The 72,089-nt window shown below is 43.2% G+C and overlaps 3 protein-coding genes across 3 annotated transcripts in view; all 3 read right to left on the bottom strand.

Annotated features, from left to right (window-relative positions):
- The window catches only part of echs1 (enoyl CoA hydratase, short chain, 1, mitochondrial), a 24,680-nt gene extending 12,612 nt beyond the window's left edge, over positions 1-12,068 (bottom strand). The window contains exons 1-2 of the mRNA XM_041866223.2: positions 11,839-12,068; positions 1-149 (exon numbers count right to left, since the gene is read on the bottom strand). The exon at positions 1-149 is cut by the window's left edge and continues 49 nt beyond it. Coding sequence (XP_041722157.1) covers positions 1-149; positions 11,839-11,926 — 237 coding nt within the window. The 5' untranslated portion in view covers positions 11,927-12,068. The remainder of the gene's footprint in view (positions 150-11,838) is intronic.
- Positions 12,069-24,163: 12,095 nt separating this feature from the next.
- Positions 24,164-48,459, bottom strand: mtg1 (mitochondrial ribosome-associated GTPase 1). Its single transcript, XM_041866642.2, has 11 exons — positions 48,210-48,459; positions 47,473-47,537; positions 33,865-33,969; positions 33,510-33,596; positions 32,949-33,005; positions 28,095-28,185; positions 27,907-27,968; positions 27,674-27,770; positions 26,753-26,834; positions 26,382-26,494; positions 24,164-24,606 (listed from the first exon to the last, which is right to left on the bottom strand). Exons 1-11 carry the CDS (start codon positions 48,310-48,312, stop codon positions 24,509-24,511), a joined length of 960 nt encoding a protein of 319 aa, XP_041722576.2. The 5' UTR covers positions 48,313-48,459; the 3' UTR covers positions 24,164-24,508.
- A 3,316-nt stretch (positions 48,460-51,775) lies between these two features.
- paox (polyamine oxidase) lies at positions 51,776-67,299 on the bottom strand (the record flags this gene model as incomplete). Its single annotated transcript, XM_041866324.1, has 10 exons — positions 51,776-52,196; positions 52,310-52,458; positions 55,471-55,583; positions 55,700-55,785; positions 55,908-56,077; positions 57,526-57,716; positions 60,060-60,247; positions 60,335-60,465; positions 60,793-60,969; positions 67,059-67,299. Coding segments are annotated over 10 exons (1,599 nt in total), but the record flags the coding sequence as incomplete, so codon positions are not given.
- Positions 67,300-72,089: the final 4,790 nt, after the last annotated feature.

The following is a 72,089-nucleotide window of genomic DNA, read 5'->3' as shown; positions in this document are numbered from 1 at the left end:
GTCGGCCTCGAAAGCGTCCAGCGCTTTTCCCAGCTCCAGCATCAGCCCGTCACACAGAGCGTTCAGAGCCTTGGGGCGGTTCAACTGAATGTAGCCCACATCCTGATTCTCTCCCCGCTTTTCCACCAAGATGTACTCATATTGACCACCTACACACACACACACAATACATTAAGAGGATTACTCATTCAACGTGACCAAGGTGGCGTTCCAGGCTGACTCCATTGCAGTCTTGCTGTGTGCAGCAACGAGCAATCGTTGCATGCCATGTCATCGATGGTGCAGTCGGGCACCAGATTGAATAGGTTTTGATTCCCATCACATGATATGATAAGCTGATACGTTTAACACCTATGCAGCCATTGTGAGAACCGGCAGGCTACTGCAATATAGTCGGCCTGTAACGCAGAACAAGTTTTTGCTCCAACTACTACAGGTGGGATGACTCCGCAAGCCAGGTTAGTACAAACCTCATAACAAGGATGTGGACTGATATTCTTGAGGGTTAGTGGAATGACCAACACAGATTGCTATTATCGGGCAAACCAGTTTTGGTGATTTCTGGTATATCATCAAAATAAATCAATCACAGCATGTTTTTGGACTCATTCAGCAGTGTTTACCTGATTAATTACAATACTATTGGAAATTAACGTTGAAAGTGCAGTTTATATTCCTAAAATGTAAGTTAAAAATGATGTTGTTGCTGCTTCCTGTTGACAAGCCATTTTGATAAATAGCCCAAATCAATAACCAATATGCAGAAAGTATTTTATATATTGAAAACCTAAACTTGACATTTACCATTTACACATACATGTGCAACAATAGTAATCATATTACTTGTATTTTTTTTAACGAGCACTTTATAAACTGCACAATCACCAAACACCCTGTGGCAATAAATCTCTCATATCGATTAGGGGGAAATCAGGTTGTATGCGCTGTTGAAACTACCACAACCACAAAAACCACATTGAAACTAAAGAGATTTTAACATCACTGGTTAGAGGACAACCTGCAGAAAACATTTTGGAATGTTGCATTTTGATACGGAGGTCACCAAAACAGAAACGCAACACTGTTATCAATCACTCATATCGATTATCACGTTGAAATCAATAGCGCGAGATGGGGGAGATTAGGTTAAAACTTTCCTGTTAAAACGAACACAGCTCAAAAACCACACGGAATCTGAGAATAATGTGTACACCACTGGTTAGAGGTCAACTTGCAGAAGACACCTAGCTACATTTTGAAGTGTTGCATTTTGATTAAAGTGGGTCGCCAACATGGTAAGTGTAACTTTATTATTTTTAAAAAATCATTTCCATCGATATCACGTTGAAATCAATAGAACAGGAGGTTAATGTTTGGGATGTATGCGCTCTTTAAACTAACACTATTTAAAGGTTACACAGAATCTGATCATTTTTACATCACTGGTTATAGAAGAGAATTTGTTTCAGACAGTCGGACGGAGATTAAGGGAGGCTGCCGAAACAAATCAGTTGCTTTCTTCTTTAACTTCAACGAATCATCACCTCTCAGGAAGTTCTACATAGTGAAAGGGGATGGCTTTTATTTTACTAATAGCTTGACTGTCAAATCCGTGTATTTGTTTTTGGCCAGACTTTTATACAGAGAGTGCCACGAATTCTGTGCCATTTGAGTTTAAAAATTACAATGGCATTCTAGGTCCTGCGACTGACAGATGCGTATAACAATCACCTCGATCAGACGCCAAAGAAGATTCTAGGCAATGTTTGACTCACATGTCCCTCTCTCTTCGCTTTCTTTGCCCCTAAAGGAAGAGGACCCATTCCCGGGCAGCACGCCACCGGACGCAAGTTGAGAACAAGTATTGACACCCCGGACTCATGGCACTCTTTTTTGTTGTTCATTACCACAGGCGGTCCGAGGAGCCTCCACGCCGGACACCTAGTGACCCCCCCGTTACCTGAGAGGCCTTTCAGTTATATTTCTCCCCTCCCCGTTCCCCCCTACCTTTATTAAAATAAACAACTTGTGTTTGAGCGCCGCAAAACAGTCTCCCGCTGTCTTATTTTATTGTGAGTTTCACCTCTACAACTGAGGCGAAGGCTTTCAAAATGATGTTGGCTGCGGATCTGGTTCTGTACTGTAGGTGGCACCATGTACTCTTTTTAAAGGATGGGCCCCTATCTCTTAAAGGCCCTAGGATCCATGTGTACAGGGATGGTCAGCCAGTCACTGGAACGACAACCCAACTTGAGATGGGGGGAGGTTTTAGCAGGTGGAATATTGGAGGACAATTAAAGGTTTACTTAGCCACAGCTACAGTACGCTTAACAGTGCAAATATCATGGTACAGCTACAGTTGAAATCAGAAGTTTACATACACCTTAGCCAAATATATTTAAACTCAGTTTTTCACAATTCCTGACATTTAATCCTAGTAAAAATTCCCTGTCTTAGGTCAGTTAGGATCACCACTTTATTTTAAGAATGTGAAATGTCAGAATAATAGGAGAGAATGATTTATTTCAGCTTGTATTTATTTCATCACATTCCCAGTGGGTCAGAAGTTTACATACACTCAATTAGTATTTGGTAGCATTGCCTTTAAATTGTTTAACTTGGGTCAAACGTTTCAGGTAGCCTTCTACAAGCTTCCAACAATAAGTTGGGTGAATTTTGGCCCATTCCTCTAGACAGAGCTGGTGTAACTGAGTCAGGTTTGTAGGCCTCCTTGCTCGCACAAACTTTTTCAGTTCTGCCCACAAGTTTTCTATTGGATAGAGGTCAGTGCTTTGTGATGGCCACTCCAATACCTTGACTTTGTTGTTTTTAAGCCATTTTGCCACAACTTTGGAAGTATGCTTGGGGTCATTGTCCATTTGGAAGACCCATTTGCGACCAAGCTTTAACTTCCTGACTGATGTCTTGAGATGTTGCTTCAATATATCCACACAATTTTCGTTCCTCACGATGCCATGTATTTTGTGAAGTGCACCAGTCCCTCCTGCAGCAAAGCACCCCCACAGCATGATGCTGCCACCCCAGTGCTTCACGGTTGGGATGGTGTACTTCGGCTTGCAAGTAACCCCCTTTTTCCTCCAAACATAATGATGGTCATTATGGCCAAACAGTTCTATTTTTGTTTCATCAGACCAGAGGACAATTCTCTAAAAAGTACAATCTTTGTCCCCATGTGCAGTTGCAAACTGTAGCCTGGCTTTTTAATGGCGGTTTTGGAGCAGTGGCTTTTTCCTTGCTGAGCGGCTTTTCACGTTATGTCGATATAGGACTCGTTTTACTGTGGATATAGATACTTTTGTACCTGTTTCCTCCAGCATCTACACAAGGTCCTTTGCTGTTGTTCTGGGATTGATTTGCACTTTTTGCACCAAAGAACGTTCATCTCTAGGAGACAGAATGCGTCTCCTTCCTGAGCGGTATGACGGCTGCGTGGACCCATGGTGTTTATACTTGCGTACTATTGTTTGTACAGATGAACGTGGTACCTTCAGGCGTTTGGGAATTTCTCCCAAGGATGAACCAGACTTGTGAAGGTATACCATTTTTTTTTTAGGTCTTGGCTGATTTCTTTTGATTTTCCCATGATGTCAAGCAAAGAGGCATTGAGTTTGAAGGTCGGCCTTGAAATACATCCACAGGTACACCTCCAATTGACTCAAATGATGTCAATTAGCCTATCAGAAGCTTCTGAATTTTCTGGAATTTTCCAAGCTGTTTAAAGGCACAGTCAACTTAGTGTACGTAAACTTCTGACCCACTGGAATTGTGATAGTGAATTATAAGTGAAATAATCTGTCTGTAAACAATTGTTGGATTTTGTGTAAGAAACACTCTGGCTTTACGTTTAAAGGGAAACAACTCTTCATTACAATTAGTTTGTGATGCCCCTGCACAGACTTTCATCAAAGGCATCAAGTCACACACGGGCTATGCTGGGTGTGATAAATGTACAGGATATGGTTTGCATTTTCAAGGTAGGATGAGACTAATTGTGTCCTAAGAACTGATATAATTTTTAATGCACAGTCAGATGAGGAACATCACAAGGAGACAGCCCCACTAACCAAACTTAGTTTTGGTATGGTAACAGCATTTCCCCATGACTACATGCACCTTGTATGTCTTGGAGTGACAAGAAAACTGTTAGAGCTATGGAGTGGCAGCACTGGTCCACTTCAATGCCGGTTATCATCTCAGAGGGTTACTCAGTTGTCTCAGAATCTACTTTCTCTAAAAAGCTATACTCCCTGTGAGTTTGCAAGAAAGCCTAGGGCTGTTGCTGAAAGACACAGGTGGAAGGCTACTGAATTCAGACAGTTTTGTTATACACTGGGCCAGTTGTGCTGTACAATGTTTTGTGTGCACCGGTGTACAATAGTTTCATACTCCTTTCAGTTGCAATATCAATTCTTGCTAGTCCTTCCCTATGTGTTCAGATGTGTGACTTCGCTAAAACTTTGCTGGTGTCTTTTGTAGAGCACTTTGGCCAGATCTATGGGGATAAGAATTTGGTATGCAATGTACATGACCTTATACATCTAAGTGATGATGTGAAACAGCACGGTCACCTTGATACCATCTCGGGTTTTCCTTTCGTAAACTTCTTAGGTCAAATTTTAAAAAGACACACTTTCCTGTGGCACAAGTTATAAGACGGATATCAGAGTTGGAACATATGACCTCTGATGGTTGTAGTGACATTTCTTACCCTAAAGTGAAAGAAAAATCACAATGATGGTCCTATTCCACAACGTTACCTGTCCAGTCAGTGAATACAAGGAAATATATCTATCCAAATTCTGCATCAAGGTTGTCACTGGTGACAATTGCATCAAAAGAAATGACAGTATAGGTTTTCGTTAGAAATATAATTTTGATTAAAGGGATGTGGTATATAATTAGTTAACTTCTGTCACAGACTGTTTTGACTACCTAGTTAAATCATCATAGTTGGGAGTCTTCCTTCTGTCAGATATGTCTTTGAATCTGAAATGTGTCAAGGTAGATGAAAGCCTTCTAAAGTATGTGCTCTTGCCATTTAAAAACAAATGTGGGTATGCTGCTTCTTCATTTGGTTGAACAAGCTTGTAGCGACTAGCTCTTAGGAAACTTTGCTGTATTATAAAAAAAAAAAAATGTATTTCTTCTTTACATTATTAGCTCAGAAAGTGTTTTGTATCATTACATACAGCCGGGAAAAACTATTGGACATCAGAGCGGCGGTAACTCACCAGCATTACGACCAGGAATATGACTTTCCCGAAGCAGATTCTTTGCGGCTGACCCAAAGTATCGCCGGCGGAGGAGAGGCACTCGGAGTGGCCTGCTGGTTCGACTTAGGAGGCGCGCACACCACCCACCGCTTCCAAGTATACTACTCGCTAATGTTCAGTCTTTGGATAACAAGGTCGACGAGCTCAGGGCAAGGATTTCTTTCCAGAGAGACATCAAGGCCTGTAACATACTTTGTTTCACGTAAACATGGCTCTCTGGGGATATTCTGTTCGAAATCTGTCCAGCCAGATGGGTTCTCAGTTCATTGCGCAGACAGAAATAAATATCTCTCCGGGAAGCAGAAGGGCGGAGGTGTGTGTTTCATGATTAACGACTCATGGTGTAATTGTAGTAACATACAGGAACTCAAGTCCTTTTGTTCACCCGAGAATATCTCACAATCAAATGCCGACCGTATTATCTCCCAAGATAATTTTCTTCGGTTATAGTCACGGCCGTGTATATCCCCCCCTCAAGCCGATACCACGACGGCCCTCAAAGAACTTCACTGGACTTTATGCAAACTGGAAACCACATATCCTGAGGCTGCATTTATTGTAGCCGGGGATTTTAACAAGCAAATTTGAGGACTAGGCTGCCGAAGTTCTATCAACATATCGACTGTTGTACTCGGGCTGCTAAAATCCTCTACCATTGCTATTTGAACTTCCGGGATGGTTATAAGGCCCTCCCCCGCCCTCCTTTCGGCAAATCTGACCACAACTCCATTTTGCTCCTCCCTTCCTATAGGCAGAAACTCAAACAGGAAGTACCTGTTCTAAGGACTATTCAACGCTGGTCTGACCAATCGGAATCCACGCTTCAAGATTGTTTTGATCAAGCGGACTGGGATATGTTCCGGGTAGCTTGCAAAAATAATTTAGACGAATACACTGAAACGGTGACTGAGTTTATCAGGAAGTGTATAGGTGATGATGTGCCCACTGTGACTATTAAAAAACCTACCCTAACCAGAAACCGTGGATAGACGCGCAAAACTGAAAGCGCCAACCACTGCATTTACCCATGGCAAGGTGACTGGGAATATGGCAGAATACAAACAGTGTAGCTACTTACTCCGCAAGGCAATTAAACTGGCAAAACATTAGTATAGAGACAAAGTGGAGTTGCAATTCAACGGATCAGACACGAGACGTATGTGGCAGGGTCTACAGACAATCACAGACTACAAAAAGAAAACCAGACATGTCGCCGACACCGATGTCTCGCTTCCAGACAAGCTAAACACCTTCTTCGCCCACTTTGAGGATAACACATTGCCACCGACTAGGCCCATTACCAAGGACTGGGGCCTCTCCTTCTCCATGGCCGACGTGAGTAAGACATTTAAGCATATTAACCCCCGCAAGGCTGCCGGCCCAGATGACATCCCTAGCCGCGTCCTCAGAGCATGCGCAGACCAGCTGGCTGGTGTGTTTACGGACATATTCAATATCTCCCTTTCCCAGTCTGCTGTTCCCACATGCTTCAAGATGGCCACCATTGTTCCTGTACCCAAGAAAGCAAAGGTAACTGAACTAAATGACTATCGCCCCGTAGCACTCACCTCTGTCATCATGAAGTGCTTTGAGAGACTAGTCAAGGATCATATCACCTCTACCTTACCCTAGACCCACTTCAATTTGCTTACCGCCCCAATAGATCCACAGACGATGCAATCGCCATCACACTGCCCTATCCCATATGGACAAGAGGAATACCTATGTAAGAATGTTGTTCATTGACTATAGCTCAGCATTCAACACCATAGTACCCTCCAAGCTCATCAAAGCTCGAGGCCCTGGGTCTGAACCCCACCTTGTGCATCTGGGTCCTGGACGTCCTGACGGGCCGCCCCCAGGTGGTGAAGGCAGGAAACAACATCTCCACTTCGCTGATCCTCAACACTGGGGCCCCACAAGGGTGCGTGCTCAGCCCCCTCCTGTACTCCCTGTTCACCCATGACTGCGTGGCCAAGCACGCCTCCATCTCAATCATCAAGTTTGCAGACGACACAACAGTAGTAGGCTTGATTACCAACAATGACGAGACAGCCTACAGGGAGGAGGTGAGGGCTCTGGGAGTGTGGTGCCAGGAAAATAACCTCTCATTCAACATCAACAAAACAAAGGAGATGATCGTGGACTTCAGGAAACAGCAGAGGGTGCACCCCCCTATCCACATTGACGGGACCGCAGTGGAGAAGGTGGAAAGCCTCAAGTTCCTTGGCTTACACATCACTGACAAACTGAAATGGTCCACCCACACAGACAGTGTGGTGAAGAAGGCGCAACAGAGCCTCTTCAACCTCAGGAAGCTGAAGGAATTTGTCTTGGCACCTAAAACCCTCACAACCTTTAACAGATGCACAATTGAGAGCATCCTGTTGGGCTGTATCACCGCCTGGTGTGGCAACTGCACTGCCCGCAACCGCAGGGCTCTCCAGAGGGTGGTGCGGTCTGCCGAACGCATTACCGGGGGCAAACTACCTGCCCTCCAGGACACCTACAGCACCCGATGTCACAGGAAGGCCAAAAAGATAATCAAGGACATCAACCACCCGAGCCACTGCCTGTTCACCCCGTTATCATCCAGAAGGCGAGGTTAGTACAGGTGCATCAAAGCTGGGACCAAGAGAATGAAAAACAGCTTCTATCTCAAGGCCATCGACTGTTAAATAGTCATCACTAGCACATTAGATGCTGCTGCTGCATATTGAAATCACTGGCCACTTTAAGAAATGGAACACTAGTCACTTTGATAATGTTTACATATCTTGAACTACTCATCTCATATGTATATAATGTATTCTATTCTATAATATTCTACTGTATCTTAGTCCATGCTGCTCTGTCATTGCTTGTCCATATATGTATATATTCTTAAATTCCATTCCTTATTTGTGTGTATTAGGTATATGTTGTGAAATTGTTAGATATTACAGCACTGTCGGAGCTAGAAGCACAAGCATTTCGCTACACCCGCAATAACATCTGCTAAACACGTGTATGTGACAAATAAAATTGGATTGGATTTGGTTAACAGCTGCAATCTAACAGATATTGCCAGACACTTGATTGTATTTTACAAACATAATATATAAATCTGCTGCATTTTGGTTGGATGCCAGAGCTGAGAAATTGTTTTCTTGTAACATCAGTATGTAAATGCTTGTATAAAAATTGTGAAATATAAGTATTTGAATTATTCTAAATACAAATGTGTCTTTTAAAGTGCATGAATTTGTGTCTAAACTAATGAGCACTACATCATTCATATCATATTGGAATATTAAGTAATATACATATACACTACAAACCTGTGATCATACATAAGTCACCAACTAGCATGGAAAAGTAAAGCATGTCTACAAAAATAACCATGACACAACTACACAATCTAGTGGGCTAAATGTGGGACATTCGGAATCAGTGAGGGTCAGCGGTTACAATCAACACCACAGCCTGCGTTTGGCTGGTCAGCAGAGCTAGTCCTCTTTGAGAGTCTTACTTTCAATACTATAAATGATGCACATTCATTCTCAATTTACACAGCATGTTTCACATCGTGGACTTTATACCCGTGAAGAAGGAGATCGAAGTTGTGCCTTCATCATGGGTCCAGGATGGCATGAACTACTGGCCCCCTTATACCTCCACAGAACGCTGCACGAGGGCAGTGAAACGTCAAGAAGCACCTGACCAAACATGGGGTTTGTTTGATGTGAACATCAGGTACACTAGAGGTGAGTTAATGTTATATTTGCAGTCAACTATTTATAACTGACATCAACCTCCTGAGACAACAATATGTATCTGCAATCTAAACACAATACATTAATATTCCCTTACAGACACATATGAAGAGGCTCGCCGTAAGCTTCCTATGGCTGTGGTCCAATCTGATCTTCAGACTGAGGAGGAGGATGACCGCCCCGCATATATGAAGAGAAAAGGAAGGTATAACAACTAACAAATATGCATTTTTATTTTTTTACTCTCTCAGTGGTGGCCTAAATATCCAACATATGTTTACTTCACTGGTCGTTCTTATGAGTTCAAGAACCTTATATTTTTAACACCAGGGGCACAAATACGCAAATATTCAGTGCCACTGAAAGTGAGGATGTAGGAAAAGTTTCCATGCAAGGGCCAGTCAAACACCTCTAAGGGTTTGCCACCTGCACCAGTTATCAGACCTCCAGAGGACAGAAGAGAGACACCTGGGAATTCTGATAGGCCAACAAGGATTGAGCCAAACATTCAACAGCCAGTGTGTGATCGTAAGTGTTACATGTAAGGTACATATTGTGGCCCCCACCAACATCAAAGTTGCCCACCCCTGATCTATAATGTGATTGTGTTGATTATGTTGTTTATATTTATCTTTATTATCTTTTATAACTTTAACTACTGAAAGGATGTGAGGGATAAAACACAACTGTGTTCTGTTTTGTATTTTTTCAGCAATTCTTCATGAGATCCTAACCTCCATAGAAATGATTAAGCAACAGCAAAAGCAGATTTTGCCTCAGCTGCAACAGCTCCAGGCGAACAGATCAACCCTTGATGAGGTTTCAGATTTGACAGACCTTCAACTTCCAATGTCCTCGCTGGAAGACTTGAGGAGAGTTGAGGGCCAACTTTCAGATCAAGACTTAAAAAATAACCTTGTATGACAAGATATCATTATCTTGTCATACAATAACTCTACCCACATGTACATACTACCTCAACTACCTCCACTAGCCGGTGCCCCCGCACATTGACTCTGCAACGGTACCCCCCTGTATATATAGCCTCCCTACTGTCACTTTATTTGACTTCTGCTCTTTTTTTTCTCAACACTTTTTTTGTTGTTGTTTTATTTTTTTTTATTTTTTTTGTTAAAAATAAATGCACTGTTGGTTAAGGGCTGTAAGTAAGCATTTCACTGTAATGTCTGCACCTGTTGTATTCGGCGCATGTGACCAATAACATTTGATTTGATTTGATCATTACATGCATTGCTGAAAGGTAATCAACCAAGCCACAACCTGACCCAGAGTACCATTCCAGCTTTCTTCAAATTAGTATTATATTCATCATATACGTCGCTGCGTGGCAGACATTCTGAAGTTCCTGATGTGGAGATAGAAAAATACCATAAAACGATCGATGCAGCTAGCCCCTGACAGAGCTGGAGGGAGAAAAGGGAGAGAGCGAGTGAGAAGTGACCAGACCTTGGAGGAGTGATGGAGAAAACGGAATGCCTACCAGAGTTTAAATTGAAAGAAAGCTTAAATAGACAAAATCAAACTACTTCATTGTTTCTGTGATCAAAAAAATTAATTTAAATTAAATTCTTTAAGAGTCCTGTTTAAGTAGTATTTTAGTATTTTGATACTTTGTGCTTAGGCAAATGATCAGCATTAAAAACTGTGTGGATGGGTATCATTTGTATGTATAAAATGTATAATAGTAATATTTAAAATGACTAAAATCGGGAATTTTTTTTATACATTTCTTTAAATTTGCATCGGGGCCGCTTCTGGGGGGATTCTGGTAAGATGCCGGCAAAGTCGGCTGAATTCCGGTTGACGGAAACGGCCAGATGTACTTGGTAAACGAGCGTAAGTGACGGCCGGGCGCCCAGAGTAGGCAACGACATTGGGATTTTAAGCCACGCCTCGCCGTGTGTATCTATCGGCAAGACTGTCAGTCAGATTCAGTAGGCAGTCAGATCTGACACAGGAAAGCCAAGTGCATCCACTTATATCAGTTCATTACAAAACGTATATTCGATCAAATAAGCCTCACCTAATTTGACACCCATACATAAAAGGGTTTATCTCACGCTGACAGATTTTAGGGCGGGGTAAATCCTCTGGTTTCTCCTCTTCCTCTTTGTCAATCTGAAACAGTTAGTGCTATCTATCCTTGGGATGTCCCTACCCTAAACCCTAACCTTAAAGGTATACTTCGGGATTTTGGCAATAATGCCCTTTATCTACTTCCCCGAAGGCAGATTAACTTGTGGATACTATTTTTGTGTATCTGTGTCCAGTATGAAGGAAGTTAGAGGTCGTTTTGCGAGCCAATGCTATCTAGCATTAGCGCAATGACTTAATACTGGACACTGAGACTGAGACATAAAAATGGAATCCACCAGTTCATCTGCCTTTGCCAAAATCCCGTAGTAATGACTTGGCAGTTGTGCTAGCACTAGTTAGAAACTTCCTTCAAATTGCACGCAGACATAAAAATGGTATCCACGAGTTCATCTGACTCTTGGGAAGTAGAATCCTGAAATGTATACACTCACTAACTGTAAATCGCTCGGGATAAGAGCTTCTGCTAAATGACGTAAATGTAATATCACTTTAACCATACCCAGGGACGTCCCAAGGATTCCGAGTAGCAAGGACCCATCTGCAAAACATCTAGCGTCGCACATGTAATGACGTAACTAGCTCCATGACTTTGTGGTAGAGGCACTATTAAAAAATAAAGGCACTGCAAACGGCAATGCTTTTCTAAAATGAAATTAGCAGTAACCTCTTACCTGCACTGTATTGACGAGCGACAGAGAGAGTGGAGGAGAGAGCTCCTGGTTTCAAGAGCAGTGCTGCGGTTCTGCAGAACAGGGCCATTTCAAAGACGAAGTTGCTGGCGCTGCTAGCCACAAAAATGTGTCACAACAACACGAGCTCTGAGCACCCCACTGCAACGCACTATTGACGCGTGACCCGGAAACGGATAATTGGTCGAGGAGCGTCAACACAGATTAGCCATTAGTAGCCGCTCTAAAAATGAAAAGATACAACAGGCACAAAGGTTTTCACTAGTTACCGCAGCCACAAAGTCAGAATTGGTTAAAAAAATTCATGAAAATAAAAATTAGCTTTTTGGTCTTCATTTAAGGTTAGGAATAGGCATAAAGTTAGCAGTGTGGTTAGGTTTAAAATAAAATATTAAGAAGATAAATAGTAGAAATGGGCGGGGTTTATCACGTTGTGGCTGTGGTAACTAGTGACGACCAGGCACAACTCCGATATAAAGTGTTTTTTTTCTAAAAGTTGCCGGGATGTCACGTGTCCTACTTATATCAGTACTCGTAACAGCCTAATCATTACGAAACGTATATTCGATCAAATAAGCCACACGTAGCAAATAAGCCATTACATTTTTTGTTAACCAAATTCGACACTCTCTCATTGACCTCCATACAAAAACGTCCTGCTTTGTGGGCAGAAAAAATGCCACCTGCTGGAGAAGACAGATTTTGGGCCCAGTTATCCATATATTTTCTGTAGTTGGAGATATTTATGGGTGTATTAATTGAATGGTCTTTATTGTTTGGAGGTTCAGGACAACCGTGTGCTTTGAAGTGGTCCATGGTGGTAGTCAAGGCTGACTAGAGGAAGAGAAGATAGAAAAGTGGAATGATCTCCATAGGGTCACAATAGTGTGCCTCGTGCAATAACACTATGCTCTGAGGACTGATATGGACACACAAATCAAATGTAATTTTATTTGTCACAGGCAGTGGCGTCCCTTCATTCATGTTTTGAGACCCACCTGTTTAGCAAAACAATCTTTAAAAAAAAGTATATAATAATTAATAAATTGGCCTGTTTTGCATGTTATTTTGGCATTATTTCGTGTTACATATCAGTTTGCAAACAATGTAAAAAATAAATAAAATAATTCATTGAGTTAATGAACCTGCATACAAACATGGTTTCTTTCTTGAGTAAGGCAGCTCCAAAATGCAGGTGTTTCAGCCTAGTTCAGTGCTTTCTGTGGGGGAGGGGCAGCCAACGAAAGCACAGAGCGTAGGCTTTGGTAATCTTCTCTAGTTGCGCCATGATTGGCTCAGTGTTCTGTCACTCATGGGGTCATTACATCACCGCAGAATCTACAGGGTGAGCTACACAGTTCATGCCCCCTTGGGTGCTGCCATAGATTAATATTAGAAGTGCCCATCCAAGTAGGCTCAAGGTCATTGGCCACAGATAAAATGACGTCAAATCACATTATATCTACCATAGTTTTGATTGGACTGATCATGTCAACATCATACTTTCAAAATCTTAGCTAGCAAGCTAGCTAGCTAGACAGCTAGACAAGCAATCATCATCATGAATTATGTCGACAATCTACTGGCAAATCCTTTTCAATCCTTGTCATATGAAGAGAAATGATAGATAAAACGTATCGGAAAGTAATACTGTGTATGTTGTGTAGTAAGCTGTTAGTAGCCCATGTGTCTCACCCTAAGAATTTGGTCCCTCTCCCCCTCAGAACTTAGCCTACTGTTCTAACTGGGTGGTGCACATGTAGCCTATAACCTGTTTTAGAGAAATGTCATCATTGAATATTGTAAGAGCTTTCATTGTCTGCTCATATACCCCCGTTATTTATCTTACGGGTCTGACTTGGTGTACAGGGAGAATACTGTAAGAACGGCCCTTGTTCTGAATTCTGTCGCTGGCCATTTCAAAAGTGCTGAACAAATGGGCATATCGACTACGTCCGTTTTAGCTCGTTCATTAATGTCTTAATTGAAATGATGGCTTTCCTCTTATCCGCTCATCGTTCCCTTATGCCATAGTTTATACAGCTCAATTGTTATAGGCCTATTGCTTATATAGATCTCTCATTAGTATCTTATTCATCAATTTAGACAATGTTGGAATGATGCATTTCATTGTTTTGCTTACTTTGTGTATTAAATTAGCTCATATGCTTTTCTCCACGAGGAGGGGATACTATCTAATGTTGTTGGGTCTGTAGCCATGTTTGCCAGTGACAGTCTTTTCCCATTCAAATGTTTTTTTTTTCAACAAAAAGTTCAGTAATAGACCCATGTAATTCCAGTTGATATTGCGAGGTTTGTTTTGTTTGCGCAATGCACTGTCTGTGCTTCGGTATATTTTCTATAAAAGTGAATCCTCGTGATTGTCCTGTGTAGCTCAGTTGGTAGAGCATGGCGCTTGCAATGCCAGGGTTGTGGGATCAATTCCCACGGGGGACCAGTATGAAAATGTGAGCACTCACTACTGTAAGTTGCTCTGTATAAGAGTGTCTGCTAAATGACAAAAATGTAAGTTGTATTTTTATTCCTTTTTAGACCACATAGGCCTAATTAAATACTTCAAATGGCAGGCTAACCGCATCTTGCTTGTGTCTCTCTCTCTCTCTCTCTCTCTCTCTCTCTCTCTCTCTCTCTCTCTCTCTCTCTCTCTCTCTCTCTCTCTCTCTCTCTCTCTCTCTCTCTCTCTCTCTCTCTCTCTCTCTCTCTCTCTCTCTCTCTCTCTCTCTCTCTCTCTCTCGACATAAATAATAATAATAATAATAAAGAAGTTAAGGCCTCAACATCTTGCTGAATGTATCTGAACTAACATCCATCTGAATTTCTGTCTGTGTCCATTTTGAAAGTGCTGAACGAAGGTCTAACTCGTCGCAGATTGTTTGCTTGCACTTGCTTATACTCAGAGCTAAGTGTTAATGATATAAGAACAAACATGATGAATTTACTGAACATAAATGTAATAATGTTTGTGTATGGTTTAAAAGTCAAAACTCATATCGGCATTCATTATTATTGAAGGAGAATGCAGTTCTTATCGAGTTACACAAATCCACAAGGAGACAGTAGAAACCATATTTATTTAAGCAAGTCAGCCATATCAGCTATGGTTTTTTAAAAGGCAGTAAATGAGGCTGAATGAACTGTTTCGCTGCCAGACGAGGCTCTGCTGATAGCCAGGTGTAACGGTGGTAAGGATTCACTAACATGGGGCTAACAGTATGTAGGCCCTAACAGTTTAGCTCTGCTGTCGGGACAGCTTTATGTAGGCCCTAACAGCTTGTGGGCACTGTTTGTCACCGTTATAGTGCAATTAATGTATTGTTTAGTGTTGTGTTGTGGCTTTTCTGGCATGCATCTCAAAACAAAATGTTGAGTTTGCCCCCACCAAGATTTACATGCTAAAATCACCACTGGTCACAGGCACCGAATATAACAAGTGTAGACCTTACAGTGAAATGCTTACTTACAAGCCCTTTGCCATGTTCTCAGAATATAAGATATTAACGTTGCAGGAACATATCTGTGTATCAGTTGTCAGGACGTCACCTGATGGTCCCAAAGAAACTTTATCCAAAAAAATCACGTAATGTCCTCTCTCTCTCTCTCTCTCTCTCTCTCTCTCTCTCTCGAAACAAACGTTCCCAAGACTTTAGAAAAAGTTCCCATTAGAGTCACATAAGGTCATTAACTAATGTTTTAATATGAATAATTCATCAACATCCCACCAAACATACACAGAACATGGTTGCCATCTTCTCAGAACATAAGATATTAATGTTCTAGACACGTTTCATGGGAACGTTGCAGGAACATATCTGCGTATCAGTTGCCTGATGGTCCCAAAGAAAAGTTCTCCATAAAAAATCATTACACATCACGCCTTGTTACCAAGCCATTCAAGGCCCCAATCTTCCCGCTACATCACCATGTCTGTGTCAGGTATCAGTTAATCTGACTATTCTCATCATTGATTTGATTGACTTATTTCAGCAATTTAAGGGATTTCTGTATAGTTGTCTAATGTTTGTAGGGCATGTCAACCTGTTTAATGCATTCACCAGATTGCTTACAGCCTAACACCTATCAAGTTATTTCAGAACTACACGTGCCAGGGGTTCTTCTGGACAGGACAGGGCCTATACTGGCCCAATAAGCACATGCCCTAGAGATATCCCTTATTGGGGCAGTGGTTAGGGCATTCAACATTGGTGCTGGTGGCCTTGGTTCAAGACCTACTAGGGGACTCACATTCTTAGCAATATACACTACATGACCAAAAGTATTAGACACCTGCTCATTGAACATCTCATTCCAAAATCATGGGCATTAATATGGAGTTGGTCCCCCTTTTGCTGCTATAACAGCCTCCAATCTTCTGGGAAGGCTTTCCACTAGATGTTGGAACATTGCTGTGGGGACTTGCTTCAATTCAGCCACAAGAACATTAGTGAGGTTGGGCTCGCAGTCGGTGTTCGATGGGGTTGAGGTCAGGGCTCTGTGCAGGCCAGTCTAGTTCTTCCACATCGATCTCAACAAACTATTTCTGTATGGACCTCGCTTTGTGCATGAGGGCATTGTCATGTTGAAACAAGAAAGGGCCTACCCCAAACTGTTGCCACAAAGTTGGAAGCACAGAATCGTCTACAATGTCATTGTATGCTGTAGTGTTAAGATTTCCTTTCACTGGAACTAAGGGCCCTAGCCCAAACCATGAAAAACAGCCCCAGACCATTATTCCTCCTCCACCAAACGTTACAGTTGGCACTTTGCATTCGGGCCGGTAGCGTTCTCCTGGTATCCACCAAACCCAGATTCGTCCGTCGGACTGCCAGATGGTGAAGCATGATTCAACACTCCAGAGAACGCATTTCCACTGCTCCAGAGTCAAACGGCGGCGAGCTTTACACCACTCCAGCCGACGCTTGGCATTGCGCATGGTGATCTTAGGCTGCTCAGCCATGGAAATCCATTTCATGAAGCTCCCGACGAACAGTTATTGTGCTGACGTTGCTTCCAGAGGCAGTTTGGGACTTGGTAGTGAGTGTTGCAACAGAGGACAGACCATTTTTACGCGCTTCAGCACTCGGCGGTCCTGTTCTGTGAGCTTGTGTGGCCTACCACTTCGCGGCTGAGCCATTGTTGCTCCTAGACGCTTCCACTTCACAATAACAGCACTTACAGTTGACCGGGGCCGTTCTAGCAGGGCCGAAATATGACGAACTGACGTGTTGGAAAGATGGCATCCTATGACGTTGCCACGTTGAAAGTCACTGAGCTCTTCAGTAAGGCCATTCTACTGCCAATGTTTGTCTCTGGAGATTGCATGGCTGTGTGCTCGATTTTATACACCTGTTAGCAACGGGTGTGGCTGAAATAGCCGAAACCACTTATTTGAAGGGGTGTCCACATACTTTTGTATATATATAGTGTATGTTAATGTGATTATTTGGTAGGAGTTACAACACAGCTGTCTAAGCTAATTAAAATGAGTTTGTCAATGACACGTTTGTTCTACATTGTATATGTGGTCTAGATTTAAAAACTATGAGAGTTCTCTTTGAGATGCTCAGCAACATAGAATTAATAAATACTGATAATGAATGAGGTAGTGGAAATGTGGTCTTAATTCATGCTCAAGTGGAAATCCTACAGATTCCCATCTTTCAATGAGAAACTAATTTTAATTAGATCAGAAAGGTGTGATGAACAACCTAACCACTGTTCTAATAAGGGAAATATCTCTAGGACATAATAATAAAAGATCCCAGAAATTTTCCATACGCACAAAAATAGTATTTCTCTAAAATCTTATGCATACATTTGTTCACATCCCTGTTAGTGAGCATTTCTCCTGTGCCAAGATAATACATCCACCTGACAGGTGTGGCATATCAAGAAGCTGATTACAGCATGATCATTACACAGGTGCACCTTGTGCTGGGGACAATAAAAGGTCACTCAAATGTATTTATTTTTTCACACAACACAATGACACAGATGTCTAAAGTTTTATGGGAGCGTGCAATTGACATGCTGACTGCAGGAATGTCCACCAGAGCTGTTGCCAGAGAATTGAATGTTCATTTATCTACCATAAGCCACCTCCAACGTCGTTTTAGAGAATATGGCAGTACGCCCAACCGGCCTCACAACCTGCAGACCACGTGTAACCACTTCAGCCCAGGACCTCCACATCCGGCTTCTTCAGCTGCGGGATCGTCTGAGACCAACTACCCAGACAGCTGATGAAACTGAGGATTATTTCTGTCTGTAAGAAAGCCCTTTTTTGGGGGAAAAACTCATTCTGACTGGCTGGGCCTGGCTCCCAAGTGGGTGGGCCTATGCCCTCCCAGGCCCACCCATGACTGCGCCCCTGCCCAGTCATGTGAAATCCATAGATTAGGGCCTAATGAATTTATTTAAATTGGTTTTCCATAAATTTTCCATCAGACGATGTCTCAACAACTGATACACAAAAATGTTCTTGCAACGTCCCATGAAATGTGTCTAGAACATTAATATTGTATATTCTGAGAACATGGTAACCACGTTCTGGGTTAAAAAAGTTCTCAGAAGGTTTTTGCTAACATAGATAGAATGTTCCCCTAACGGAAGACTGGACACTCAAACATTAGGGGAACACTACATGTTAAGTTACAAAATCTTGGCTTTGTAGAGGGAAAAAGAAGGCACATACAGTGAGCTCCAAACATACTGGGACAGTAACACAATGAATCATGAATAATGATGAGTGAGAAAGTTAGAGACGTAAATATCATACCCCCCAAAATAATTATGATAATTTTGCTTCTGTAACTTTCTCACTCAGTATTATTCACGATTCATTCAGGACTATCCGTAACCATGGTAGCATCCACATTAATGTAGATGTGTTTAGAAACATATTTACAATAAAAGTGACTCCAAAATGACACAATACATTATTTAGCATACACTTCTATTGGGCACAAAATAATCTGAAACACAACCAAAACAAACATCAAATGCATTCAACAAGTTTGTAGAGTCACAAGCTTGATGTAATCATTGCGTGCTAGGACTATAGGACTACTTTAAGACACATATGTTTATTTGTCCCAATACTTTTGGACTATGTACAAAAAGTGCTGTAATTTCTAAACGGTTCACCTGATATGGATGAAAATACCCACAAATTAAAGCTGACAGTCTGCACTTTAACCTCAGTCATTGTATCATTTAAAATCCAAAGTGCTGGGGTACAGAGCCAAAACAACAAAATATGTCACTGTCCCAATACTTTTGGAGCTCAATGTACAGTGGGGGAAAAAAGTATTTAGTCAGCCACCAATTGTTCAAGTTCTCCCACTTAAAAAGATGAGAGAGGCCTGTAATTTTCATCATAGGTACACGTCAACTATGACAGACAAATTGAGAAAAGAAAATCCAGAAAATCCCATTGTAGGATTTTTAATGATTTTATTTGCAAATTATGGTGGAAAATAAGTATTTGGTCACCTACAAACAAGCGCGATTTCTGGCTCTCACAGACCTGTAACTTCTTCTTTAAGAGGCTCCTCTGTCCTCCACTCGTTACCTGTATTAATGGCACCTGTTTGAACTTGTTATCAGTATAAAAGACACCTGTCCACAACCTCAAACAGTCACACTCCAAACTCCAATATGGCCAAGACCAAAGAGCTGTCAAAGGACACCAGAAACAAAATTGTAGACCTGCACCAGGCTGGGAAGACTGAATCTGCAATAGGTAAGCAGCTTGGTTTGAAGAAATCAACTGTGGGAGCAATTATTAGGAAATGGAAGACATACAAGACCACTGATAATCTCCCTCGATCTGGGGCTCCACGCAAGATCTCACCCCGTGGGGTCAAAATGATCACAAGAACGGTGAGCAAAAATCCCAGAACCACACGGGGGGACCTAGTGAATGACCTGCAGAGAGCTGGGACCAAAGTAACAAAGCCTACCATCAGTAACACACTAGGCCGCCAGGGACTCAAATCCTGCAGTGCCAGACGTGTCCCCCTGCTTAAGCCAGTACATGTCCAGGCCCGTCTGAAGTTTTCTAGAGTGCATTTGGATGATCCAGAAGAGGATTGGAAGAATGTCATATGGTCAGATGAAACCTAAATATAACTTTTTGGTAAAAACTCAACTCGTCGTGTTTGGAGGACAAAGAATGCTGAGTTGCATCCAAAGAACACCATACCTACTGTGAAGCATGGGGGTGGAAACATCATGCTTTGGGGCTGTTTTTCTGCAAAGGGACCAGGACGACTGATCCGTGTAAAGGAAAGAATGTGTGGGGCCATGTATCGTGAGATTTTGAGTGAAAACTTCCTTCCATCAGCAAGGGCATTGAAGATGAAACGTGGCTGGGTCTTTCAGCATGACAATTATCCCAAACACACCGCCCGGGCAACGAAGGAGTGGCTTCGTAAGAAGCATTTCAAGGTCCTGGAGTGGCCTAGCCAGTCTCCAGATCTCAACCCCATAGAAAATCTTTGGAGGGGAGTTGAATGTCCATGTTGCCCAGCGACAGCCCCAAAACATCACTGCTCTAGAGGAGATCTGCATGGAGGAATGGGCCAAAATACCAGCAACAGTGTGTGAAAACCTTGTGAAGACTTACAGAAAACGTTTGACCTGTGTCATTGCCAACAAAGGGTATATAACAAAGTATTGAGAAACTTTTGTTATTGACCAAATAATTATTTTCCACCATAATTTGCAAATAAATTCATAAAAAATCCTACAATGTGATTTTCTGGATTTTATTTTCTCATTTTGTCTGTCACAGTTGACGTGTACCTATGATGAAAATTACAGGCCTCTCTCATCTTTTTAAGTGGGAGAACTTGCACAATTGGTGGCTGACTAAATACTTTTTTCCCCCACTGTATATGTTCCTGGGAGTCTTACACTATATATACAAAAGTATGTGGACACCCCTTCAAATTAGTGGATTCGGCTATTTCAGCTACATCCGTTGCTGACAGGTGTATAAAATCGAGCGCACCGCCATGTAATCTCCATAGACAAACATTGGCAGTAGAATGACCCGTACTGAAGAGCTCAGTGACTTTCAACGTGGCACCGTCATAGGATGCCACCTTTCCAACAAGTCAGTTTGCAAAAAGTCTGCCCTGCTAGAGCGGCCCTGGTCAACAGTAAGTGCTGTTATTGTGAAGTGGAAATGTCTAGGAGCAACAACAGCTCAGCCGCAAGTGGTAGGCCACACAAGCAGCGCGTAAAAATGGTTGCAACACTCACTACCGAGTTCCAAACTGGAATCAACGTCAGCACAAGGAGCTTCATGAAATGGGTTTCCATGGCCGAGCAGCCGCACAAAAGTCTAAGATCACCATGTGCAATGCCAAGCGTCGGCTGGAGTGGTGTAAAGCTCGCTGCCATTGGAGCAGCGGAAACGCATTCTCTGGAGTGATGAATCATGCTTTACCATCTGGCAGTCCGATGGACGAATCTGGGTTTGGCGGATGCCAGGAGAATGCTAACTGCCCGAATGCATAGTGCCAACTGTAAAGTTTGGTGGAGGAGGAATAATGGTCTGGGGCTGTTTTTCATGGTTCGGGCTAGGCCCCTTAGTTCCAGTGAAGGGAAATCTACAGCATTCAATGGCATTCTAGACTATTCTGTGCTTCCAACTTTGTGGCAACAGTTTGGGGAAGGCCCTTTCCTGATTCAGCATGACAATGCCCCTGTGCACAAAGTGAGGTCCATACAGAAATGGTTTGTTGAGATCGGTATGAAAGAACTTGACTGGCCTGCACAGAGCCCTGACCTCAACCCCATCAAACACCTTTGGGATGAATTGGAACGCCGACTGCAAGACAGACATAAATCGCCCAACATCAGTGCCCGACCTCACTAATACTCTTGTGGCTGAATGGAAGCAACTCCCCGCAGCAATGTTCCAACATCTAGTGGAAAGCCTTCCCACAAGAGTGAAGGCTGTTATAGCAGCAAAGGGGGGACCAACTCCATATTAATGCCCATGATTTTGGAATGAGATGTTATACGAGCAGGTGTTCACATACTTTTGGTCATGTATTGTAGCTTTCATTTGTGAGGTTATAATAGCTAATAGGCCAAACCGTTCACACGCTAGAGCCAAATTCATTGGAAGAAAACGAATTAAACATGCCACACTGGCTTTAGAAACCACTGCGTACAGAGTCAAACAGCCTGCCCGCCCATTCCGAGGCGTCAACACGGTCCTAAAGCACACGTGCCGTTTTTTGTACAGACTGCAATTTCACAATTCTTCGTCCTTCAAAAGGTTCAGGCTGGACCAAAAATATTTCAGTGCTGCAGTCCCGGAAGCCCACCCCTAACGACGCCGATGATCTCAATAATCTAAAGTGGCTTCCTCTCCGCGTCTCTATTCCTACAACTGTTCTGATGTAAAATAACAGGATAGGTGGAAGCAAAGGCCACAGTAGACTATTGAGATAGAGGAAAGGAGGAGAGGAAGCCGCTGTAGACTATTGAGATGGAGGAGAGGAGAGGAAGCCACCGTAGACTATTGAGATGGAGGAGAGGAGAGGAAGCCACCGTAGACTATTGAGATGGAGGAGAGGAGAGGAAGCCACCGTAGACTATTGAGATGGAGGAGAGGAGAGGAAGCCACCGTAGACTATATTGAGATGGAGGAGAGGAGAGGAAGCCACCGTAGACTATTGAGATGGAGAAGAGGAGAGGAAGCCACCGTAGACTATTGAGATGGAGGAGAGGAGAGGATGTCATTGTAGACTATTGAGATGGAGGAGAGGAGAGGAAGCCACCGTAGACTATTGAGATGGAGGGGTGGAGAGGATGTCATTGTAGACTATTGAGATGGAGGAGTGGGGATGAAGTCTTTGTAGACTATTGAGATGGAGGAGTGGAGGGAAAGGGCTCGTCTCGTAGCAGCGACCGTTTCCGGACCAGGACCCATTCAACAAAAGTCTGGTTCAAGACCATGCCCCGGCGCTCTTCCTCGGTACATGTGGCGAGCACGGAGGCAGCTGGTGCGGCGATTGCATTAACGGCTGATAGATATTCCGCTCGGCCTACCGGTGCAGTCATGTCAACTCGGATTGCGATGGGGAGGATAACAGGACCGTTTGCTAAATGACCAGTGTCAGGATCCAATCAGAACCAACCTTTACTCTCACATATCTTCTCTGTCATCATCTTCGCCACGGTATTCCTCAGATATGTTTATGTCTCCGAAAATATATTTTAGATGAGTAAATTAGTTATATAATATTTATGGATTAATAAAGCTAAATAATCAGCATACATGTAGAGGAGCCTTGTGGCTTGTTCTACAGGTCTGCTATCCTGCCCTGGGGAGGCAACGCTATTTTAGCATCGGGGACATTAGTCAGGATGGCTAGACATTGGTGGGAACTCAAATGTATAGGTTAAAAGGAGCATTGACAAGTCAGCATCACATGATTTGTGGGAAAAATCTCTCACTTAGTCTCAGTAGCTGTCCAGTGTTCCAGATTTTAATGAAATATTACCTAATAATGAATTACAATAAAGTATGTTAAAAAGCAGCTTTTCTGTGTACCCCTGCTTGTCCTGTTCACAAACAACAGAATGGTGTGGGCGTATACTGGTTATTATAAATATTCCTTACAAGTAAACATCTGATTTTTCAGCTCAGCCAATGAGCCAATCAGACGTCTTGCCAAAGTATGTGAGGTCACATAATATCCGGAAATAGCAAGCATTTTTGAAACTGTCTTTCAGATACAAGTTTGAGGCTGGGTTTTTGGTGAGTCAACATCATTATTTAGATATGAGTGTACAGAATTAGCTTTTTAAAATGTGATTTTCATTGAACAGTTATTTTCACTAACTACTAATCTCTCTCATACACCTAAGAAGCTTTATTTTCATATGCAGACAGAGTTATATATAAAATGGATCGCTAGCATACAGTGTGAACTGTATACACTTAAATATGTGGCTTTTATTAGTAAACATCTATGACAATACCCCAGCAGGCTAATTAACACCTGTAAGTTCTTAGACACTGACCTTCCATGACTGTGTCAGCAATAGTTGTATTGTTCCTATGAATGAGTGACGACTGCTAGCTACACAACTATTTCACAATTTTGAAATGTAATTGACCCCATCCCTGAATGGAACGCTACAAACTGCCACGCCCAATCCCAAATCAACCCCCTAACCCTAACCCGCTATGCCCTTCCCAAAGCACTTTCCCCTCGCCCGATACTGTACAATCCCATTCAAAAGAGTCGTGCAATCAAGATACTGTACATAAAATACATTTTATTATGATTGTGTGCATTTACACTGTAACAGATACATAAACACATTATGTACAAACAACAGTGTCGGCATTCTTACTGATCAGCTGCTCTGTGTTGGTTGAGACTAGAGAGCAGAGACTAGAAAGCAGAGACAAGAAACCAGTCTACTGTAGAGAGGATACCTGCACTCTTGAGTTTCCAACAAGGTCTCTGTCCGGTAGAGCTCTATGGTGAGAGACCAGACTCCTGAGTCTGAGTAGGGTGTGCCTGCCAGACCAATCATCTGTGTTGTGGTAGTGGTCAGTCTGTGTTGTAGTCAGTCTGTGGTGTGGTAGAGCTTGTGGTCAGTCCAGCATGACCCGTCCCAGCTCTCCCTTCCTGAAAGATCTGATGAAATCATAGGCTGCTGCTGTGTAGTTAGGTACTGTGAGGGTGATGTTACCTAGGGAACACAGAGATTAGGTACACACACCATTAGCTAACAAGCGCCTTTAATAAGGCAAGTATAAAGACTGGTCTCGATGCTAAAACCTGACCCTGTAATAGTAGTAAGAACTGTACTATTACTCTGCAATTACTATGTAAATTAATATGTAAATACTATTTACATAGTAAATACAGTTTTACTATATACACTGCTCAAAAAAATTAAGGGAACACTTAAACAACACAATGTAACTCCAAGTCAATCACACTTCTGTGAAATCAAACTGTCCACTTAGGAAGCAACACTGATTGACAATACATTTCACATGCTGTTGTGCAAATGGAATAGACAACAGGTGGAAATTATAGGCAATTAGCAAGACACCCCCAATAAAGGAGTGGTTCTGCAGGTGGTGACCACAGACCACTTCTCAGTTCCTATGCTTCCTGGCTGATGCTTTGGTCACTTTTGAATGCTGGCGGTGCTTTCACTCTAGTGGTAGCATGAGTCTACAACCCACACAAGTGGCTCAGGTAGTGCAGCTCATCCAGGATGGCACATCAATGAAGCTGTGACAAGAAGGTTTGCTGTGTCTGTCAGCGTAGTGTCCAGAGCATGGAGGTGCTACCAGGAGACAGGCCAGTACATCAGGAGACGTGGAGGAGGCCGTAGGAGGGCAACAACCCAGCAGCAGGACCGCCACCTCCGCCTTTGTGCAAGGAGGAGCAGGAGGAGCACTGCCAGAGCCCTGCAAAATGACCTCCAGCAGGCCACAAATGTGCATGTGTCTACTCAAACGGTCAGAAACAGACTCCATGAGGGTGGTATGAGGGCCCGACGTCCACAGGTGGGGGTTGTGCTTACAGCCCAACACCGTGCAGGACGTTTGGCATTTGCCAGAGAACACCAAGATTGGCAAATTCGCCACTGGCGCCCTGTGCTCTTCACAGATGAAAGCAGGTTCACACTGAGCACATGTGACAGACGTGTCTGGAGACGCCGTGGAGAACGTTCTGCTGCCTGCAACATCCTCCAGCATGACCGGTTTGGCGGTGGGTCAGTCATGGTGTGGGGTGGCATTTTTTGGGGGGGCCGCACAGCCCTCCATGTGCTCGCCCGAGGTAGCCTGACTGCCATTAGGTACCGAGATGAGATCCTCAGACCCCTTGTGAGACCTTATGCTGGTGCGGTTGGCCCTGGGTTCCTCCTAATGCAAGACAATGCTAGACCTCATGTGGCTGGAGTGTGTCAGCAGTTCCTGCAAGAGGAAGGCATTGATGCTATGGACTGGCCCGCCCGTTCCCCAGACCTGAATCCAATTGAGCACATCTGGGACATCATGTCTCGCTCCATCCACCAACGCCACATTGCACCAGACTGTCCAGGAGTTGGCGGATGCTTTAGTCCAGGTCTGGGAGGAGATCCCTCAGGAGACCATCCGCCACCTCATCAGGAGCATGCCCAGGCGTTGTAGGGAGATCATACAGGCACGTGGAGGCCACACACACTACTGAGCTTCATTTTGACTTGTTTTAAGGACATTACATCAAAGTTGGATCAGCCTGTAGTGTGGTTTTCCACTTTAATTTTGAGTGTGACTCCAAATCCAGACCTCCATGGGTTGATACATTTGATTTCCATTGATAATTTTTGTGTGATTTTGTTGTCAGCACATTCAAATATGTAAAGAAAAAAGTATTTAATAAGATTATTTCATTCATTCAGATCTAGGATGTGTTATTTTAGTGTTCTTTGAGCAGTGTAATTAGTATGATATGGTTTACTCTTACCCACTCCAGTGATGGCTTTAACTCGTTGAGTCTTTCCCAGTTTGACAGCGATACGTTTCAACACCTGCTGGATGTCATCACTAGGCTCCCCGAGATCATACCGCTCCACGTAACTACACACACACACACACACGCACACACACACACACGTCATACCTCTTCATGTAACTAGACACAGAGAAACCCTCAACTCTCAAGGTTACTAAACACAGCAACATTCACATCACTTTTGAGTAACTCAATGGATTCAATGTCGCTGCAATATACAATATTGGAATCAATGCTTGGTGCAAACAATGGTGCCAAATCAAAATGGCCAGTGAGGACTGGTCATGTTATATTATAGAGGCAGGAAAGCTGTGAACCCTCACCTGTACTTCTCCAGTCTATTGAGAGAGAACAGTAGGTAGTCTGCCATGATGTCTTCTCCTACTAGATGGTCCAGGATGGTTCCTGACAGTAACAGCAGAGGAGGGAGTCATCATTACAACGGCCATACTGTATGTCCTGCTGATAATCATATGGCTTGATGTGGAGTCACTGTGTCAAAGGGCTGCCATATAATTCACACACAGTGCTTTGATTGTCATATGATTGAGAGCATTGGAAGGTTCATATTGTATCCATATAGTGTGAGAGGCCCATAGGAGCGTGGCTGTTGTTATATTAGATTCCACTAGGTGGCACTGTATTACCATGTGATACAGAGACAGGGTGGGTCCAGAACATTACACGTAATCGACACAGTGTACAAAACATTAGGAACACCTTCCTAATATTAAGTTGCACCCCCTTTTGCCCCCAGAAAAGCCTCAATTTGTTGGGACATGGACTCTACAAGGTGTCAAAAGCGTTCCACAGGGATGCTGGCCCATGTTGACTCCAATGCTTCCCACAGTTGTGTCAAGTTGGCTAGATGTCCTTTGGGTGGTGGACCATTCTTGATACACACGGGAAACTGTTGAGCGTGAAAAACCCAGCAGCGTTGCAGTTCTTGACACACTGAAATTGGTGTGCCTGGCAACTACTCCCATACCCCGTTCAAAGGCACTAAAATCTTTTATCTTGCCCATTCAACCTCTGAATGGCACACATACACAATCCATGTCTCAATTATCTCAAAGCTTAAATATCCTTCTTTAACCCGCCTCTTCCCTTTCATCTACACTGATTGAAGTGGATTTAACAAGTGACATCAATAAAGGATCATGCTTTCACCTGGATTCCCCTGGTCAGTCTATGTCATGGAAAGAGGCTATACATCATTGGCCAGACCTAGTCTCTAGACTCACCACATAGGGCTAGCTTCATGCCCGTCTCCAGACTCTGTATCTTTGGAGGAAGGACACCAGGCGTATCTAGTAGATGGATGATGGGTCTCTCACACACCTGATGAGAGGAACACACAAACACACACGCGCACGCACACAGACACACACACACACACACACACATTGAGTAAGTACTGAATATACACAAAAACAGACAAGTGAGAGGAGCGCAGACAGGTGAAACCATCACTCACCTGTATTCTAGTCAACACTGCTTTGGTAATGCCTGGTTCCCCTCCTACCTTTGACCCCCGACCTAAAGGTAGAACAAGATGGATCATCATTACTTCAACAAGGGTTCAATGAAATGCACATGACAAAACTATCCGAACCACAAGGAATTCTCCTAATCCCAATATCTCATTGTAACGTTAAATTGTACCTTTCTTGAGGTTGGTTCTCCTCAGAGCGTTGATGAGTGATGACTTTCCAACGTTGGGCACCCCAATCACCATCAGACAGAAGTTGGTGTTCTGAACATTGAATAAACACACGTCATAACATGACCACATAATATGACCGTAACCACATTCAGACCACATAAAGAGTGTTGTTAACCCCCTCTATTCACCATACAGTCCTCATGACAGTAACAATTATGTGGAACACAACAAACTTTCTGGTCAGACGCAGGTCAGAACTGTAACATAATGATTACATCACCTTCAGCCATGATACACAGGGTGCTGTAACAGCCTAACTTCTAATTACTGATTGAAGTGAATTTGTAAATCATCATCATAATAATAATAATAATAATAATAATAATAATAATACATTGAATTTGTAATGCGCTTTCATTGAAAAACAATCTCAAAGTGCTATATGGAGTGCATTAAAATGTATAAAAACAAGAGAGACAAAATAAGGACACAACTAGACAGGGCAACTGACACAAAGAACACAGCTGACGCTACAAGGACAAAGACACCAAGGAACACAGCTATAACTAACAGAAGGCCTTTCTAAAGAGGGTGGTTTTTAGGCCAGTTTTAAAAGGAGCCCAGAGTCTGTGGTGCCTTCAGGTGGTCCGTGAGTGCATTCCAGAGATGGGGGGCGGTCGAGCCAGTGTTCATTTCGTCAACAACAATAGTGACAAAAATACTCGTCAAACACCTATTTTTCAGTGGCAATTGACGAGACTATAACTGACTAAATAGACCCAGAAAAAACTAACACTAAACAAAAACATTTCCGGAATTATCTCTGTGACTAAAATCGGACAACTAAGTGGACTGGACAAGTGCTTGAGAGCTTTTCAGTGACGAGCACAATTAATATTACCAGCACAGATGTGCAGTTCTGTTCAGCAGTGGGAAGGACGCGCCACACCCGGCACACAGCCTAGCCTACATCAGCTGGTGAGCTGCGGGGGAGCAAGCGGTGAGTGTGTGCAGATAGGCTCCACTCCGGCTCTGCCTCCGATTACACACATCGCACTCTCCCCGTAGCTAACGAGTCACCACTAGCCTTCTAGTTAGCTACCCTTTGCCTGGTTAAGAAACACAAGCTGCTTTACAAAATTAAAAACAATAGCAGCATTAAGTTTAATAGTACAACAACAGTCTAGCTATGTTTTTTTTCTCCTGTGAGTATAGATTCTAGCCATTACCGTTCAAAAGATATGACCCATAATAACGGCACTAGGTTATTTTCTATAGTGCATTGGCGGGCCACATTTTACATTCATAAAGCATATCGTGGGCCGTTCTAAAACTAGGATACTTGTGGACCGGACCATTAGCCATTTGTTTAGACTACACCTTGTTCAGTCATGTTACCTCATTAACTAGCTTCAGCAGGACGCAACATTTTGGAACGTTCATAACAATGGCAATGACGCTACCGAGTGATGGAAGTGCAACCCATACTACTTTGCCAATACTTTGCGGGATCATCTGGTGATTGTGCTACTCTCTCTCTCTCTGTGCTTGTGTGTGTCTGTTTGTTTTGTATGTAATGTGCAATTTCTATGTAGGCTGAATAGGAATTTAATGGCCAGATAATTGTTTGTTATACACTACCGGTCAAAGGTTTTAGAACGCCCCCATTTTTCCAGTTTTTATTGAAATGTAAACAGTTCAAATCCAGTGAATAACCTGAAATGGTACAAAGGTAAGCGGTAAAGCTGCCAGAGGTAAAAAAAAATGTTTAGGTTACCAAAAGCTGAAAAATAATGTACATTTCAGAGTTATAGAAAAAGGACAAGTAATGGGTTAACAACTTACAGCTGTTCTGCAGCAATGGAAGTAAATTAAGCCTTGAAAATTGATCCTAACAATTCCTACAGGTGTCCCAACTGTTGTTGATTACTTACAAACCCTCTGTCTGTATAAAAGCAGTGTTGGAACACACTGTGTTACTACACCCTCTTAAGCATTATTTGGACAGTATTGTACTGCAGGAAGTCGTATATTGCTATCATAATAGCGAGAAAAAGGCAATTAACAAAGGAAGACAGACAGACCATTATAACCCTTTAAAAGTGTAGGTCTTTCCTTCAGAGAAATTGCAAAGAAAGCCAAGGTGTCCTACACCATCAAAAGGCACTTGGAAACTGGAGGAAACTGACAGGAAGAGGTCTGGCAGACCCAAAGCCACAACAGAATCAGAAGACAAGTTTCTGAGAGTCAACAGCTTGTGTGATAGGCGGCTCACAAGACAACAGCTTCAAGCCCAGCTTAACACTGGTCGAAGTAAGCAAGTCTCAGTTTCAACTGTGAAGAGAAGACTTGGAGCTGCAGGTTTGACAGGTGGAGTGGCAGTAAGAAAGCCATTGCTAAGATGGCAAAATAAGAAAAAGAGGCTTGCCTGGGCCATGAAATCTTCGGTTCATCACGCAGGGTTTTTGTACGCCGTCGAGTAGGAGAAAGGATGGTTCCTCAGTGTGTGACACCAACTGTCAAACATGGAGAAGGAAGTGTGATGGTCAGGGACTCTTTTGCTGGATCGAGAGTCGGCGACTTGCACAGAGTGAGTGGCACCCTCAACCAAAACGGCTACCTACATTTTGGCAGCGCCATGCAATACCATCTGGTATACGCCTAGTTGGTCAGGGGTTCCTACGGCAAGATAATGACCCAAAACACACCTCCAGGCTGTCAGAAAAGAACAAGACGGTAGGCTTCAAATCATGGAATGGCCAGCACAGTCTCCAGACTTAACCCCCATCGAACTGGTTTGGGATGAACTTGGCAGAAGGGTGAAAGCAAAGCAACCTACAAGTGCAACACATTTGTGGGAACTTCTGCAATCCCCTGTAGCTCAGTTGGTAGAGCATGGCGCTTGCAACGCCAGGGTTGTGGGTTCGTTTCCCACGGGGGGCCAGTATGAAAATGTATGCACTCACTAACTGTAAGTCGTTCTGGATAAGAGCGTCTGCTAAATGACTAAAATGTAAATGTGTTGGGAAGAACTTTCCAAACAATATTTGATTTCCATTGTAGAAAGAATGCCACGAGTGTGTTCGGCTGTTACGTCTGCAAAAGGTGGCTACTTTGATGAGTCAGAAATTTAGAAAAACATTTGGTTAAACAAATGTTTTTCTTTTTTTTGTCTCCAATTGTTTATTTGTTCTATGCTTTAATTTCAGATTACATTAAGACATTAAACTGTGTGAATTTCAATAGAAACTGGGAAAAATTGAGGTGTTTTGAATGGTAGTGTATGTGTGTGTCATATTTCTGCTGTTGGAAAGGATGTTGGTAGGATAAGGCTATGTTTGTGCACATGGAAGTCAGTGATTTATGTTTACTATAAGTTAATGACACCATACAAATGTGATGAGACTCAAATGTGACTAAAGCGAAAGGGCATTTAGTTGACTAAAATGGCCCACTGTTTATAATTTTGTAAATAAGTAGACTAAATCATTATTCAAATGACAACAATGTGACTAGGAATGACTAGACTAAATCTAAAAAAAGAGTGCCAAAATTAACACTGGGTTGAGCAAAAAGCCTGATCCCCCCCATGGAGTGAAGCTTAGTCCTGGGGGAGTGGCGGAGCAGGATATCGCTCAATCTTAGGTTGCGGGTAGAGGTCTGTTGAGGGGCGGGAAATGTCCAAATGGGGAGCAGCCAGGGGGTAGGGGGGGGACAGGGGGAGCAGGTAGCTGACTAGTGGTGGCTATTCAGCAGCCTGATGGTCTGGGGGTAGAAGCTATTGGCCAGTCTTAGTTTTAGCCATGATGCTCCTGTACTGCCCACGTCCGAGCGATGGAAGCTGGGAGAACAGGCCGTGGTATTGTAGGTGTCCTGGAGGGTAGGCAGTGTGCACCCAATGGTGCGTTCGGCTGAGCGTACCACCATCTGTAGTGCCTTGCGGTCAGCGACAGTGGAGTTGCCGTACCAAGCTGTGATGCAGGCCGACTGTATGCTCTCGATGGTGCTCCTGTAGAACACTGTGAGGGCACTCGGGACAGGCCAAATTTCTTCATCCTCCTGAGGTTAAAGAGTCGCTGTCGTGCCTTCTTCACCACAGTGTCCGTGAAGAGTGCAGAGTGCATTGCAGTAGTCCAGCCTTGAGGCGACAAAGGCATGGAAGAGCCTCTCTGCGTCAGACTGAGTAAGGGTGGGACGGAGTTTGACAATGTTCTTGAGGTGATAGAGCGATGCTTTGCACAGATGTTTGATGTGATTGTCGAAGGTTAGAGAGGAGTCAAGCCTAATGCCCAGATTGGAACATTGGATGAGAGAGGGATGTTCTTGCCTGTGAGGTGGGTTACGGGTGAGTGCTGGACCTGGTGAGGGGTGCCAACAAGTACAGCCTCGGTTTTGATGCTGTTGAGTTGAAGGAAGTTTTGCTTCATCCAAGCCCTTATCTCCTCAAGACAGGTGTTAAGATGAGCAGAGGGACTTGGGTAAGTTTTCAGATACAGCTGTGTCATCAGCATAGCAGTGGAATGAGATTTCATTCCGGCTGATGACAAGGCCGAGGGTAAACAGAATGAACTGGATAGTTGTGGCACACTGCAATTGAAAAACAAGCTCAGGGCTGGTCTGGTCCAGAGAGTCCGATGGTGTCCAGGAGGCATTCCAGGAGGATGGAAAGGAGACTGGACACACCAACGTAACTTCAAACTGACAACCAAATGCACTGGAATTTAGGGTAGTAAAACTCTCATTTGTTATCGTCTAGGACTGAACGCAGGCCTATACTACACATTCGTTTTTTTCTAAACACAAAATCTAAACCAATCAATCAATCATCAATCAGTTATTGGCCGTGAACTCACCTCCTCTCGGTGGAAGCGTGGCTGGCTCTCGATCAATTCTGTGACCATGGGAACCAGCTGCAACAACAGACAGGAAGATTAACAGAGTAGGAGAGCGCTGTCACAATGTTACTAACTCAGTCTTCTGTGGAACTGTTATAACCACATTGCAAAGTCACCCTTTCTTAAAAGGAAAGATTCACCCATTTTGAATGTTATATTGTTTTTGTGCATCTCTGAGCGATGTTCTATCGATTCCCGGGGTCATTTCATGTGTATCTGAGCTATTGCCGTTCAAGCAGGCAGAAACTCGTCTGGTTTGACGTAGCATTGCGATAAAACTGCTCTCACTACATTGGAAGTTAATAGGAATACAACTTTTAGATCGCGAAAACGTCCATCATATACAGTCAGATTTCAATACTGGCCGATGTCATAACGCAAGAGTTTGTCTTCTCTGGAATCATATTTTTGCGATATTCCTACCTTGAGAAATGTGTAGTTTTGGGTGGATTTTTCCTTTAAGGATCTCACAGGCTCTCCCTTTTTTATGTTCTTCCCATCTCTCTCTGTCTCTCTTACCTTTTTGACATTGTCATCTCTCTGTCTGAGGCAGTCTGTGAACAGGATGTTCTTCACTCCATGTCTTTCAAGCTGTTTCAAAATCATCTGGAGAGCAAAACGTTCAGATCTGGATCAGGACTACATACAGCGCTGCACTGGACTCTCTGTCTCAAGTCATTATATAGAGGCCATTCCGATTAAACTACTGCATGATTGGCCATATACACTCACACAGGTCTGTCTGGAGAAACACAAAACAACCAGCCTGGAAGCCAGTCAGTTATCCAATTTCTTTGACATTGTCATGCATCAACAGAAACAGACTGGCATCCAGATTACAGAAACAAAACAATGATCTGCTACAGTAGCCTACATGCTTGGCAGACAGGTCAGCCAGGTCCATCTTGTTCAGCACAAGGAGATGAGGTCTGACGTCCAGACTATCCTTGAAAAGAGGGTTTCTACCTGAGAACGGGATGTTCTACTGTTAAAGAAAGTTGTGCAAGACTGTGTTAACCCACTGAGCTAAGGTAATTAGTTTGGGAGCTAATGCAATTATTCTGGTCTCAGGCAAGGCGACTCATCCCGCAACCGTGGTTGGTGATGTGAGTGCATCAGAGGGTAATGGGGCAAGGTAGGGCAGGCGATGCATGCCACAATATAACCTATTAAAGGTCAACTGCCCCTTAGAACCAACTTCTCTGGTTTTAAACGGCATATGTGGCATCGATATGAGTCATAAACATTCATTCTAGTGTCAAAATTGACTACAAAGTGTAAATAGGATCATTTTGGGCATAAAGTCAGTCTTATGTGAGTTCGTCATGACTAACTGGAGGGTTGGGTATGGATTACTTACATGCCCACTTTTGCCAATGATGCCCAATTGCCCAGAGACAACACATTGTGGTCCATCCCCAGCTGCCATGTGGACATTTATTGTCAAGTCTGCATATGGGTGCAACACACACACATTTCACTTGGCAAATAGGAGTGAAAATAGTCTTCCATAAAGTTGGTTCAAACTTCCAATACATTTCAACAATATTGCCAGATGGCCAGGAATGGATTACAACTGACATGGTCACTTCTGCTGCCTGTCAACCGTCAAACCACTGGTGTTGGTGAGTATGTTAGCTAAGTAGATAGCTGGTATTAGCTAGCTAGTAGCTACTTTTGGTTATACAACCTTATTTGATAATGCTAGCGAGCCAGGCTATCTATGATACCATAGATTAAAGGGGAATGATACTGTAGCTAGCTAAATACATCAAGCTAACGTGTTATATGATGTAGCATGTCAGAGGATGATGTGTGGGATGTTAACATTGAATACCTGAAGAGAATTCCAGCCCTGGTTGGTGCCCGGCACCTTACCCGCTGGGTGAATGAAGAAAAGAAGGAAAGTATTTTGGTCCTGTTTTTTATAAAGATCTACCTACGCATGTTAATTTTGGTTATGTAAGATTAACTTGTCGTGGAAATTACCACCAGGGATACCTGAAGTCAACCTTAAATGAATAATTTTTTATTAACAGCAAGCTGGAGATGACACAGTCATACTTCCACGCATAAAGTACCGATCTGAAGTGAGCTCTCCAGCTTGCTGTTAATAAAGAATGATTAATTTAAGATTGACTTCAGGTGTCCCTTGTGGTAATTTCCACAACAATTTGGCGTCACGAAAAGGATGGTTGATTCTGCCTGCAGAGCTTTCCAGTGAGGGTCTGTGAGGAAAATCGGTGGCGCATTTTATGAAGCGTGAGGGAAATTCCCATCTGACTAAAAGACGACGAGGACCCGCCCAGACCAGACCCTTACTGTGAGCTGCCCAGGAGGAGACACATCATCCACGAACAATTGAGGGACACGGCAACTGAATTTCAGTAAGTCAATTTAAATGAATTTGTATATATTTTTTGAAATATATATATATATATATATATATATATATAAATAATAAAACTAAACATAAAAAGGTACCACTAGTCTTAAGAAGTCTAGAGCTTGTCTTATAGAGAAGACTAGAGAGTGAGGGCAAGTAACGGTACCATGGGAATGCCCAGCTGACAGCTGTCTGTAGGCATTTATTTGAAGTGTCTACGTGGTCTGTAGCCACTGCTAATAGCACAAGGTGTTATTTTATATGTAGCGGCAAGAGATCCGTTGATGATACATATGGTGCATAGGAAGTAACGACAAGAGAATCGTTGAAGACGGACATGGAGTAATAAGGGAGATTACTGAGTGTGTTTGGGAATAGTACTAAGTGAATGTGGATGTGAGAGTTGTGTGGAAAGGAACGTGTTACACTGATTGAAATGTGGATAATAAAAGGATTGAAATGTAGATAAGAGATATTATTACTATTAAGTACTGAGTGAATGAGAGCTGTCAGGGGACTAGCTCCGGTGTGAAAGAGGTGAGCTGAGTTTTTCGATCTATAACGTTGTGTAGGGGTTCTGTCCACCACTGCCCATGGATATAGCATGAGGTGTAATTTTATAGGTATAGGAAGTAGCAGCAAGAACAGTTGAAGATACATATGGTGCATAGGATGTAACGATAGAAAAGTAGGCATTTATGAGAAGTGTCTACGTGGTCTGAGAACCACTGATGTGCACACACAATGTGTTATTCAGCACGAGGTGTTATTGAATCGTTGAAGATGCACATGGAGTGGTGTGGATGTGATACCTAAGATTTATAACGTTATATAGGGATTCTGTATGTGAAGATATGAAAGGAGAGTACTATTCCCGAATATGCTGTATAAATAGAACACTAGTGTAACTATTGAAATCCCTCTATGAATAGAACACTAGTGTAAAGGAGGTATAATGGGTTACTAGATTTTATAAAGTAATAATGTATGTGTTGTATAATGGGTTACTAGAGATTTGATAAAGTAACAATGGAAAAAAATAACAATAATATTCAACTTGCATACCCACTCGTAGACGTATGTAAGTGGTGTTCAGAAATGTTCAGAGTGGTCTCTTTATGGATCATTTGATAAAGATAAGGTTAGAGCATTGTATGACTCTCTAAACGGTCTGGGAAATAAAATCTCAGACAAAGATGGGCGCATATCCACTTTTGGTAAAGGTACGGGACTTGACTTACCCCTAACCAATAAAACTATAAACGCTTATGAGATTTGCTCCATCCCGGTACAAAACCCATGCCCTGTTAAATAGAACCAATGAATGTTGAACATGTAGAGACTTGTTAACTAAACTTAAGGCTACAATTTATTGTACTCCTGATGGAGTTTTCGTTGATATCCCAGATGATTAAGTTCTAAACTGATTCGGGAGTAGGCTAAATTGAACCAACCCCCGAGACAGAGGAAATGGGCTCTGCTTCCCAGTCTATCCTGTCTCAGGTGCCAGACTTATTATGGACAGAGCACTCCATCTACAGTGCACTGATAGACAGTGCCAGCCCAGTTATAGTGAAAGTATTTTATACATTTGGCGCATTACATGTTAATCTTAAAATAGCCATTTAATAAGTGTATTTAATAATTTGTCTGTCATAGTTGACGTGTACCTATGATGAAAATTACAGGCCTCTCATCTTTTTAAGTGGGAGAACTTGCACAATTGGTGGCTGACTAAATACTTTTTTTCCCCACTGTAGATAAGCCGCCAGAGAAAATAAGTGGTACTCACTGAACTCAAACAGGCTGTAAGGGACATAGTGGGACATTTGGGACAGAGGTACGAATAATTGAATAAGACGTTTTTAACAATTTCCAATCATTATTACTAAATTCTATAGTTTGGGTAACACCTCTGATATAAGTAAGAAGGTCTGTTTCCATAACGTGAAACTGTGTCCAAAATTGAAGTAGATCGCAGTAAATGTTTTTAGTACCGAATATTGAGCTGATAAGCCAGCACCAACTTTTTGAAGGACCTAAAAGATTTGTTAAACAACAGGTTTCATATTTTGAAAAGTTGATGTCACAGGGACAGTCAGTACAAGATATACAGTGCATTCAGCAAAAATTCAAACCCCTTCCCTTTTTCCACATTTTGTTACGTTACAGCCTTATTCTACAATTAATTAAATTACTTTTTGTCCTCATCAATCTACACACAATACCCCATAATGACAATGGCAAAAGTTTTTTTTTTTTTGAAATGTCTGCTAATTTCTTAATAAGAAAAAACACAAATACCTTGTTTACATAAGTATTCAGACCCTTTGCTATGAGACTCGAAATTGAGCTCAGGTGCATCCTGTTTTCATTGATCATCCTTGAGATGTTTTTACAATTTGATTGGAGTCCACTTGTTGTAAATTCAATAGATTGGACATGATTTGGAAAGGCACACACCTGTCTATATAAAGGTCCCACAGTTGACAGTGTTTGTCAGAGCAAAAACTATGCCATGAGGTTGAAGGAATTGTCCATAGAACTCCGAGACAGAATTGTGTCGAGGCACAGATCTGGGAAAGGGTACGAAAATATCTGCAGCATTGAAGGTCCCCAAGAACACAGTGGCCTCCATCATTCATAAACGGAAGAAGTTTGGACCCACCAAGACTCTTCCTAGAGCTGGCCGCCAAGCCAAACTGAGCAATCGGGGGAGAAGGGCCTTGGTCAGGGAGGTGACCAAGAACCCGATGGTCACTCTGACAGAGCTCCAGAGTTCCTCTGTGGAGATGGTAGAACCTTCCAGAAGGACAGAAATCTGTGCAGCACTCCACCAATCAAGTGTTTATGGTAGAGTGGCCAGACGGAAGCCACTCCTCAGTAAAAATAATATGACAGCCCGCTTGGAGTTTGCCAAAAGGCACCTAAAGGACTCAGACTATGAGAAAGACGATTCTCTGGTCTGATGAAATCAAGATTGAACTCTTTGGCCTGAATGCCAAGAGTCACGTCTGGAGGAAACCTGGCACAACCCCTACGGTGAAGCATGGTGGTGGCAGCATCATGCTGTGGGGATGTTTTTCAGCTGCAGGGACTGGGAGACTAGTCAGGATCAAGGCAAAGATTAATGGTGCAAAGTACAGAGAGATCCTTGATGAAAACCTGCTCCAGAGCGCTCAGGACCTCAGACCGGGGTGAAGGTTCACCTTCCAACAGGACAATGACCCTAATCACACAGCTAATACAATGCAGGAGTGGCTTCGGGACAAGTCTCTGAATGTCCTTTAGTGGCCCAGCCAGAGCTCAGACTTGAACCCGATCAAACATCTCTGGAGAGACCTGAAAACAGCTGTGCAACGACGCTTCCCATCCAACCTGACAGAGCTTCAGAGGATCTGCAGAGAAGAATGAGAGAAACTCTCTAAATACAGGTGTGCCAAGATTGTAGCGTCATACCGAAGAAGACCCGAGGCTGTAATTACTGCCAAAGGTGCTTCAGAAAGTACTGAGTAAAGGGTCTGAATACTTACGTAAATGTGATATTTCAGTTTGTTATTTTTAATAAATTTGCAACAATTTCTAAAAACCTGTTTTTACTTTGTCATTATGGGGTATTGTGTGTAGATTGATGAGGGGGAAATAACAATTTAATAAATTTTAGAATAAGGCTGTAACGTAACAAAATGTGGAAAAAGTCAAGGGGTCTGAATACTTTCTGAATGCACTGTATGTCAATGTAACAGGTAAAAATTATAAGATTACAAGAAAGGGGCTCTGGGATTGTTTACTTTAGAAGGTGCCTATTCTGCTTAACGGGACACTATCATTTGATGTGTGATTCTGTATACGCATGGTTTTATGAATACTTCCTGCCCAAGATGCCGTAAACCCGATTAAGAATATTTAGGACTGACAAAAGTTACCAATGATTCTGTATCTCTCCCTTTGAAAGGCTTCCTGAGGCAGGTGCCTTGGGAGAGAAGTTATTGAGACTGTGTACTATACAGTATAAAAGGTACCTGGATCCAGCTGTTAAGGGAGCTCCCAAATTAAGTAAGGCCTGGCCATTTTGTTTGTTTTTACCCTACGTTTTACCACACACACCAGACCCACAAAACCAACCTGTTATGAATATTTGTTAGTGGTGTTAATACTGTGTTTGATTTATTGTGTTCGGTCTTATTAATTGCTTTTAGTGGGTTCTCACGATGTGAGTCATGTGTCAAAAGGGAAGAAGTGTTTTGTTGTTGTCGTTTGGTTTGTTTTGTGTATATTGTTGTTGTTGGTTTGTTTTGTGTGTATTATTATTATGATTTTTTATAGGGGGTAGATCAGCTCTAATATTGCAGATAGAATGTAACTTCCATCAATGTAATTGTCTGCATCACTTCCAATCCCCATTTGTTTTTTTTTCTCGCATATATATACACACATACATACATACATACAGTGGGGAGAACAAGTATTTGATACACTACCTATTTTGCAGGTTTTCCTACTTACAAAGCATGTAGAGGTCTGTAATTGTTATCATAGGTACACTTCAACTGTGAGAGATGGAATCTAAAACAAAAATCCAGAAAATCACATTGTATGATTTTTAAGTAATTCATTTGCATTTTATTGCATGACATAAGTATTTGATACATCAGAAAAGCAGAACTTAATATTTGGTACAGAAACCTTTGTTTGCAATTACAGAGATCATACGTTTCCTGTAGGTCTTGACCAGGTTTGCACACACTGCAGCAGGGATTTTGGCCCACTCCTCCATACAGACCTTCTCCAGATCCTTCAGGTTTCGGGGCTGTCGCTGGGCAATACGGACTTTCAGCTCCCTCCCAAAGATTTTCTATTGGATTCAGGTCTGGAGACTGGCTAGCCACTCCAGGACCTTGAGATGCTTCTACGCCACTCCTTAGTTGCCCTGGCTGTGTGTTTCGAGTCGTTGTCATGCTGGAAGACGAGTCCACGACCCATCTTCAATGCTCTTACTGAGGGAAGGAGGTTGTTGGCCAAGATCTCGCGATACATGCATCCATCCTCCCCTCAATACGGTGCAGTCGTCCTGTCCCCTTTGCAGAAAAGCATCCCCAAAGAATTATGTTTCCACCTCCATGCTTCACGGTTGGGATGGTGTTCTTGGGGTTGTACTCATCCTTCTTCTTCCTCCAAACACGGCGAGTGGTTTAGACCAAAAAGCTATATTTTTGTCTCATCAGACCACATGACCTTCTCCCATTCCTTCTCTGGATCATCCAGATGGTCATTGGCAAACTTCAGACGGGCCTGGACATGCACTGGCTTGAGCAGGGGGACCTTGCGTGCGCTGCAGGATTTTAATCCATGACGGCGTAGTGTGTTACTAATGGTTTTCTTTGAGACTGTGGTCCCAGCTCTCTTCAGGTCATTGACCAGCTCCTGCCGTGTAGTTCTGGGCTGATCCCTCACCTTCCTCATGATCATTGATGCCCCACGAGGTGAGATCTTGCATGGAGCCCCAGACCGAGGGTGATTGACCGTCATCTTGAACTTCTTCCATTTTCTAATAATTGCGCCAACAGTTGTTGCCTTCTCACCAAGTTGCTTGCCTATTGTCCTGTAGCCCATCCCAGCCTTGTGCAGGTCTACAATTTTATCCCTGATGTCCTTACACAGCTCTCTGGTCTTGGCCATTGTGGAGAGGTTGGAGTCTGTTTGATTGAGTGTGTGGACAGGGGTCTTTTATACAGGTAACGAGTTCAAACAGGTGCAGTTAATACAGGTAATGAGTGGAGAACAGGAGGGCTTCTTAAAGAAAAACTAACAGATCTGAGAGCCAGAATTCTTACTGGTTTGTAGGTGATCAAATACTTATGTAATCCAATAAGATGCAAATTAATTACTTAAAAATCATACAATGTGATTTTCTGGTTTTTTGTTTTAGATTCCGTCTCTCACCGTTGAAGTATACCTATGATAAAAAATTACAGACCTCTACATGCTTTGTAAGTAGGAAAACCTGCAAAATCAGCAGTGTATCAAATACTTGTTCTCCCCACTGTACATATACAGTGAGGGAAAAAAGTATTTGATCCCCTGCTGATTTTGTACGTTTGCCCACTGACAAAGAATTGATCAGTCTATCATTTTAATGGTAGGTTTATTTGAACAGTGAGAGACAGAATAACAAAAAAATAATCCAGAAAAAAAAACGCATGTCAAAAATGTTATAAATTGATTTGCATTTTAATGAGGGAAATAAGTATTTGACCCCTTCTCAATCAGAAAGATTTCTGTCTCAGGTGTCTTTTATACAGTAGACGAGCTGAGATTAGGAGCACACTCTTAAAGGGAGTGCCCCTAATCTCAGTTTGTTACCTGTATAAAAGACACCTGTCCACAGAAGCAATCAATCAATCAGATTCCAAACTCTCCACCACGGCCAAGACCAAAGAGCTCTCCAAGGATGTCAGGGACAAGATTGTAGACCTACACAAGGCTGGAATAGGCTACAAGACCATCGCCAAGAAGCTTGGTGAGAAGGTTACAACAGTTGGTGCGATTATTCGCAAATGGAAGAAGCACAAAAGACCTGTCAATCTCCCTCGGCCTGGGGCTCCATGCAAGATCTCACCTCGTGGAGTTGCAATGATCATGAGAACGGTGAGGAATCAGCACAGAACTACACGGGAGGATCTTGTCAATGATCTCAAGGCAGCTGGGACCATAGTCACCAAGAAAACAATTGGTAACACACTACGCCGTGAAGGACTGAAATCCTGCAGCGCCCGCAAGGTCACCCTGCTCAAGAAAGCACATATACAGGGCCGTCTGAAGTTTGCCAATGAACATCTGAATGATTCAGAGGAGAACTGGGTGAAAGTGTTGTGGTCTGATGAGACCAAAATCGAGCTCTTTGGCATCAACTCAACTCACCGTGTTTGGAGGAGGAGGAATGCTGCCTATGACCCCAAGAACACCATCCTCACCGTCAAACATGGAGGTAGAAACATTATGCTTTGGGGGTGTTTTTCTGCAAAGGGGACAGGACAACTTCACCGCATCAAAGGGACGATGGACGGGGCCATGTACCGTCAAATCTTGGGTGAGAACCTCCTTCCCTCAGCCAGGGCATTGAAAATGGGTCGTGGATGGGTATTCCAGCATGACAATGACCCAAAACACACGGCCAAGGCAACAAAGGAGTGGCTCAAGAAGAAGCACATTAAGGTCCTGGAGTGGCCTAGCCAGTCTCCAGACCTTAATCCCATAGAAAATCTGTGGAGGGAGCTGAAGGTTCGAGTTGCTAAACGTTAGCCTCGAAACCTTAATGACTTGGAGAAGATCTGCAAAGAGGAGTGGAACAAAATCCCTCCTGAGATGTGTGCAAACCTGGTGGCCAACTACAAGAAACGTCTGACCTCTGATTGCCAACAAGGGTTTTGCCACCAAGTACTAAGGCATGTTTTGCAGAGGGGTCAAATACTTATTTCCCTCATTAAAATGCAAATCAATTGATAACATTTTTGACATGCGTTTTTCTGGATTTTTCTATTGTTATTCTGTCTCTCACTGTTCAAATAAACCTACCATTAAAATTATAGACTGACCATGTCTTTGTCAGTGGGCAAACATACAAAATCAGCAGGGGATCAAATACTTTTTCCCCCTCATACATCCTTTAAAAAAATATATATTTCCCTTTATTACTTTCCAACGCCACCACCCCTTCCCTAATTGGAGTAAACTAGTGAACAACATTGCTTAGGCCTCTACTTCCAGCTTATACATACTATATACATTTTATGGACACAGTCAATTTTACAATAATTCTATTTTGTTTGTTTTTACTTCTGAACTTCCTCTACCCTCAACCTCTCCGATCATTTTCATGATGTCCATCCGGTTTGCTTCATTTGTTGCATTATTTGTTCTGTCGTTTCTGGAGCATTACATTGAAATTGCAACCAACTTCCTGTGGCTTGTTTTAGAAATAGTGATATTTGGGAGAAAATTTCCTTTTCAAATAACTGAAAGTGAGAGGTTGTAATCTGAATAAAGGGAAAAAGGTCATTCTTGAACATTGGGTGAGACAATCTTACTAATTTGCTAGAGAACCAGTTCAGATTTAAGTATAACTTTTGTATGACTTAAGCTTTTAGGGATAGGTCTAATGCTTTAATATTTAATAATTTCTGTCCTCCTAATTCATATTAATTATATAAATAGGCCCGTTTAATTTTGTCTGGCTTGCCTTTCCAAATAAAATGGAATCTTTTTTTCTTCATATAATTTAAAAAAAACTGTTCGCTAGGTGTAGGCAAGACCATAAGCAAATAGGTCAACTGGGATTGTTTTGTGTGTATTGTTGTTTTGTTTGTTTTGTTTTTGTCTTGCTTCAATACAAATCTCACCAGATTGGGTATGCTGGATGGTCAGGATTTCTCCCTAAGGATTAGCCCTCCAACTCCCTGACCCTGTAACTCTGCGGTGAGATAGCCAAGATGATAGGGGAGTATAAGCCAATTTGCAAAAATGGTTTCAACTGTGTGTTGTTATTCTCATTGACATTGGTCTTAGAAATTTGTATTAAGAATATTGGTATAAGTAATAATTTGTCATACAGTGAATAGTTTGTCTGGATTTCCTGAAATCAGAAATGCCCTAAACTAAACTGTTGTTATGGTCTGTCTTCTCTCGAGGTTATGGTGAAGGTGACCACAGATGATATGTAGATGCATGGAAGGGATAATTCAAAGTAATTGCGACAATGGCCATGTACTCCTGTGTCCGAGCCAGCAACCTGTGAACAGCATCCAGTCGAAGCTATCAACTGCCTTTTCTCTCATGCCTTTTCTCTCAGGAGTACGACATGAGTCCACGTGGAGTGAGCATGGAGAGAGATCCCATCCAAACGTCTCACATGCTGTTGGTGTACTGGTAGGAAAACGGACAAGACATAATGGGCCATAAAGGACAGTGGCGGCTCAGGTGAGAGATTTGTCTGCTTGGGAAAATCAGATTATTCCCCAGATATTGAAATCGGGACATTTTCAAGGGCCATCCACTTCGAACATGTGCCATTGGGATGACGAACTGAAACACTATCTGAAGAAGAAAAGCCAGAAGAATGAGTGCCGGGAGGGAGCGGGGTGGTCAACCGTGCCCGTAATTGATTTAGGCTTATCCAAACTTGTTTATTTGGGGTATCAGGTTGATAGTGGAGGTCTGCACACTGTGAAATGTATAGTAATTTAGACAAAAAATGCATTGAGATACCGATCTGTCATTAACATGCCACTCGCAACAAAACCTCCAGCTGAAATGTCATTGCCAGAACCCATGAATGAAATTGTGTAATGAAGCATATGTGTAACTGTATGAAGCGAAGGTCTTAAGTTACAACATTCTACTGCAATGATTTTATAGGTAAGAAACCATCGGAGTCTACAGATCACTTGTGTGTATTTTAGATTGTACAAACCAGAGTGGAGTTTGAAAGGATGAAGTGTCTGGTTTTATGTGTTGATTTCGCTTACTTTAATAGAAGTATAGAACCTCATTTGATAGAAGCTATAATCTAATGCTTATCTTAAAATGTTACGATAATTATCACAGAATGATAAGAGGGATTGTGAAGAAAAAAAATGTGTTTGTCCTTTTCTAATAACCAATTCGACTGGGTTCATGCAAGTGACTGATCGTGCCTGGGAGGAATCCTCACTATCAGTATAAGCAATTTGGCAGTACGCCCAGAACATTGTTTTGAGAACCGAAAGGGATATCTCAGTTTCAAGGTCTCAACTTGGAGAGAAGAAGCCTCGTGAGGTATTGGTCGGTCACATGCATGAACCAAATGTTAATGATGAATTAATTATGAATAATGAATAAGCTAAATCGTGCAAATATAACTTGTCTGTGTAAGCAGTATATTAGAGAACTAACGGGACTGCCCCGGCGGAGCTCCCGACCAGCGTGTACTATCATTAAGTTTGTTGGAACATCTCCAGCTTGCTGATAATAATGAATGATTCCTTTAATATTGACTTCAGGTGTACCTGGTGGTAATTTCCACGACAAGTAGTTGACTCAAAGAGAGAGAAACAATAGTTGAACATTTTGGAACAAAATCATTTCTTTGAAAATTAAGGACAACCAAGAGAGAGAGCTAGCTATATATATATTTACTTTCACTTTCTTAGCTAGCAAATGCAGCTAGCTAGTTTAGCCTACTCAAACACCCGGCTCAAACAGAGAGGGATGCTATGTTAGCTAGCTGGCTATGGCTATCCATCACTGGAACTCTTCCAAGTCAAGGTAAGCTTTTGGTTTTATTAATTTATTGCAACAAGGGCCCGCCGGTGTAACTGATAAAGTTATTGCTGAATGTACACTGTACTGCATGATTGTAGCAGGTTTACTAAAGCGTTAGTTCTAGTAGCTATGTTGACTATGATATTATGATATATTATGATGTTATAATATGGTGACAACGATGTAGGCTAGGTTGTAGCAACCTCATTATGGGCATAGGGAAAATGTGTAGTATCATGTAGTAATATGAATGACAGTCATCCAATATGCTGTAATAGAAAAAAGGCCATGCTCATAAAAAAATATATTGTCCTCCCTCATCTTAAATGGCACGACCGCCACTGCCTATGTGTTAAAAAGGTGGATTTTGTGGTTCATTGCAACAGTTATAAACTGTACGTCTCAAGTGTCAAAGAAACTGGACATTATTGTGGCAGAAAAGTTTTCGGGACCTCAGTAGTTTACATCAGAAGACTTGTAAGGGGTACTGGCGCCCATTGTTATATTAGCAGAATACTGCTTCTACAGTATTGTGTGAAGTATGGTTTATTCTACATGGAACTGTTACAGAATATCTACATAAGTTTAGCAATTGCAATTACACTCTTCTCATATTACTCTCTAGTCTACTGACTGATGCAAAGCTTCCTCCTGGAGGGAGCTTTGAATTGGTCAGTAGCCTACAGAGTGGTATGAGAAGAGTGCAATTGCAATTGCTAAACTTATGTAGATATTCTGCCATAACAAACTCTGTCAAATCCAGGATGGAGTGTCATGCACCCTTTCTGTCATCTGAACATAACCTGTAATACATTACATAGATGGAAGGGACTTAATCACCCACTGGAGACTTGAAAACAGAACCTCACCCAGAGAGCTGTGCATGTAAGTGTGTGGTTAGACAGCCAAATCCTTAGATTTGGCCAAATAGCCAACTAGAATGACATTCTAGTTCTGGTTGAAGTTGTACTCACAACAACACACAACTTTTTTATGTTTGCCAGGTAAGTGTAGGCATACTGTCTTTATAGGCACATCAATATATTTACAGCATAAAATGTTTTTCTTTGTAACACAAACACACTCATCGATTTTAAGTTAATAAATGTATCTACTCTCAATCTGGGCGATGTTTGTTCAATGTCCACATGTAGCCTACACCTGTTGTAGGGATATTAGTAGTTCTGAAATTTGTCCCCCGGGAAAAATCTAACAGCGGACATAAGGAGAGACGTGACGAGACAAAACTAGCCAGTTATAGAATGTTGTGTTGTAGGACAGCTGAGATGACTCAAGACCGGGCATTCAAATTGCAGTTGATACCGTTTCCATGGTAACATGTATTTTACATGAGGTGATGAAACGTTGAAACTAAGTTGCAAGCTACTTTCGTAGCAAGGTGTTGTAGAACGAGTGTCTTATGAAACACATTCCAGACACAGGCTCTTGCCATAACTGATTTGACAGAGAAATATCAGCTAGGTAAGATAGCCAGCTACAGCTATCGCCAAGCTATGCTAGCTGCCTTCAGCTTGGCTAAACACAAGGTCAGTGCGGGCTTTAGTTTACACATGAAATGAAACATAGTTTTCTCCATAGCAAAGCTAGCTTAGTTTATCTCGCTGTACTCACTACTGGCCCTATTTGTTGTGATTGAATGACAAAGACACACCCACATCAAACCCCATCCTCAAGACAACTCTCCTTTGCCTTCAGTCATGGCCCCTAGCATTTCTTAATGAGCATTGATGAAAAACAACGCCAAATCAGGAAGTGCAGTCGCCCTTTAAAGGATATTCTGGCATCGTGGATTTCTAGGATGCAGTCAACATTCTTCACACTGGCCTTCATCTGTTTCAGACCTGAAGAGAGACCAGAGGAGAGGAGGATGGGTTACTGGAACCTTCACTTATTATGAAAAGAGAGCTACACAGGCATCATGGTTTACGAAGGTTACGTATGTAACCACTGTTATGTGAGCTATTGGATCACTCGAATATGGTATCCTTCCGCTCGGCAGGATACATTCCGAGTAAGAATTTCAGATTAGTCCCTAGTACCTGGTAGTGATGCACCCCCTTAAACAGCTGCCGCCGCCCTACTCCCACCTCGTGTCCTTTTCGAGGCGCCTTACAGTACCAGTCAAAAGTTTGGACACACCGACACATTCCAGTGTTTTTCTTTATTTTTTTTTACTATTTTCTACATTGTAGAATAATAGTGAATACATCAAAACTATGAAATAACACATATGGAATCATGTAGTAACCAAAAAGGTGTTAATCAAATCAAAATATATTTAATATTTGCGATTCTTCAAAGTAGCCACCCTTTGCCTTGATGACAGCTTTGCACACTCTTGGCATTCTCTCAACCAGCTTTTTGCTTTCTTGGATTCTGTATTTATTTTGTGACCTCTAATAAGTCATGTCACATAGTAAGATAATTACAAACGTTTAGCTAGATATAGCCAACAGCTGACATAAAGATACCTAGCTAGCTAACGTTTGCGTTAGCTGAGAGTGCTCACCAACCTTTGGCCATATGTCCGGGGAACCAGTGAGCAACCTCTCTGTCGCCGAAGTCAAAGACCGTCCTGAAATTTGCTGCATTGCGGAGTATCTGATGAAGCCTCATATTTGTTGTTATATTAGTTTTTTTTCACGTGTCTGAAGCAATGATGTGTATATATAAACCATTGGTCTGAAGTCCTCTGTCATTGACAGCATTTTACTGAAGTCATGTTCACATTGGTGTTACACTGTTTACATCCCGACTTTCTCTAGTGTCACAGTGATTGAGTTCTGCCATTACAATTATTCTTTAGGCACTTCTTTAGGCAATGCCCCTGTGACAGCAAGCTTGGACCCCCTTGTGGCCCCCCTAAATGCGGAGTCTGAAATAATTATCACATAATACATTTTTGCGATCATGTTTTATTTTATTTTATTTTTTTATCCGTTATTAGACAGTGGCAAAGCTGAACACTAAAGTAACCCAACATATTTTCTAGTGGGACTCCTCTAGGCGGAACACAACAGTATCGTACCACATGGATCTGCAAGTTTTTTTCTATTCAGAAGTTGAAAGAAATTCTGCGTGAATAATATCGTTCAAGCAAGAAGGAGGAAATAAAGAGAGGTGAGCAATGTATTTGTAACATAGTTAACTATTAAATGCATTACAGAAGTGTATAGAATGGTGTATAGAAATGTGTCGGTTTATGATTGAAATGAATGATCTCATTTAACATGCTATTTGGCTTGTGATATAGATATCAGATGGATTTCAGAAGTTGTCTGATGGCTATGGTATGTGTCTAAAATTACCCAAATGGATACTTTCAATTATTTATTTTTTCTTCGACAGATATCAGCAAATCCCGGGAGGACCCACTGGTGCAGCCAGTGATGAACATGTACCCAAGAACTCTGATGGGGGACAGGAGGAGGAGCTTCAAGGCGGCCTGGTACCACATCCACCTCTGGCTTGAATATTCAAAAAAATCAGACTGTGTTTTGTTACGCCTGCAGGCATTTTAGCCCTCCCAAAGTCCCAGAGACTGTATTTGATTCAAAATTGGGTTTTAACAACTGGAAGAAGGCAACTTACAAAGAGGGGGGATTTGCAATTCATGCAAGGTATGAGCGGCACAAACAAGCAATGATTACATGGAGAGACTATCAGAAAGCTGTAAAAAGTATTGCAAAACTGGTAAATGCCCTAAACAAGGAACACAACAAACAGGTTCAAGAAAATCGGGACTATATTAAAACAATAGGAGAAGTACTACTACTTACATCCACACAAAACATTGCACAAAGAGGACACGATGAGTTTGCAGAGTCTGATAATAAAGGGAACTTCATGGCAATCCTAGAAACAATAGCTAAGCATGACTCAGGTACTATTTCAGTGGAGCTGTCCATGAGAGCTTTCTCCACCTTGAATTGGCTGATCGACTAGATGCAGCAGGGCTTACTGACAAAATCATACACATATTAGTAAGTCATGGTCTTGAATACAAAAACAACCTAGTAGGCCAAGCATATGACGGTGCTTCAGTTATGAGTGGCAAGCATTCAGGCATCCAGGCACACATTAAAGAACAAGCAAAGCATGCTTTTTACATCCACTGCAGTGCACACTGTCTAAACTTAGTTTTAGTGGATACAGTCAAAGCTGTCCCTGAAGTAGGACAGTTCTTGTCCTTACTAGAAAGACTGTATGTCTTCACATTTGGGTCATATGTGCATCAAAAATGGCTTAGCATACAAGGAGAGATGTACCCAGGTGCACCTAGAGAGCTTCAGAGACTAAGTGACACTCGCTGGGCATGTCGATATATGGCTCTACATACTATTATGGATAGATTGCCTGCCATTAAGCGAGTCCTGCAAGACATAGTCCAAGAACACAACGGTGACAGATCTGTTGTGGCACGAGGTCTGCTTGCACAGATAGATTTACAATTCATTCTGTTCCTTGTTACACTCCATAAAGTTTTTGGAGAAGTAACATTTCTACCAGATATGCTACAGTCTTCATCACTTGACCTGGCGTAGTGTGTTACTAATGGTTTTCTTTGAGACTGTGGTCCCAGCGCTCTTCAGGTCATTGACCAGGTCCTGCCGTGTAGTTCTGGGCTGATCCCTCACCTTCCTCATGATCATTGATGCCCCACGAGGTGAGATCTTGCATTGAGCCCCATTGACCGTCATCTTGAACTTCTTCCATTTTCTAATAATTGCGCCAACAGTTGTTGCCTTCTCACCAAGCTACTTGCCTATTGTCCTGTAGCCCATCCCAGCCTCGTGCAGGTCTACAATTTTATCCCTGATGTCCTTACACAGCTCTCTGGTCTTGGCCATTGTGGAGAGGTTGGAGTCTGTTTGATTGAGTGTGTGGACAGGTGTCTTTTATACAGGTAACGAATTCAAACAGGTGCAGTTAATACAGGTAATGAGTGGAGAACAGGAGCGCTTCTTAAAGAAAAACTAACAGGTCTGTGAGAGCCGGAATACTTACTGGTTGGTAGGTGATCAAATACTGATGTCATGCAATAAAATGCAAATTAATTACTTAAAAATCATACAATGTGATTTTCTGGATTTTTGTTTTAGATTCCGTCTCTCACAGTTGAAGTGTACCTATGATAAAAATTACAGACCTCTACATGCTTTGTAAGTAGGAAAACCGGCAAAATCGGCAGTGTATCAAATACTTATTCTCCCCACTGTATGTATGTATGTATATATATATATATATATATATATATATATATATATATATATATATATACATACATACATACATACATACATACATACACACACATATTAGAGAGAGAGAACAAAACATTTCTTATTAAAGTTTTTGTGCAATACATCTTTTTATTGACATGAACAGTATTTAAGAGGACAGATTTAAGTCGTGATAAACATTACATTAAAAATCATTTAAGACACTGAAAGTAATGGTGAACATTGAAATCTAAAATCATTAACAATTGGTGTTTAAATCTACTTATAACAGTAAAATCAGTCACCATGAGACTGAGTGGCTTCAAATTAATTTGATTTAAGTAATAATCAAAACTATTTAAAATCGTCAATCTCCTAAAACAAATCTTTGGTGAAGATCATAATACTCAAATCGTTCAGTAGCCATAGGTTCTGGGAACATCAACCCACGTTGGACAGAGTCAAAGATATGGAGCCCTTTGGAGTAAGATCAAGTTGCCCCTACACACTGATTTAAGGTCAGTTTTGTGGAGGGTAAGCTGATCCTAGATCTGTCCATAAGGATAATATACCCAGTGCTATACTGAATGTAAATATAAACGCAACATGTAAAGTGTTGGTCCCATGTTTCTTGAGCCAAAATAAAAGATCACATTTATGTTCCATTCACAAAAAGCTTATCTCTAAAATGTTGTGCACAAATTTGTTTACATCCCTGTTAGTGTGCATTTCTCCTTTGCCAAGATAATCCATCCACCTGACAGGTGTGGCATATAAAGAAGCTGATTAAACAGCATGATCATTACACAGGTGCACCTTGTGCTGGGGACAATAAAAGGTCACTGAGGAGTATTTATGTCCGTAATAAAGCCCTTTTGTGGGGGGGAAAACTCATTCAGATTGGCTGGGCCTGGCTCCCCAGTGGGTGGGCTTGGCCCCCAAGTGGGTGGCTGCGCCCCCGCCCAGTCATGTGAAATCAATAGATTAGGGCCTAATTTATTCATTTCAATTGACCGATTTCCTTCTACGAACTGTAACTCAGTAAAATCTTAGAAATTGTTGCATGTTGCATTTATATTTTTGTTCAGTATATAACACTTTCACAACAAGAGTGAGTTGTTCTCCTTATAGCTTTGATCTGGTTGGCTGGAAGGTGCTGGGGGTGGAGTAGTGAGATATGAGTCTATCAGCTTCCCTCCAGCCAGTAAGCAGCGCTCCATGGACGGTGGAGAAGAAGGAAGGATGGGTGGCTTCTCCAGCAAACAACACCTGGAGAGGCTGAGAGAGAGAGAGAATATGAGAGAGAGAGAGAAGATATGAGGGAGAGAATATATATGAGCGAGAAAGTGGGTAATAAGATGACAAGACTGAACCACATGAACTGTGTGTACCTGTTCCCCTTGTTGTGGTAGTGGTTCAGCCAGGTTGTGTATATCCTGCAGTGAGGTTCCAGTAGCGGTGTACGTGTAGGAGCCACAGGTCCATGGGTCATGGAACCACTGAGACCTCAGGACACGCCGTGGGGTGATGGTTGGGTTCCCTACACACACAAACACACGCACAAATGTGACGTTATGACTATAACTACTGTTCCCTGAAGGAGGGAAACGAGGTACAATCCAACTATGGGGAGTCACACAGTCACGACTTCTATTGAAGAACTAAAGTCTCGCCTGACAAGGCCAATGAAATCCACCCCTCGCTGAAAGCCCTGCCTTCCACAGGTGATAACGCTGAGGCTCGGATACATTTCTTCAATTCAGTACCACTCCTCACTGCGCCCAGAACCGGGTGGCGCAGGGCCAAACTGGTGTTGTACCTCATTTTCCTCCAAGGAACAGTAGTTACAATCATAATGTTACATCCCCTTTCAGTTGGTACTCTAGGTACAACACAACTATGGGGAAATGTAAATCCCGCCCCAAGCCGGCCCCAATGGATACCAAATGAAATGGCCCATGGCAGACCACCCAGACCTCCACCCTGCAAGAGGCGGTAGTCTGGGTATTGCAAGCTGCCTATTAACCCTCTCCTGTCAGCACGCTATGGGCTACACTTGAAGCAGTGACATCCAAGCGACATTCCTCACAAAAGTGTGGTGATGCCCAACTTGCCGCAGCACAAATATCCCCAACAGTCAACCCTTTAAGTAATGCCGAAGACGCTGCCAGACCCCTGGTGGAGTGGGTGCGTACACCGCTAGGTAACCCTTACCCCTTGCTGCTATATGCCAGGGAGATAGCCTCCACAATCCAGTGGGAGAGACGCTGCTCAGAGATCGCCCTGCCGCGAGCTAGATTAGGAAACAGACAAAAAGCTGGTCACATAAGCGGATAGCCCGGATCCGTTGTTTCTCAGAAGCAAATGGAGGAGGCGTAAAAGGAAATAGCTCAAAGCTAGAGACCTGTAGGACATAGTCATGACCTTTGGGGGCGAAGGCCGCATTAGGATGCAACGTCACCTTAGAGTCGCCAGGGGCAAACCTGAGTACAGGAAGGGTGTACGGATAACACGTGGAGATCTCCAACACGTTTAGCCGAGGTCAAAGCCACAAGCAAGGAGGTTTTGTAGGAGGATATTCATATCCACAGACTATAGTCGTTCAAAAGGGGCAATAGGTTTAGAAACCCCTTTGCTATGAGACTCGAAATTGAGCTCAGGTGCATCCTGTTTCCATTGATCATCCTTGAGATGTTTCTACAAATTGATTGGACATGATTTGGAAAGGCACACACCTGTCTATATAAGGTCCCACAGTTGACAGTGCATGTCAGAGCAAAAACCAAGCCATGAGGTCGAAGGAAATGTCCGTAGAGCTTCGAGACAGGATTGTGTCGAGGCACAGATCTGGGGAAGGGTACCAAAAAATGTCTGCAGCATTGAAGGTCCCCAAGAACACAATGGCCTCCAGCATTCTTAAATGGAATAAGTTTGGAACCACCAAGACTCCGCCCGGCCAAACTGAGCAATCGGGGGAGAAGGGCCTTGGTCAGGGAGGTGACCAAGAACCCGATGGTCACGCTGACAGAGCGCCAGAGTACCTCTGTGGAGATGGGAGAACCTTCCAGAAGGACAAACATCTTTGCAGCACTCCACCAATCAGCCCTTTATGGTAGTGGCCAGACGGAAGCCACTCCTCAGTAAAAGGCACATGACAGCCCGCTTGGAGTTTGCCAAAAGGCACCTAAAGGACTCTCAGACCATGAGAAACAAGATTCTCTGGTCTGATGAAACCAAGATTGAACTCTTTGGCCTGAAGGCCAAGCGTCACGTCTGGAGGAAACCTGGCGCCATCCCTACGGTGAAGCATGTTGGTGGCAGCATCCTGTTGTGGGGATGTTTTTCAGCGGCAGGGACTAGGAGACTAGTCAGGAACGAGGGAAAGATGAACGGAGCAAAGTACAGAGAGATCCTTGATGAAAACCTGCTCCAGAGTGCAGACTGGGGTGAAGGTTCACCTTCCAACAGGACAACGACCTTAAGCACACAGCCAAGACAACGCAGGAGTGGCTTCGGGACAAGTCTCTGAATGTCCTTGAGTGGCCCAGCCAGAGCCCAGACCGCTACCCGATCGAACTTCTCTAGAGATACCTGAAAATAGCTGTGCAGCAACGCTCCCCATTCAACCTGACAGAGCTTGAGACAAAATAACAAAATGTGGAAAAAGTGAAAAGGGTCTGAATACTTTCCAAATGCAATGTACATATAATAGCAAGGTCGTGTCCAACCCTGCTTGTTCCCTTCGACTCTGCTACCAACAACCAATCGCCTACAGAGCCCATAACCTGTATCACTAGACACCTCATAGGGACTAGTGAGATACAGGCAGGAATCAGAAATTTATCCCAGTAATGAGCCACTTAAGGGGGAGGGGAGGAGCGCACTGGTCGCTCAGACCCGTGCTAAGGCCTCTCGCTCCGGGGGTTAGCTGAGCCAAGTGCTCGGGGGCTGCTTCCTCATCGGAGGTGCACGGAAGACCCGCTTCCTCCAACTCCAGGAATTGGAAATAGGAATGGGGTTGCCATAACGCCGGGTGAAAGCTTAATTCGCAGGAAGTTAAGCATGCTAGCTGACGTTAGCCAGGAGGCTTTTTAGTCCAAGCTAGGCTAGATAGCCTCTTTGACCGAAGCACGGTCCGTTTAGAATAACTAAGCCACTTAACGCTACGTATACTAAACAAGAGGTTTAGGTGCCGGGGCGGCAGGTAGCTTAGTGGTTAAGAGCGTTGTGCCAGTAACCGAAAGGTCGCTGATTCTAATCCCCGAGCCAACTAGGTGAAAAATCTGTCGATGTGCCCTTGAGCAAGGCACTTAACCCTAATTGCTCCTGTAAGTCGCTCTGGATAAGAGCGTCTGCTAAATAATGTAAATGTAAATGTAAGAGCGCTACCCAAGCAACTCAACCGTGGGGAGGCAGGTAGTAGCTAGCTTGCCAAAAAGGGAATAAAATATTAACACACTACTGACTGAAGCGTAGATTACAGACATGAAAGTACAATGGGTTAACCTGCATATGAGGCGTGTGATGGAGGGTTAGATGTTAGAGGGTTTACCTGTGAACCTGCGTATCAGGTGTGTTATGGAGTGTGTGACATCCTGTTCTGGCAGAGTCTCCATGAACTCAGACTCATGACCAGCGATCCAGCCACACAACACATGGCCATACCTGGAGAGACAGGGGTAAAGAGGGGGAAAGAGTGTGAGAGGCAAGAGGCGTGGGGAGTTCAAGACATTGAGTTAGAACATTTTTAGATTTTTAGTTTGTGTGTATGTCTTAGTTACCGCTCAGTGGGTTTGAGGACAGTGAAACCAAACAGTTTCTTGATCCAGAGTCTCTCCACATCTGATACCTGGTCCACCAAGTCTGACTAGAGGGCAACAGTACAACTACTGTTACTGTCTGTGTTTGTAATGATAGATATATATTGTGTTCCTCAAGGATCCGTTTTGGGCCCACTACTCTTTTCACTGTATGCTATGTGTTTCATACCTCGTTTTCCCAGACCAGGTATATGACCTCACAGTCGTCGTCCCACCAGGGTTGGTCAAACTCCACAAAGATCTTGTTGTTGGTTCCAAAGCCCATCCTCTGGACAGAGTGCAGCTTGTGGAGGGGTAGAGGAGGGGAGAGGAGGGTACCGTGATGCTTCTTCAGATAACCTGATAGAATAATAGTAGATATCATTTTTATGTACAGTGAACAAAAGTGTTGGTCCCATGTTTCATGAGCTGAAATAAAAGATCCCAGAAATGTTCCATACCCACATAAAGCTAATTTCTCTCACATTTTGTGCACAAATTTGTTTACATCCCTGTTAGTGAGCATTTCTCCTTTGCCAAGATAATCCATCCACCTGACAGGTGTGGCATATCAAAAAGCTGATTAAATAGAATGATCATTACACAGGTGCACCTTGTGCTGGGGACAATAAAAAGCCACTCTAAAATGTGCAGTTGTCACACAACATAATGCAATAGATGTCTCAAATTGAGGGTGCATGCAATTGGCATGCTGACTGCAGGAATGTCCACCAGAGCTGTTGCCTGAGAATTGAATGTTAATTTTTCTTCCATAAGCCGCCTCCAACGTTGTTTTAGAGAACTTGGCAGTATGTCCAACCCGGCCTCACAACCATGTGTAACTATGCCAGCCCAGGACCTCCACATCCGTCTTCTTCACCTGAGGGATCGTCTGACACCAGCCACCCACACAGCTGATGAAACTGTGGGTTTGCGCAACCGAAGAATTTCCGCACAAACTGTCAGAAACCGTCTCAGGGAAGCTCATCTGCGTGCTCGTCGTCCTCACCAGGGTCTTGACCTGACTGCAGTTCGGCGTCGTAACCGACTTCAGTGGGAAAATGCTCACCTTCGATGGACACTGGCACGCTGGAGAGGTGTGCTCTTCACGGATGAATCCCGGTTTCAACTGTACCGGTTTGCTGATGTCAACGTTGTGAACAGTGCCCCATGGTGGCGGTGAGGTTATGGTATGGGCAGGCATAAGCTATGGACGTGTGGGCATGTTCCCGCCAATATCTAGCAACTTCGCACAGTAATTGAAGAGGAGTGGGACAACATCCCACAATCAACAGCCTGATCAACTCTATGCGAAGGAGATGTGATGCACTGCATGAGGCAAATGGTGGTCACACCAGATACTGACTGGTTTTCTGATCCACGCCCCTACTTGTTTTAAGGTATCTGTGACCAACAGATGCATATCTGTATTCCCAGTCATGTGAAATCCATAGATTAGAGCCTAATGAATTTATTTCAATGGACTGATTTCCTTATATGAACTGTAACTCAGTAAAATCTTTGAAATTGTTGCATTTATATTTTTGTTCAGTGTAGTTATGAGGTTGTTATAAAAATAGTATATGAGAGGAGACGAGGGGAGAGTGACATGTCATGGTGCCTCTTTAAGTAGCCTGGTAGCACAGAAAACTCAGACTTACAGTTCTTTGAGAAGGTAAGGTCACAATGTTTGTCACTGGTTATAAAAGGTTCATGTTTAGAGACTAAACTCTTAGAAGAGATGTCATAAAATGTAATAAAAGAACACAAATGACAGTAGTCATTTGACATCTGTGTGTGTGACCTACCGAGAGGGACAGTGAGGATGACGTGGTCCGCTGGGATTCTCTCTCCATCTTCACACTCCACCACTACAGGGTGCTCTCTCCCTCCTTTCCTCACCACCCTCTGCCAGTGGACACAGCTGACTGGTCGACGGTAGGAGACTATCCCAGCAGGAAGCTCTTTCATCAAGTTGTAGATTAACCCTTCATAACCTCTGAGAGAGACAGAACAACAGTCTAGTCAAGTCACTCACACAGCGATGGCCCTCAGCGTTAAACTGAGAAGAGTGCAATCGATGTCTATACACACGCGCATGCACGCACGCACACACACACAGAGACAGTGGAAGGATTTTTTGACAGCCTAATTTAGATATTTTTATGCTTCGAATTTACGACATTTGGTAGGCTTTGTTAGTCAACTTGTTTAGAATTAGATACATGCAGCTTCTCTTCTGTCATTACTTGTTGCCCTAGAATACTTAATAAAGCCTTGCTCACCAGAATAAAGTCATAAATCAATAGAATAAATGTATCAATAACCTAGCTGTTTTCTCTTTAATTTATGACGTTTAGAGAGACAGGGGGAAAACTGCAATAACGCTGAAAGATTCTGTTAAATTTGACCGGTTTTAAGAAAATGAAAAGCTGTGAAAACGATCCTACAAGATTCGGATAATATTTCAGTTCGTCTTGGATGCATATTTAATGTGGTTAAAATAGCCTACTGAAAAAGACAGTACCTAACCGTCCATTTGCATTCTCTCAAGATGCTGAAAGAAATACATCATATTTCTCCACTCCTGTTCCCAAGACAAAATTAACATTTGGTGTATAATTTTACTGCAAGAAATAATTAATTCTGCAGGAAGTATATTATGCAGTGGGGAAAAAAAGTATTTAGTCAGCCACCAATTGTGCAAGTTCTCCCACTTAAAAAGATGAGAGAGGCCTGTAATTTTCATCATAGGTACATGTCAACTAAGACAGACAAAATGAGAAAAACATTTCCAGAAAATCACATTGTAAGATTTTTAATGAATTTATTTGCAAATTATGGTGGAAAATAAGTATTTGATCAATAACAAAAGTTTGTTATATACCATTTGTTGGCAATGACACAGGTCAAATGTTTTCTGTAAGTCTTCACAAGGTTTTCACACACTGTTGCTGGTATTTTGGCCCATTCCTCCATGCAGATCTCCTCTAGAGCAGTGATGTTTTGGGGCTGTCGCTGGGCAACACGGACTTTCAACTCCCTTCAAAGATTTTCTATGGGGTTGAGATCTGGAGACTGGCTAGGCCACTCCAGGACCTTGAAATGCTTCTTACGAAGCCACTCCTTCGTTGCCCGGGCGGTGTGTTTGGGATCATTGTCATGCTGAAAGACCCAGCCACGTTTCATCTTCAATGCCCTTGCTGATGGAAGGAGGTTTTCACTCAAAATCTCACGATACATGACCCTATTCATTCTTTCCTTTACACGGATCAGTCGTCCTGGTCCCTTTGCAGAAAAACAGCCCCAAAGCATGATGTTTCCACCCCCATGCTTCACAGTAGGTATGGTGTTCTTTGGATGCAACTCAGCATTCTTTGTCCTCTAAACACGACGAGTTGAGTTTTTACCAAAAAGTTATATTTTGGTTTCATCTGACCATATGACATTCTCCCAATCCTCTTCTGGATCATCCAAATGCACTCTAGCAAACTTCAGACGGGCCTGGACATGTACTGGCTTAAGCAGGGGGACACGTCTGGCACTGCATGATTTGAGTCCCTGGCGGCGTAGTGTGTTACTGATGGTAGGCTTTGTTACTTTGGTCCCAGCTCTCTGCAGGTCATTCACTAGGTCCCCCCGTGTGGTTCTGGGATTTTTGCTCACTTGTGATAATTTTGACCCCACGGGGTGAGATCTTGCGTGGAGCCCCAGATCGAGGGAGATTATCAGTGATCTTGTATGTCTTCCATTTCCTAATAATTGCTCCCACAGTTGATTTCTTCAAACCAAGCTGTTTACCTATTGCAGATTCAGTCTTCCCAGCCTGGTGCAGGTCTACAATTTTGTTTCTGGTGTCCTTTGACAGCTCTTTGGTCTTGGCCATAGTGGAGTTTGGAGTGTGACTGTTTGAGGTTGTGGACAGGTGTCTTTTATACTGATAACAAGTTCAAACAGGTGCCATTAATACAGGTAACGAGTGGAGGACAGAGGAGCCTCTTAAAGAAGAAGTTACAGGTCTGTGAGAGCCAGAAATCTTACTTATTTTCCACCATAATTTGCAAATAAATTCATTAAAAATCCTAAAATATGATTTTTTTGAGAAAAAAAATCTCAATTTGTCTGTCATAGTTGACGTGTACCTATGATGAAAATTACAGGCCTCTCTCATCTTTTTAAGTAGGAGAACTTGCACAATTGGTGGCTGACTAAATACTTTTTTCCCCCACTGTACATGTGAGAGGTTATAGGCCTACAGTCAGTGTCCAGATTTCAGTTACTATTCCATTTAACCCAGCCGCACCCCTACTTCCCCCATCCCTGTGAGCACACACAAACTGACCGGGGGAAGGTGCAGTCCAATCCAGGCAGGGTCTTGTACAGTCCAAAGGCTCCCAGGCCCAGCGTGTCCAGAGTGTGTGTTCCGTTCACACAACACTCCGCCTTCAGCAGAGTACTGATCAGAGACAGACGGACAGACTGACAGGACGGACTGTCACCCTGCCACCGCTCTGCTGCACGCTGACGCACCTACACACACACACACACGTTTAACAGGCAGACAGAGAGATATAGGTATACGGGGTGTGTATGTGTGTGTGCGCATGTGTGACGTACCTCTGCCCGTATGAACTCCCCTACACTGCTATATGGTTCTCCTCCCTGTTCGCTGAACTCTCCTCCCTCCTCCAACAGCTCAGCAAACAGCTCTACAGCAGGACCCATCAGCTCTGGAGTCAGCTTACGACCTGGTAGAAACACAACACAATGTTAACGAACTACTGACTAACTAAGTAAGACTTTGTATGAGACAACGTTTTTTCTATGGGGTTCATACATTGACCGACAAAAGAGAACGGATCCACACTTTGGTCTGTTGCTTGTACGCAACTCGGCCAACTTTGTCTGTCGAACAAACTCAAGTCAGTTCAACTCAAGTCAGTTCAACTCAAGTCAGTTCAACTCATTGTCAGTTCAACTCATTTTAACTTTTGACGGACAGAAGCGGACGGGGTGACGTAATATGACATTTTCATCCGTTTAAATCAATCTCTGTCTGGCCTAACTGTTTTTACCAGAGCTGGAGAACCAGTTTGGTACCCATGGTGGGTGACCTCCTATATCCAGGTCCTGGTTCTCCTGAGTCAGGCTCTCTGGGTCCAGCAGGCTGTACTGTCTGGACAGACAGAACACTGGGTTAGCCTCCGACGGACCATGGATCCAGTTAGCACCAATCTCTATGATGTTATTACCTAGAGGAGAGAGTGGGAAGGGAGAGAGAGAGAGAGAGGGAGAGAAAAAAATGCAAACAAGTTTAGCAACATACAGCATATGAGTAGGTTACACAATTACACAGCAATAAGTAGTAATGAGTATTTCTGTCTGTAATAAAGCCCTTTTGTGGGGAAAAACTCATTCTGATGGCTGGGCCTGGCTCCCCAGTGGGTGGCCAAATGCCCCTGCACAGTCATGTGGAATCCATAGATTAGGGCCTAATTTATTTATTTCAATTGATTGATTTCCTTATATAAACTGTATCTGTAAAATCTTTGAAATTGTTGCATGCTACGTTTATATTTTTCTTCAGTATATATTGGATCTTTGTCCAGCTACTGTGAAAAGTTTGGATGTGTGTAAAACCATCCATAGTCTGCATTGTTTTAATATTATATGCCCACGGGGAGAAATTACGGTGCCTGTAAATGTGACATAGCCTATTTAGAATTTGAATTTTATTATTCGTTCTCTTTTTAGGCCTTATCAATAATGAATTTAATCTTGCTTATTGACAACGTTTGGCATGTCCATGCTCAGCCATAATGCAATTTACAGTAGGCCTAGCCTCTATATCAGTGTGAATGCTATTGAAGCCATGCAATTACTTAGAACAATGTGATTGCAAATGTGTTCAAGTTGACATATTTAGCAAAGATAGGTCTACATTTTGTTATTTTGTTTCTGTAAGTCATTTAACAAACTATAACGGACTAACATTGGAATTGGAGTTGATTCCAAGGCAATACATGAAAGACTAAATAAACAACTTGAAGCAACCACATATTTCGCCATGGAGTACGTTCTGATTGGCCAGTGAGTGGTCAAGCCTCGACACATCCACAACAGCAGCAAGTGTGCTGATAACTGTGATAGTGAATATAGCACAAATATTTTTGACACACCCCTAAACCTATCGCACTACCGCTTGCGCTTAGATTTACCATTGCGTTAGGTTTGTTAAAATAGAGCCTTCAGACTGTCAGGATGTTCATTTTCTAGCTTACAAACTACATGTTCTTTGCTGTGATGATTTATTTGATTGATTCTTATCTCTCACATGGTCTATTCAGCTCTTCTGTGTCCTGCTCCCAGAGATCAACCAAGTGCTATTCACCAAGCATGGGCTGATTCACTCACCTGTGAGGAGAACCATCCTACTATTGTTCCAACAATGGCGCCGGAGGAGATGTCCGCCGTTTTACGGGCTCCTAACCAATTGTGCTATTTTGTGGGGGTTTTTGCGTTATTTGTAACTTATTTTGTACATAATGTTTCTGCCACCGTCTCTTATGACCGAAAATAGCTTCTGGATATCAGCACAGTGATTACTCACCTCGAACTGGATTTTTTCTTTAACGAGTCGGACGTGAAGGATTTACTCCAGATACCCGACCAGGCCCAAATCCCCGTCATTCGCGTGAAGAGAAGACGCAGATACAGGGGATGCAGGTCCGGGTGCCTTGTGAGAATTTGTCGGCAAGTGGGTAACCCGCCTCTACCATCCGTTCAAGACTATCCTACCACTCCCGAGTGGCGCAGTGGTCTAAGGCACTGCATCGCAGTGCTAGCTGTGCCACTAGAGATCCTGGTTCGAATCCAGGCTCTGTCGTAGCCGGCCGCGACAGGGAGACCCATGGGGCGGCGCACAATTGGCCCAGCGTCGTCCAGGGTAGGGGAGGGAATGGCCGGCAGGGATGTAGCTCAGTTGGTAGAGCATGGCGTTTGGGACATTAAAAACTGTAATATCTTATGTTTCACCAAGTCGTGGCTGAACGACGACATGGATAATATACAGTTGGTTGTATGGTGTGCATCGGCAAGACAGAACAGCTGTCTCCATTAAGACAAGGGGTGGTGGTCTGTGTCTTTTTGTCAATAACAGCTGGTGCGCAAAATCAAATATTAAGGAAGTCTCTAGGTTTTGCTCACCTGAGGTAGAGTATCTCATGATAAGCTGTAGACCACAATTTACCAAGAGAGTTTTCACCTATATTTTTCGTAGTAGTCTATTTACCACCACAAACCGATGCTGGCACTAAGACCGCTCTCAACGAGCTGTATAAAGCCATAAGCAAACAAAAAAATGCTCATCCAGAGGCGGCGCTCCTAGTGGTCGGGGACTTTAATGCAGGGAAACTGAAATCCGTTTTACCCTAACCCGGTCGCTTATAAGAAATCCCGCTATGCCCTCAGACGAACCATCAAACAGGCAAAGCGTAAATACAGGACTAAGATTGAATCATACTACACCGGCTCTGACGCTCGTCGGATGTGGCAGGGCTTGCAAATTATTACGGACTACAAAGGGAAACTCAGCCGTGAGCCTACCAGACGAGCTAAATTACTTCTATGCGTGCTTCGAGGCAAGCAACACTGAAGCATGCATGAGAGCACCAGCTATCCCGGACGACTGTGTGATCACACTCACGGTAACTTAGAACACCTTCTCATTCAAGGGTTTTTCTTTATTTTTACTATTTTATACATTGTAGAATAATAGTGAAGACATTAAAACTATGAAATAACACATATGGAATCATGTAGTAACCAAAATAAGTGTTAAACCAATCAATATATATTAAGGACCGCCACAGGAATGGAAGACCCAGAGTTACCTCTGCTGCAGAGGATAAGTTCATTACAGTTACCAGCCTCAGAAATTGCAGCCCAAATAAATGCTTCACAGAGTTCAAGTAACAGACACATCTCAACATCATCTGTTCAGAGGAGACTGTGTGAATCAGGTCTTCATGGTCGAATTGCTGCAAAGAAACCACTACTAAAGGACACCAATAATAAGAAGAGACTTGCTTGGGCCAAGAAACACGAGGAATGGACATTAGACCAGTGAAAATGTGTCCTTTGGTCTAGAGTCCAAATTGGAGATTTTTGGTTCCAACCGCCGTGTATTTGTGAGACACGGTGTGGGTGAACGGATTATCTCCGCATGTGTATTTCCCACCGTAAAGCATGGAGGAAGAGGTGTTATGGTGTGGGGGTGCTTTGCTAGTGACACTGTCTGTGATTTATTTAGAATTCAAGGCACACTTAACTAGCATGGCTACCACAGCATTCTGCAGCGATACGCCATCCCATCTGGTTTGGGCTTAGTGGGACTATCATTTGTTTTTCAACAGGACAATGACCCAACACACCTCCAGGCTGTCTAAGGGCTATTTTACCAAGAAGGAGAGTGATGGAGTGCTACATCAGATGACCTGGCCTCCACAATCACCCGACCTCAACCAAATTGAGATGGTTTGGGATGATTTGGACAGCAAAGGAAAAGCAGTGAAGGAAAAGCAGCCAACAAGTGCTCAGCATATGTGGGAACTCCTTCAAGACTGTTGGAAAAGCATTCCAGGTGAAGCTGGTTGAGAGAATGCCAAGAGTGTGCAAAGCTGTCATCAAGGCAAAGGGTGGCTATTTGAAGAATCTCAAATATAAAATATTTTTAGATTAATTTAACACTTTTTGGTTACTACATGATTCCATATGTGTTATTTCATAGTGTTGATGTCTTCACTATTATTCTATACAGTAGAAAATCGTTAAAAAAATAAAGTAAAACCCTTGAATGAGTAGGTGTTCTAAAACTTTTGACCGGTAGTGTACATTATGAAAAACATGCCTCACACTCAGTCATAGTTTGTAGAATAATTAATGGGATGGAAATATATTGGCACAGTCAACTTAGGAGGTTAGTAGGAATGTTAATCATTTAAACCACCTAAATATACTCATATTCACTGAACATTTAATCACTGAACTGCTTTTTCTATAATCCTACAGGCTATTCATCATTCTCCATACCTTATATTCCAATGCATCCAACATTATGCATGCCCACCATGGAATTGGTAAGCTGCTATTTGAAAACTCATCTGGTTTAGAAATCAAACTCTGGTTATCTTATTGCAAAGACTGTACAACTGTTTCTTTAGTTTCCCTCTAGGATTTTGCCTGTACTTAGCTCTATTCCGTTACTTTTTATCCTAAAAAACACCCTGGTCTTTGGCGATGACAAGCATACCCATAACATGATGCAGCCACCACCATGCTTGGAAATATGAAGAGTGGTCCTCAGTGATGTGTTGGATTTGTCCCAAACATAAGGCTTTGTAGTCAGGACATAAAGTTAATTTCTTTGCCACATTTTTTGCAGTTTTACTTTAGTGCCTTATATCAAACAGGTGCATATTTTAGAATTTTTTTTTCTTCTGTACAGGCTTCCTTCTTTTCACTGTCAATTAGGTTAGTATTGTGGAGTAATAAAATGTTGTTGATGCATCCTCAGTTTTCTCCTATCACAGCCTTTCAACTCTGTTACTGTTTTAAAGTCACCATTGGCCTTGTGGTGAAATCCCTGAACCATTTCCTTCCTCTCCGGCAACTGAGTTAGGAAGGACACCTGGGTGTATTGATACACCATCCAAAGTGTAATTAATAACTTCACCATGCTCAAAGGGATATTCAATGTCTGCTTTTTATTTTTTACCAATCTACCAATAGGTGCCCTTCTTTGCGAGGCATTGGAAAACCTCCCTGGTCTTTGTGGTTAAATCTTCATTTGAAATTCAGTGCTCGACTGAGGGACCTTACAGATAATTGTATGTGTGAGGTACAGAGATGAGGTAGTCATTAAAAAATCATGTTAAAACTATTATTGCCGCACAGAGTGAGTCCATGCAACTTGTGACTTGTTAAGCAAATGTTTACTCCTGACATTTAGGCTTGCCATAACAAAAGGGGTTGAAAGCTAATCGACTCAAGACATTTCAACTTTTTATTAAATTTGTAAAAATGTCTAAAAACAATTCCACTTTGACATTATGGGCTTTTGTGTGTAAGCCAGTGACAAAATCTAAATGTAATCAATTTCAAATTCAGGCTGTAACAACAGAACTTTGAAGAAGTCAAGGAGTGTGAATACTTTCTGAAGGCCCTGTGTGCCATATCCCTGAATGCTGACAGCCATGGTATATCAGACCATATGACAAAACATAAATTTTTACTGCTCGAATTACGTTGGTAACCAGTTTATTATAGCAATAAGGTTCCTCAGGGGTTTGTGGTATATGGCCAATTTACCACAGCTAAGGGCTGTATACAGGCACTCTGTGCATAAGAACAGCCCTTAGCAGTGGTATATTGGCCATATACCACACCCCCTTGGGCCTTTTTGCTTAAATATGTTTTGGCAAATATGCATATGCAGCTGTCGTTTTTAAAGCTCCATTCTAGCGTACATGATCACACACCTTTCTATCTACATGCTTTTATTTGGGTTTCTATGCAAAGTATATTATTGAATGTTTCGTTAAGCTTGCAGCTAGTTACTTGAAATGAGACTATCATGCCAAAACATAAAAAAATTTAAAAAATGTAATTCACTGACAGAGATATGGCTAATGAAACACAAATTGACGTTTATAGTAGCTGGCTAGGCTAGTCAAACTGTAATATTGGCTAGCTTTCAATAAATTGGCTAAATGGTCAACGATGGTACTTCTTCATATGATCAAAACAATTCGTACAGATATTTATCTATTGCTATAGCTGTTCCTATTTATCAGACAGCAGCTTACGTTTTCACAAGAGGCTGTGTTTACGACTCGTACGTAGTTAGAAGTAGGCCATTGGCTGTCTTCATCACGAGGTGTCCAGAGTTCAACTTTAGCAGTTTTGCCTGAGCAGACAATGTTGAAGTATACTTTTTATGAGAAAATGTGCACGAATTGAAGGTGCCAACAAATGTTATAGGCATCAAAATAATGTTTTACTGTCGAATAAATAAATACAAGTTTCACGTTTTTCGGCCCATCACCATGATGGCTGCAGGATGGAGTTGGTGAAGTGCAACTGCAGTCAAAACTGAATGACCTTTGATCACATGATTTTAGTAAAACTCATGCAGTCGACATATAGGTGCAAGTCGGACGATTTTATCCCCATAATGCAACACTTTGAAAAGCGGTGACCATAGACTTGGCAAAATTAAGTGATCCGATCGAACGCACCCCTTCTCTCCTCATGTGAACTCAAATGTTCCCTCTCCACTCACCCATTCTGCCTGTCTTTATCCTTCCTCCACTACGTCCCGTCGCTTCCAGGATCCTCACATTGCGGAAACCATGTTTGGTTAACTTCAAAGCTGCTCCAATACCAGATATTCCACAGCCAACTATTACTATCTGCGAGTCCAGACCGTGCCGCAAAGCCATCGTGTTGTCTAACAACCTGTCTTTATCTCTCCCTCTACTCGATCCGCTACATCTTCCTCTTTTTCTTCGATGAGGTTTAACAGCGGTTGGCAACCAATAAATGTTGCATTACCGCCACCTACTAGACTGGAGTATAACTCGCTTATAATTTGCTTAAAAAAATACAAAATACAACAAATACCCTACCATCTAATACTACACTCACACAATATATATATATATATATATATATATATATATATATATATATATATATATATATATATATATATATATATATATAAAATAATAAATACCATACTCCACTATTTAAATCTATTTATTCCTACTTCAGGCCAACAGCCAAGGGATGGGACACCACCACTTAACACACCCTTTAAAAAAAACCAAAAAAAACCAGGTAGGCCAGTTTATTTAACCAGGTAGGCCAGTTGAGAACAAGTTCTCATTTACAACTGCGACCTGGCCAAGATAAAGCAAATCAGTGCGATAAAAACAACAACAACACAGAGTTACATATGGAATAAACAAAACGTACAGTCAATAACACAATAGAAAATCTATATACAGTGTGTGCAAATGTAGTAAGTTATGGAGGTAAGGCAATAAATAGGCCATAGTGCAAAATCATTACAATTTAGTATTAACACTGGAGTGATAGATGTGCAGTAGATGATGTGCAAATAGAGATACTGGAGTGCAAATGAGAAAAATAAATAACAATGTAAATAACAATATGGGGATGAGGTAGTTGGGTGGGCTAATTACAGATGGGCTGTGTACAGGTGCAGTGATCGGTAAGCTGCTTTGACAACTGATAATTAAAGATAGTGAGAGAGATAAGTGTCTCCAGCTTCAGAGATTTTTGCAGTTTGTTCCAGTCATTTGCAGCAGAGAACTGGAAGGAATGGCGGCCAAAGGAGGTGTTGACTTTGGGGATGACCAGTGAGATATACCTGCTGGAACGCATTCTACGGGTGGGTGTTGCTATGGTGACCAATGAGCTAAGATAAGGCGGGGATTTGCCTAGAAGTGATTTATAGATGACCTGGAGCCAGTGGGTTTGGTGACGAATATGTAGTGAGGACCAGCCAACGAGAGCGTACAGGTCACAATGGTGGGTAGTATATGGGGATTTGGTGACAAAACGGATGGCACTGTGATAGTGTCAAATGGGCTGATGTAAGTGTGGTGTGGAAGTCAGGCGCAGGACACCGAAGCTTAGTCCAACAAAGTTTACTAGTTAACCACTAGGCAAAATACAATAAACGGCCTCAAAAACTCACAGAGGCGAGCGATTACGCAAACTGTGCGTAAACTCCAAAACAACAAACAGAGCAAACACACAGCACTAACTGACACGCGAAAAACAACACACAACCTAACCAATACAAAACAGGCAACTTATAGAACACATAATCAGACACAAACGGACACAGGTGCAATAGACAGACAAAAGCAATCAAACATAGAAACATTCAACGGTGGCAGCTAGTACTCCGGGGACGACGAACGCCGAAGCCTGCCCGAACAAGGAGGAGGAGCAGCCTCGGCAGAATCCGTGACAGTACCCACCCCTTGACGCGCGGCTCCAGCCGTGCGCCGACCCCGGCCTCGGGGACGGCCAGGAGGACGCGGACCCGGGCGCGTGGGATGCCCACGGTGGAACTCAGTCGGGAGGGATGGATCTAGGATGTCCCTCCTAGGCACCCAGCACCGTTCCTCCGGACCGTACCCCTCCCACTCCACGAGATACTGGAGACCACTCATCCGGCGCCTCGAGTCCAAGATGGTCCGGACCCTGTACGCCGGGGCCCCTCGATGTCCAATGGGGCGGAGGGGTCTCTCCTATCTCATCTTCTTGGAGTGGGCCAGCTACCACCGGCCTGAGAAGAGACACATGGAACGAGGGGTTAATATTCTTGTAATCAATAGGCAGTTGTAACCTGTAACACACCTCGTTCAATCTTCTCAGGACTTTAAAGGGCCCCACAAACCGCCGACCCAGCTTCCGGCAGGGCAGGCGGAGGGGCAGGTTTCGAGTCGAGAGCCAGACTCGATCTCCCGGTGCGTATACCGGTCCCTCACTGCGGTGGCGATCGGCGCTCACCTTCTGTCGACAGATGGCCCGCTGCAGATGGACATGTGCAGCTTCCCACGTCTCCTCCGAGCGCCGAATCCACTCATCCACCGCAGGGGCCTCGATCTGGCTCTCGTGCCATGGTGCCAGGACCGGCTGATACCCTAAAACACACTGGAAAGGTGTTAAATTGGTGGAGGAGTGGCGGAGAGAGTTCTGGGCCATCTCTGCCCAGGGGATATACCTAGACCACTCCTCCGGCCGGCCCTGGCAATAGGACCTCAGAAACCTACCCACATCCTGGTTGACTCGTTCAACCTGCCCATTGCTCTCTGGGTGGTACCCTGAGGTAAGGCTCACCGAGACCCCCAAGCGTCTCCATGAACGCCCCCAGACTCTGGAGGTGAACTGGGGACCTCGGTCAGACACAATATCCTCGGGGACCCCATAGTGCCGGAACACGTGGGTAAATAGGGCCTCAGCGGTCTGTAGGGCAGTAGGGAGACCCGGCATTGGGAGGAGACGACAGGCCTTGGAAAACCGGTCCACAACGACCAAAATGGTGGTATTCCCCTGGGAGGGGGGAAGGTCGGTCACAAAATCCACCGAGAGGTGGGACCATGGTCGTTGTGGAACAGGCAGGGGATGTAACTTTCCCCTGGGCAAATGTCTAGGCGCCTTACACTGGGCGCACACCGAGCAGGAGGAGACATAAACCCTCACATCCCTAGCTAACGTTGGCCACCAGTATTTCACGCTAAGGCAGTGCACTGTCTGGCCAATACCTGGATGTCCAGAGGAGGGTGATGTATGAGCCCAATAAATAAGGCGGTCACGAACCTCGAGCGGAACGTACGTCCGCCCCACAGGACACTCGGGGGGAGTAGGGTCGGTACGCAGTGCCCGCTCGATCTCCGCATCGACCTCCCACACCACCGGAGCCACCAGACAAGACTCCGGCAGTATGGGAGTAGGCTCAATAGACCTCTCCTCTGTGTCATACCGCCGGGACAGGGCGTCTGCCTTACCGTTCTGGGACCCTGGGATGTATGTGATCTTAAAAACAAACTGGGTCAGGAACATGTTCCACCTAGCCTGACGAGGGTTCAATCTCCTAGCTGCCCGGATGTACTCCAGGTTACGGTGGTCAGTCAGAATGAGGAAAGGGTGTTGAGCCCCCTCAAGCCAATGCCTCCACACCTTTAGGGCCTGGACTACAGCCAACAGCTCCCTGTCCCCTACGTCATAATTACGCTCCGTCGAGCTGAGCTTCTTAGAGTAGAACGCACAGGGGCGGAGCTTGGGTGGCGTGCCGGACCGTTGCGACAGGATTGCCCCAATACCGGCCTCGGATGCGTCTACCTCAACTTGAAATGGTAAAGCGGGGTCCGGATGCGCCAGCACCGGAGCCGAAGTGAACAGGTTCTTCAGTCTAACAAATGCCCTGTCCGCTTCAGCTGACCACTGCAAACGCACCGGACCCCCTTTAGCAGGGACGTAATGGGAGCTGCCACCTGTCCAAAGCCCCCGGATAAACCTCCGGTAGTAATTAGCAAAACCCAAAAACTGCTGCACCTCTTTTACAGTGGTTGAGTTTGCCAATTACGCACGGCCGACACACGGTCAACCTCTATCTTCACACCAGACGCGGACAATCGATAACCCAAAAAGGAGATGGACTCCTGGAAAAACAGGCATTTCTCTGCCTTAACATACAAGTCATGCTCCAACAGCCTCCTCAATACTCGGCGCACCAGGGCTACATGCTCGGCTCGGGTAAAAGAGTACACTAGGATGTCGTCAATGTATACTACCACACCCTGCCCATGCATGTCCCGGAAAATCTCGTCAACAAAGGATTGGAAGACTGAAGGAGCATTCATTAACCCGTATGGCATGACGAGATACTCGTAATGACCCGAGGTGGTGCTAAATGCTGTTTTCCATTCATCCCCCTCTCTAATGTGCACCAGATTGTACGCGCTCCTGAGATCCAACTTTGTGAAGAACCGCGCTCCGCGTAATGACTCCGTCATAGTCGCAATCAGAGGAAGAGGGTAACTGTACTTAACCGTGATCTGATTGAGACTACGGTAATCAATACATGGGCGCAAACCCCCGTCCTTCTTCTTCACAAAGAAGAAACTCGAGGACACCGGGGAAGTGGAGGACCGGATGTATCCCTGTACCAAGGACTCGGCTATGTAAGTCTCCATAGCCGCTGTCTCTTCTTGAGACAGGGGATACACACGGCTCGCTGGAAGTGCCGCTCCTGTTTGGAGATCTATCGCACAATCCCCCCTGTCTATGAGGTGGTAGCCGTGTTGCTCTGGTTTTGCTGAACACAAGTGCTAAATCCTCATATTCAGGGGGAATGCGCATTGCGGGCACTTGGTTCGGACTCTCCACCGAGGTCGCCCCTAAGGAAACACCTAGACATTTCCCTACACACTGGGCAGACCACTCCATAAGAGCCCTCTGTTGCCACGCAATGGTAGGATCATGGGCGCTTAACCAGGGAAGCCCCAGCACCACGGGATATGCAGGAGAGTCGATCAGATAAAACTGAATGATCTCCTCATGACCCCCCTGCGTCGTCATCTTAAGTGGTGCTGTGACTTCCCTGATCAACCCCGACCCCAGCGGCCGGCTGTCTAGGGCATGAACAGGAAAAGGGGCTTCTACCGGCCGAAGGGGAATTCCTAGCCTATAACCAAATTCACGATCAACAAAATTCCCAGCTGCGCTTGAATCTACTAGCGCCTTATGCTGGGAATGAGGTGCCACCTGT

Source organism: Coregonus clupeaformis, chromosome 27 (genome assembly GCF_020615455.1).
Source record: "Coregonus clupeaformis isolate EN_2021a chromosome 27, ASM2061545v1, whole genome shotgun sequence".
NCBI classification, from domain to species: domain Eukaryota; kingdom Metazoa; phylum Chordata; class Actinopteri; order Salmoniformes; family Salmonidae; genus Coregonus; species Coregonus clupeaformis.
The sequence above is the reverse complement of the archived record's forward strand: the minus strand, read 5'-3'. Positions and strand labels throughout refer to the sequence as shown.

Coding starts and splice junctions, on each gene's coding strand:
- mtg1 (XM_041866642.2), bottom strand. CDS start 48,312: ATGAGGCTTCATCAGATACTCCGCAATGCAGCAAATTTCAGGACGGTC. Junction 33,597..33,864: donor CTGACCTGTCTGCCAAGCAT/GTAGGCTACTGT, acceptor TTTGCTCTCCAG/ATGATTTTGAAACAGCTTGA. Junction 24,607..26,381: donor TAAAGCCATCACTGGAGTGG/GTAAGAGTAAAC, acceptor TGTGTTCCCTAG/GTAACATCACCCTCACAGTA.